At 52.3% G+C, this 54,677-nt stretch overlaps 2 protein-coding genes and 1 long non-coding RNA gene across 5 annotated transcripts; 1 reads left to right on the top strand and 2 right to left on the bottom strand.

The window, feature by feature from the left end:
• Positions 1–14,714: 14,714 nt before the first annotated feature.
• On the bottom strand, positions 14,715–26,845 carry LOC119505967 (collagen alpha-1(III) chain-like). Its single transcript, XM_037798918.1, has 6 exons — positions 26,744–26,845; positions 25,085–25,692; positions 24,661–24,826; positions 23,857–23,957; positions 19,376–19,504; positions 14,715–15,030 (listed from the first exon to the last, which is right to left on the bottom strand). The coding sequence occupies exons 1-6, from the start codon at positions 26,843–26,845 to the stop codon at positions 15,006–15,008; spliced, it is 1,131 nt and encodes a 376-aa protein (XP_037654846.1). The 3' UTR covers positions 14,715–15,005.
• Positions 26,846–35,229: 8,384 nt separating this feature from the next.
• Positions 35,230–41,555, bottom strand: LOC119506441. 3 transcript variants are annotated; one of them, XM_037799484.1, is made up of 8 exons: positions 41,331–41,555; positions 41,086–41,165; positions 40,613–40,749; positions 39,845–39,926; positions 37,641–37,769; positions 37,124–37,320; positions 35,633–36,357; positions 35,230–35,499 (listed from the first exon to the last, which is right to left on the bottom strand). In XM_037799484.1, the coding sequence occupies exons 1-7, from the start codon at positions 41,413–41,415 to the stop codon at positions 36,330–36,332; spliced, it is 738 nt and encodes a 245-aa protein (XP_037655412.1). In that variant the 5' UTR covers positions 41,416–41,555; the 3' UTR covers positions 35,230–35,499; positions 35,633–36,329. The 3 variants fall into 3 exon arrangements, 2 of the variants coding, with proteins under 2 accessions (XP_037655412.1, XP_037655413.1); XM_037799485.1 differs by lacking the exon at positions 37,641–37,769 and having other exon boundaries at positions 35,633–36,771; positions 41,331–41,536; XR_005210998.1 differs by lacking the exons at positions 37,641–37,769; positions 39,845–39,926; positions 41,086–41,165; positions 41,331–41,555 and having other exon boundaries at positions 35,633–37,320; positions 40,613–40,771.
• Positions 41,556–47,065: 5,510 nt separating this feature from the next.
• LOC119506598 lies at positions 47,066–50,627 on the top strand. Its single transcript, XR_005211012.1, has 3 exons — positions 47,066–47,148; positions 47,894–48,160; positions 50,549–50,627. It is a non-coding gene; the product is annotated as an uncharacterized LOC119506598 (long non-coding RNA).
• The last annotated feature ends 4,050 nt before the right edge of the window (positions 50,628–54,677 follow it).

The raw sequence follows: 54,677 nt of genomic DNA, 5'->3' as shown, positions 1-54,677 counted from the left end.
TAGCTGGAACTTCCAGCACAATGCTGAATAACAATGGTGGCAGTGGGCGTCCCTGTCTTGTTCCACATCTTAGAGGGAAAGCTTTCAGTCTCCCCCCACTGAGCGTGATGTTAGCTGTGGGTTTTTCATATATTGCCTTTATCGTATTGAGAAAATCCCTTCTGTTCCTATCTTTGAAGTGTTTTCATCAAGGAAGGATGCTGAATTTTGTCAAATGCCTTTTCTGCATTGATAGAGATGATCGTGTGGTCCTTTTGCTTTGATTTATTGATGTGGTGTACTACATTAATTCATTTTCTAATGTTGAACCAGCCTTGCATACCTGGAATAAAACCCACTCGGTCGTGGTGCATAATTCTTTTAATGTGCTGCTGGATTTGATTTGTGAGTATTTTGTTGAGGATTTTTGCAACTATATTCATCAAAGAGATTGTTCTATAATTTTCTTTTTCTGTAGTATCTTTGTCTGATTTTGGTATTAGGGTGATGTTGGCTTCATAGAATGAGTTGGATAATTTTCCCTCCTCTTCAATTTTTTTTGAAGGGTTTGAGCAGGATTGGTATTAGTTGCTTCCTGAATGCTTCGTAGAAGTCACATGTGAAGCCGTCTAGTCCTGGGCTTTTCTTTTTTGGGCGCTTTTTGATGACTGACTCAATCTCTTTGCTTGTGATTGGTTCGTTGAGGTCCTCTATTTCTTTATCTTGCTCCCCTCACCTTGGCCCACAGGTGAGTCCTGTGCACTCAGGGCCCCTGAAAGCCCCGGGCTGGGGACTAGCAGTCCCCCAATCCAAACCTACTTTCCCTCGGAGAGATCTCGGGGTGCAAGGCACACGCAGGAGCCGGGGGACAGAGGCATAGCTACCTGCACCTGCAGTTCAGGCCCTCTACGCAGTATGGCCAAGCACCTGGCTGGGAGCTCCTCTGGGGCCTGGTACCCAGGTCTGCGAGGCCCTCAGTCTGGACGCATCTTTCTGGAACCGACTCTTTCAGCCTCGCCCGAGCCTCCCTAGCCCAATTTGGCCCGTCCACGCACAGCTGCTCAACTCTCCGAGCACAGATGAAGCCTTGAAGTGGGAGGTGGAGTGGCCTGTGTATTAGTGAGGGTTCTCTAGGGAAACAGAATCAATGAGAGGTGTCTCTGACTATCAAATTGTAAAAGCAACTCATGCAACTGTGGGTATGCACGAGTCCAAATTCTGTAGAGCAGTCAGCAAACTGTCAACTCCAAGGAAGATGTCCAATGAACGCCTCAGGAAATGAACCGGCAACTTTGACAAACTCCTCGGGAAATGAACTGGGATCTTTGAAGAACGTGTTCGACGAACTCCTCAGGAAATGAACCTGCAACTTCGACGAACTCCTCAGGAAATGCTTCACTAGTATGACCCATTATCTTAGGCTGTCTAGGCAACTGACTGTCTTGATTAGTTTATTCTGGAGCTTGTTTTCACTCTTTTACCTAGGATTTTCTTGTTGGTTGGCTTTTTTCTCTAACCTTTGGTGTTTAGTTCATCTTATTCTAGACGTTTAGTTCAGATTCTGTTTAGTTGATCAGTTTTTCACCTCTTGTTCTTCTGTTTCTTGCCTTGCCTCTATGTAGCATTTTTGTGAGGTGATCTCCTCAGATATGGCCAGCCCCAGTCAGGGTTTCCTAATCCAGAGAGGGCCAGGTCTCGGGAGGAGGGTATGGGCTTTTCTTGAAAATGAGACCCTCCTGTGTGGCCTTTAGACTCCGTGCTTCTCCTATGCTGTCCAGCATGTGGCACTTGCCAGCCCGCAGTACGACCACCAGTGTAAGGATGTGGGAGCCTTGCAAGTCAGATCCCTTCCCCCATCCCATAGGCTTTCCAGATTGAAGCCTCTCCAAAATTGTCTTCTCACGTGCTATGTCTAGGCCTAGGGCTATGTCTGGGGCTAGGTCTAGGGCTGTGGCTAGGGCAATGTTAGGAGTAGATATAGATTAAGGATTGGGATAGGGCTAGGGTTAGGGTTAGGGAAAATGGACCTTTCCCCAGCCCAGCTTCATATGCCTCCTGGGAAAGGGAAAACCCACACCCCACTCCAGGGTGTCCAACCAGATCTCCGTCCCCAACCCACAGGCTGCCCAGACTGAAGCCTCTGGGAGTGCGTCTTCTCGTGTGTCGTCCCAGGTCTAGAGCTAGTGCTAGGACTAGGGCTGGGACTAGGGCTAGGGGTGGGGCTATGGCTGAGGCTAGGGCTAGGGTTGGGGTAGGTCTAGGGCCATGAGAGGGACATGGATACTCATCGGGTTAGGGATAGGAATAGATTCATGGATAAGGGTTAGGATTAGGGATAGGCCTACAACGAGAGATAGGGTTATGTATAGGGATGAGGTTTTCGCTAGGGTTAGGGTTAGGGTTAGAGTTAGGGTTAGGGATAGAGATAGGGTTACCAATAGTGTGCGGCTTAGGTTTAGGTTTAGGGTTATGGTTAGAGGTTAGGGTTACGGTTAGGGTTAGGGTTAGGGTTAGTGCTAGGGTGCATTTTAGGTATATGATAGGTTACGGATAAGGTTAGGTTTAGGGTTATGGATAGGAATAAAGTTAGGATTAGGGTTTGGTTTAGGGTTAAGGTTAGGGATAGAGATACACATAATGGTACTGTTAGGGAAACAGTTTAGGTTAGTGCTAGGGTTAACCCCAACCCTAATCCTCATCTTATCCCCATCCATAAACCTAACTCAATCCCTATCCCTAATCCTAACCCTAACCCCAACACTAATCTTAACCCTAACCCTATCCATATCCCTACAATATCCCTAACCCTGATCCTAACCCTCACCCTAACCCTAAACCTATCCCTAACCCTCACCCTATGCATATACCTATCATATCCCTAACCCTAACCCTATCCCTACCCATAAATGTTTCTCAATCCGTATCCCCATGCCTAAACCTAACTCGAACCCTAAACCTATCCATATCCGTATAATAGTCCTAACCTGAACCCTAACCCTAACCGTAATCCCTATCTCTATCCCCATTCTTAACCATAACCCTAAACCGAAGCTTCACCCTATCTGTTAACATATCCCTATCCCCAACCCTAACCCCAACCATATCCCTATCCATAACCCTATCCCTATCTCTAACTCTGACCCTTACCATAAACCTATACCTAACCTAACCACAACCCACTCCCTACCCTTAATCCAAAACCTCACCCTAAAGCTCTCCCTATCCATAACCCTATCCCTAATCTCTAACCCTAACCCTACCATATCCCTATCCTATCCCTAACCCTAACACTTACCCTAACCCTGTCCCTATCCCTAAACCTAACCCTATCCATATCCCTATCATACCCCTAACCCTAATCATAACCCTTAAACAATCCTAGCCCTATCCCTAACTCTAACCCTAACCCTAATGCTATTGCACTTCATAAAACTATCTCTGTCCCTTTCCCTATCCTTAATCCTAAATCTAACCCTTACTCTAACCCTAAATCTATCCATATACCTATCATAACCCTTAAACTAATGCTATTCCTATCCCAAACCCTTCCCAGATCCATAACCTATCTCTATCCATAAGCCTATACCTAATCCTAGCACTAACACTAACCCTAACACTAACCCTAACCCTATCCCTACCCCGATCCCTATCCCTAACTCTTTCTATAAACCTATCCCTATCCCTAAACCTAATCCTATCTCTAAACCTAACCCTAATCCTAACCCTATTCAATTCCCTGTCTCTATCGCTAACCCTAACCCTAACCCTAAACCTAACCTTAGCCCAATCCATAATCCTAACCAAACCCAAACCCTATCAATATCCCTGTCATTTCCCTAATCCTAACCCTAACCCTAACAATAAACCTAAAACAAATCCTGACCCTAAACCTATCTCTAACCCTACCCCAAACCTGAACCCTAACGCTATCCTTATCCACAAACCTATTCCTATCCCTAACCCTAAACCTATGAGTATCCATGTCCCTCTCATGGCCCTAGACCTAACCCCAACCCTAGCCCCAGCCCTAGCCGTAGCCCCACCCCTAGCCCGAGTCCCAGCCCTAGTCCTAGCACTAGCTCTAGACCGAGGACGACACACGAGAAGACGCACTCTCAGAGGGTTCAGTCTGGGCAGCCTGTGGGTTGGGGGCGGAGATCTGGTTGGACACCCTGGCGTGGGGTGTGGGTGTTCCCTTTCCCAGGAGGCCTGTTATGGGCATATGGAGCTGGGCTGGGGAGAGCTCCATTTTCCCTAACCCTAAGCCTAAGCCTAACCCTAACCATATACCTATCACATCCCTAAACCGTTTCTTATAATTTTCTTTGTATAGGTCTTTTGTGGCCTTCGTTAAATTTATTACTAAATACTGGATTCTTTTGGTTGCTATTGTAAGTGGAACTTTTAATTTCTTCCTCTTGTTGCACATTGCTTGTGAATAAGAACACTACAGGTTTTTGCATCTTCATCTTGTAGCCTGCCACTTTGCTGTATTCATTGATTAGCTCCAATAGCTTTGCTGTAGATTTTTCTGGAGTTTCTACATATAGAATCATGTCATCTGCAAACAGTGAAAGTTTTACTTCTTCCTCTCCAATTTGGATGCCTTTTATTTCTTTTTCTTTCCGGATTGCTCTAGCTGGAACTTCCAGCACAATGCTGAATAACAATGGTGACAGTGGGCATCCCTGTCTTGTTCCACATCTTAGAGGGAAAGCTTTCAGTCTCCCCCCATTGAGCGTGATGTTAGCTGTGGGTTTTTCATATATTGCCTTTATCGTATTGAGAAAATCCCTTCTGTTCCTATCTTTGAAGTGTTTTCATCAAGGAAGGATGCTGAATTTTGTCAAATGCCTTTTCTGCATTGATAGAGATGATCATGTGGTCCTTTTGCTTTGATTTATTGATGTGGTGTACTACATTAATTCATTTTCTAATGTTGAACCAGCCTTGCATACCTGGAATAAAACCCACTTGGTCGTGGTGCATAATTCTTTTAATGTGCTGCTGGATTTGATTTGTGAGTATTTTGTGGAGGATTTTTGCATCTATATTCATCAAAGAGATTGTTGTATAATTTTCTTTTTCTGTAGTATCTTTGTCTGATTTTTGTATTAGGGTGATGTTGGCTTCATAGAATGAGTTGGATAATTTTCCCTCCTCTTCAATTTTTTTTGAAGGGTTTGAGCAGGATTGGTATTAGTTGCTTCTTGAATGCTTGGTAGAAGTCACATGTGAAGCCGTCTAGTCCTGGGCTTTTCTTTTTTGGGCGCTTTTTGATGACTGACTCAATCTCTTTGCTTGTGATTGGTTCGTTGAGGTCCTCTATTTCTTTATCTTGCTCCCCTCACCTTGGCCCACAGGTGAGTCCTGTGCACTCAGGGCCCCTGAAAGCCCTGGGCTGGGGACTAGCAGTCCCCCAATCCAAACCTACTTTCCCTCGGAGAGATCTCGGGGTGCAAGGCACACGCAGGAGCCGGGGGACAGAGGCATAGCTACCTGCACCTGCAGTTCAGGCCCTCCACGCAGTATGGCCAAGCACCTGGCTGGGAGCTCCTCTGGGGCCTGGTCCCCAGGTCTGCGAGGCCCTCAGTCTGGACACATCTTTCTGGAACCGACTCTTTCAGCCTCGCCCGAGCCTCCCTAGCCGAATTTCGCCCGTCCACGCACAGCTGCTCAACTCTCCGAGCACAGATGAAGCCTTGAAGTGGGAGGTGGAGTGGCCTGTGTATTAGTGAGGGTTCTCTAGGGAAACAGAATCAATGAGAGGTGTCTCTGACTATCAAATTGTAAAAGCAACTCATGCAACTGTGGGTATGCACGAGTCCAAATTCTGTAGAGCAGTCAGCAAACTGTCAACTCCAAGGAAGATGTCCAATGAACGCCTCAGGAAATGAACCGGCAACTTTGACAAACTCCTCGGGAAATGAACTGGGATCTTTGAAGAACGTGTTCGACGAACTCCTCAGGAAATGAACCTGCAACTTCGACGAACTCCTCAGGAAATGCTTCACTAGTATGACCCATTATCTTAGGCTGTCTAGGCAACTGACTGTCTTGATTAGTTTATTCTGGAGCTTGTTTTCACTCTTTTACCTAGGATTTTCTTGTTGGTTGGCTTTTTTCTCTAACCTTTGGTGTTTAGTTCATCTTATTCTAGACGTTTAGTTTAGATTCTGTTTAGTTGATCAGTTTTTCACCTCTTGTTCTTCTGTTTCTTGCCCTGCCTCTATGCAGCATTTTTGTGAGGTGATCTCCTCAGATATGGCCAGCCCCAGTCAGGGTTTCCTAATCCAGAGAGGGCCAGGTCTCGGGAGGAGGGTATGGGCTTTTCTTGAAAATGAGACCCTCCTGTGCGGCCTTTAGACTCCGTGCTTCTCCTATGCTGTCCAGCATGTGGCACTTGCCAGCCCGCAGTACGACCACCAGTGTAAGGATGTGGGAGCCTTGCAAGTCAGATCCCTTCCCCCATCCCATAGGTTTTCCAGATTGAAGCCTCTCCAAAATTGTCTTCTCACGTGCTATGTCTAGGCCTAGGGCTATGTCTGGGGCTAGGTCTAGGGCTGTGGCTAGGGCAATGTTAGGAGTAGATATAGATTAAGGATTGGGATAGGGCTAGGGTTAGGGTTAGGGAAAATGGACCTTTCCCCAGCCCAGCTTCATATGCCTCCTGGGAAAGGGAAAACCCACACCCCACTCCAGGGTGTCCAACCAGATCTCCGTCCCCAACCCACAGGCTGCCCAGACTGAAGCCTCTGGGAGTGCGTCTTCTCGTGTGTTGTCCCAGGTCTAGAGCTAGTGCTAGGACTAGGGCTGGGACTAGGGCTAGGGGTGGGGCTATGGCTGAGGCTAGGGCTAGGGTTGGGGTAGGTCTAGGGCCATGAGAGGGACATGGATACTCATCGGGTTAGGGATAGGAATAGATTCATGGATAAGGGTTAGGATTAGGGATAGGCCTACAACGAGAGATAGGGTTATGTATAGGGATGAGGTTTTCGCTAGGGTTAGGGTTAGGGTTAGAGTTAGGGTTAGGGATAGAGATAGGGTTACCAATAGTGTGCGGCTTAGGTTTAGGTTTAGGGTTATGGTTAGAGGTTAGGGTTAGGGTTAGGGTTAGTGCTAGGGTGCATTTTAGGTATATGATAGGTTACGGATAAGGTTAGGTTTAGGGTTATGGATAGGAATAAAGTTAGGATTAGGGTTTGGTTTAGGGTTAAGGTTAGGGATAGAGATACACATAATGGTACTGTTAGGGAAACAGTTTAGGTTAGTGCTAGGGTTAACCCCAACCCTAATCCTCATCTTATCCCCATCCATAAACCTAACTCAATCCCTATCCCTAATCCTAACCCTAACCCCAACACTAATCTTAACCCTAACCCTATCCATATCCCTACAATATCCCTAACCCTGATCCTAACCCTCACCCTAACCCTAAACCTATCCCTAACCCTCTCCTTTCCCTATCCCTAACCCTCACCCTATGCATATACCTATCATATCCCTAACCCTAACCCTATCCCTATCCATAAATGTTTCTCAATCCCTATCCCCATGCCTAAACCTAACTCGAACCCTAAACCTATCCATATCCGTATAATAGTCCTAACCTAAACCCTAACCCTAACCGTAATCCCTATCTCTATCCCCATTCTTAACCATAACCCTAAACCGAAGCTTCACCCTATCTGTTAACATATCCCTATCCCTAACCCTAACCCCAACCATATCCCTATCCATAACCCTATCCCTGTCTCTAACTCTGACCCTTACCATAAACCTATACCTGACCTAACCACAACCCAATCCCTACCCTTAATCCGAAACCTCACCCTACAGCTCTCCCTGTCCATAACCCTATGTCTATCTATATCCCCATCCCTAATCTCTAACCCTAACCCTACCATATCCCTATCCTATCCCTAACCCTAACACTTACCCTAACCCTGTCCCTATCCATAAACCTATCTCAATCCCTATCCCTAACCCTAACCCTATCCATATCCCTATCATACCCCTAACCCTAATCATAACCCTTAAACAACCCTAGCCCTATCCCTAACCCTAACCCTAATGCTATTGCACTTCATAAAACTATCTCTGTCCCTTTCCCTATCCCTAATCCTAAATCTAACCCTTACTCTAACCCTAAATCTATCCATATACCTATCATAACCCTTAAACTAATGCTATCCCTATCCCAAACCCTTCCCAGATCCATAACCTATCTCTATCCATAAGCCTATACCTAATCCTAGCACTAACACTAACCCTAACCCTAAGCCTATCCCTACCCCGATCCCTATCCCTAACTCTTTCTATAAACCTATCCCTATCCCTAAACCTAATCCTATCTCTAAACCTAACCCTAATCCTAACCCTATTCAATTCCCTGTCTCTATCGCTAACCCTAACCCTAACCCTAAACCTAACCTTAACCCAATCCATAATCCTAAACCAAACCAGAAACCAAACCCAAACCCTATCAATATCCCTGTCATTTCCCTAATCCTAACCCTAACCCTAACAATAAACCTAAAACAAATCCTGACCCTAAACCTATCTCTAACCCTACCCCAAACCTGAACCCTAACGCTATCCTTATCCATGAATCTATTCCTATCCCTAACCCTAAACCTATGAGTATCCATGTCCCTCTCATGGCCCTAGACCTAACCCCAACCCTAGCCCTAGCCCTAGCCGTAGCCCCACCCCTAGCCCGAGTCCCAGCCCTAGTCCTAGCACTAGCTCTAGACCGAGGACGACACACGAGAAGACGCACTCTCAGAGGGTTCAGTCTGGGCAGCCTGTGGGTTGGGGGCGGAGATCTGGTTGGACACCCTGGCGTGGGGTGTGGGTGTTCCCTTTCCCAGGAGGCCTGTTATGGGCATATGGAGCTGGGCTGGGGAGAGCTCCATTTTCCCTAACCCTAAGCCTAAGCCTAACCCTAACCATATACCTATCACATCCCTAAACCGTTTCTTATAATTTTCTTTGTATAGGTCTTTTGTGGCCTTCGTTAAATTTACTACTAAATACGGGATTCTTTTGGTTGCTATTGTAAGTGGAATTTTTAATTTCTTCCTCTTGTTGCACATTGCTTGTGAATAAGAACACTACAGGTTTTTGCCTGTCGATCTTGTAGCCTGCCACTTTGCTGTATTCATTGATTAGCTCCAATAGCTTTGCTGTAGATTTTTCTGGAGTTTCTACATATAGAATCATGTCATCTGCAAACAGTGAAAGTTTTACTTCTTCCTCTCCAATTTGGATGCCTTTTATTTCTTTTTCTTTCCGGATTGCTCTAGCTGGAACTTCCAGCACAATGCTGAATAACAATGGTGACAGTGGGCATCCCCGTCTTGTTCCACATCTTAGAGGGAAAGCTTTCAGTCTCCCTCCATTGAGCGTGATGTTAGCTGTGGGTTTTTCATATATTGCCTTTATCGTATTGAGAAAATCCCTTCTGTTCCTATCTTTGAAGTGTTTTCATCAAGGAAGGATGCTGAATTTTGTCAAATGCCTTTTCTGCATTGATAGAGATGATCGTGTGGTCCTTTTGCTTTGATTTATTGATGTGGTGTACTACATTAATTCATTTTCTAATGTTGAACCAGCCTTGCATACCTGGAATAAAACCCACTTGGTCGTGGTGCATAATTCTTTTAATGTGCTGCTGGATTTGATTTGTGAGTATTTTGTGGAGGATTTTTGCATCTATATTCATCAAAGAGATTGTTGTATAATTTTCTTTTTCTGTAGTATCTTTGTCTGATTTTTGTATTAGGGTGATGTTGGCTTCATAGAATGAGTTGGATAATTTTCCCTCCTCTTCAATTTTTTTTGAAGGGTTTGAGCAGGATTGGTATTAGTTGTTTCTTGAATGCTTGGTAGAAGTCACATGTGAAGCCGTCTAGTCCTGGGCTTTTCTTTTTTGGGCGCTTTTTGATGACTGACTCAATCTCTTTGCTTGTGATTGGTTCGTTGAGGTCCTCTATTTCTTTACCTTGCTCCCCTCACCTTGGCCCACAGGTGAGTCCTGTGCACTCAGGGCCCCTGAAAGCCCTGGGCTGGGGACTAGCAGTCCCCCAATCCAAACCTACTTTCCCTCGGAGAGATCTCGGGGTGCAAGGCACACGCAGGAGCCGGGGGACAGAGGCATAGCTACCTGCACCTGCAGTTCAGGCCCTCCACGCAGTATGGCCAAGCACCTGGCTGGGAGCTCCTCTGGGGCCTGGTCCCCAGGTCTGCGAGGCCCTCAGTCTGGACACATCTTTCTGGAACCGACTCTTTCAGCCTCGCCCGAGCCTCCCTAGCCGAATTTCGCCCGTCCACGCACAGCTGCTCAACTCTCCGAGCACAGATGAAGCCTTGAAGTGGGAGGTGGAGTGGCCTGTGTATTAGTGAGGGTTCTCTAGGGAAACAGAATCAATGAGAGGTGTCTCTGACTATCAAATTGTAAAAGCAACTCATGCAACTGTGGGTATGCACGAGTCCAAATTCTGTAGAGCAGTCAGCAAACTGTCAACTCTAAGGAAGATGTCCAATGAACGCCTCAGGAAATGAACCGGCAACTTTGACAAACTCCTCGGGAAATGAACTGGGATCTTTGAAGAACGTGTTCGACGAACTCCTCAGGAAATGAACCTGCAACTTCGACGAACTCCTCAGGAAATGCTTCACTAGTATGACCCATTATCTTAGGCTGTCTAGGCAACTGACTGTCTTGATTAGTTTATTCTGGAGCTTGTTTTCACTCTTTTACCTAGGATTTTCTTGTTGGTTGGCTTTTTTCTCTAACCTTTGGTGTTTAGTTCATCTTATTCTAGACGTTTAGTTCAGATTCTGTTTAGTTGATCAGTTTTTCACCTCTTGTTCTTCTGTTTCTTGCCTTGCCTCTATGCAGCATTTTTGTGAGGTGATCTCCTCAGATATGGCCAGCCCCAGTCAGGGTTTCCTAATCCAGAGAGGGCCAGGTCTCGGGAGGAGGGTATGGGCTTTTCTTGAAAATGAGACCCTCCTGTGCGGCCTTTAGACTCCGTGCTTCTCCTATGCTGTCCAGCATGTGGCACTTGCCAGCCCGCAGTACGACCACCAGTGTAAGGATGCGGGAGCCTTGCAAGTCAGATCCCTTCCCCCATCCCATAGGCTTTCCAGATTGAAGCCTCTCCAAAATTGTCTTCTCACGTGCTATGTCTAGGCCTAGGGCTATGTCTGGGGCTAGGTCTAGGGCTGTGGCTAGGGCAATGTTAGGAGTAGATATAGATTAAGGATTGGGATAGGGCTAGGGTTAGGGTTAGGGAAAATGGACCTTTCCCCACCCCAGCTTCATACGCCTCCTGGGAGAGGGAAAACCCACACCCCACTCCAGGGTGTCCAACCAGATCTCCGTCCCCAACCCACAGGCTGCCCAGACTGAAGCCTCTGGGAGTGCGTCTTCTCGTGTGTTGTCCCAGGTCTAGAGCTAGTGCTAGGACTAGGGCTGGGACTAGGGCTAGGGGTGGGGCTATGGCTGAGGCTAGGGCTAGGGTTGGGGTAGGTCTAGGGCCATGAGAGGGACATGGATACTCATCGGGTTAGGGATAGGAATAGATTCATGGATAAGGGTTAGGATTAGGGATAGGCCTACAATGAGAGATAGGGTTATGTATAGGGATGAGGTTTTCGCTAGGGTTAGGGTTAGGGTTAGAGTTAGGGTTAGGGATAGAGATAGGGTTACCAATAGTGTGCGGCTTAGGTTTAGGTTTAGGGTTATGGTTAGAGGTTAGGGTTAGGGTTAGGGTTAGGGTTAGTGCTAGGGTGCATTTTAGGTATATGATAGGTTACGGATAAGGTTAGGTTTAGGGTTATGGATAGGAATAAAGTTAGGATTAGGGTTTGGTTTAGGGTTAAGGTTAGGGATAGAGATACACATAATGGTACTGTTAGGGAAACAGTTTAGGTTAGTGCTAGGGTTAACCCCAACCCTAATCCTCATCTTATCCCCATCCATAAACCTAACTCAATCCCTATCCCTAATCCTAACCCTAACCCCAACACTAATCTTAACCCTAACCCTATCCATATCCCTACAATATCCCTAACCCTGATCCTAACCCTCACCCTAACCCTAAACCTATCCCTAACCCTCTCCTTTCCCTATCCCTAACCCTCACCCTATGCATATACCTATCATATCCCTAACCCTAACCCTATCCATAAATGTTTCTCAATCCCTATCCCCATGCCTAAACCTAACTCGAACCCTAAACCTATCCATATCCGTATAATAGTCCTAACCTAAACCCTAACCCTAACCGTAATCCCTATCTCTATCCCCATTCTTAACCATAACCCTAAACCGAAGCTTCACCCTATCTGTTAACATATCCCTATCCCTAACCCTAACCCCAACCATATCCCTATCCATAACCCTATCCCTGTCTCTAACTCTGACCCTTACCATAAACCTATACCTGACCTAACCACAACCCAATCCCTACCCTTAATCCGAAACCTCACCCTACAGCTCTCCCTGTCCATAACCCTATGTCTATCTATATCCCCATCCCTAATCTCTAACCCTAACCCTACCATATCCCTATCCTATCCCTAACCCTAACACTTACCCTAACCCTGTCCCTATCCATAAACCTATCTCAATCCCTATCCCTATCCCTAAACCTAACCCTATCCATATCCCTATCATACCCCTAACCCTAATCATAACCCTTAAACAACCCTAGCCCTATCCCTAACCCTAACCCTAATGCTATTGCACTTCATAAAACTATCTCTGTCCCTTTCCCTATCCCTAATCCTAAATCTAACCCTTACTCTAACCCTAAATCTATCCATATACCTATCATAACCCTTAAACTAATGCTATCCCTATCCCAAACCCTTCCCAGATCCATAACCTATCTCTATCCATAAGCCTATACCTAATCCTAGCACTAACACTAACCCTAACCCTAACCCTAAGCCTATCCCTACCCCGATCCCTATCCCTAACTCTTTCTATAAACCTATCCCTATCCCTAAACCTAATCCTATCTCTAAACCTAACCCTAATCCTAACCCTATTCAATTCCCTGTCTCTATCGCTAACCCTAACCCTAACCCTAAACCTAACCTTAACCCAATCCATAATCCTAAACCAAACCAGAAACCAAACCCAAACCCTATCAATATCCCTGTCATTTCCCTAATCCTAACCCTAACCCTAACAATAAACCTAAAACAAATCCTGACCCTAAACCTATCTCTAACCCTACCCCAAACCTGAACCCTAACGCTATCCTTATCCATGAATCTATTCCTATCCCTAACCCTAAACCTATGAGTATCCATGTCCCTCTCATGGCCCTAGACCTAACCCCAACCCTAGCCCCAGCCCTAGCCGTAGCCCCACCCCTAGCCCGAGTCCCAGCCCTAGTCCTAGCACTAGCTCTAGACCGAGGACGACACACGAGAAGACGCACTCTCAGAGGGTTCAGTCTGGGCAGCCTGTGGGTTGGGGGCGGAGATCTGGTTGGACACCCTGGCGTGGGGTGTGGGTGTTCCCTTTCCCAGGAGGCCTGTTATGGGCATATGGAGCTGGGCTGGGGAGAGCTCCATTTTCCCTAACCCTAAGCCTAAGCCTAACCCTAACCATATACCTATCACATCCCTAAACCGTTTCTTATAATTTTCTTTGTATAGGTCTTTTGTGGCCTTCGTTAAATTTACTACTAAATACGGGATTCTTTTGGTTGCTATTGTAAGTGGAATTTTTAATTTCTTCCTCTTGTTGCACATTGCTTGTGAATAAGAACACTACAGGTTTTTGCCTGTCGATCTTGTAGCCTGCCACTTTGCTGTATTCATTGATTAGCTCCAATAGCTTTGCTGTAGATTTTTCTGGAGTTTCTACATATAGAATCATGTCATCTGCAAACAGTGAAAGTTTTACTTCTTCCTCTCCAATTTGGATGCCTTTTATTTCTTTTTCTTTCCGGATTGCTCTAGCTGGAACTTCCAGCACAATGCTGAATAACAATGGTGGCAGTGGGCGTCCCCGTCTTGTTCCACATCTTAGAGGGAAAGCTTTCAGTCTCCCCCCATTGAGCGTGATGTTAGCTGTGGGTTTTTCATATATTGCCTTTATCGTATTGAGAAAATCCCTTCTGTTCCTATCTTTGAAGTGTTTTCATCAAGGAAGGATGCTGAATTTTGTCAAATGCCTTTTCTGCATTGATAGAGATGATCGTGTGGTCCTTTTGCTTTGATTTATTGATGTGGTGTACTACATTAATTCATTTTCTAATGTTGAACCAGCCTTGCATACCTGGAATAAAACCCACTTGGTCGTGGTGCATAATTCTTTTAATGTGCTGCTGGATTTGATTTGTGAGTATTTTGTTGAGGATTTTTGCAACTATATTCATCAAAGAGATTGTTCTATAATTTTCTTTTTCTGTAGTATCTTTGTCTGATTTTGGTATTAGGGTGATGTTGGCTTCATAGAATGAGTTGGATAATTTTCCCTCCTCTTCAATTTTTTTTGAAGGGTTTGAGCAGGATTGGTATTAGTTGCTTCTTGAATGCTTGGTAGAAGTCACATGTGAAGCCGTCTAGTCCTGGGCTTTTCTTTTTTGGGCGCTTTTTGATGACTGACTCAATCTCTTTGCTTGTGATTGGTTCGTTGAGGTCCTCTATTTCTTTATCTTGCTCCCCTCACCTTGGCCCACAGGTGAGTCCTGTGCACACAGGGCCCCTGAAAGCCCTGGGCTGGGGACTAGCAGTCCCCCAATCCAAACCTACTTTCCCTCGGAGAGATCTCGGGGTGCAAGGCACACGCAGGAGCCGGGGGACAGAGGCATAGCTACCTGCACCTGCAGTTCAGGCCCTCCACGCAGTATGGCCAAGCACCTGGCTGGGAGCTCCTCTGGGGCCTGGTCCCCAGGTCTGCGAGGCCCTCAGTCTGGACGCATCTTTCTGGAACCGACTCTTTCAGCCTCGCCCGAGCCTCCCTAGCCCAATTTCGCCCGTCCACGCACAGCTGCTCAACTCTCCGAGCACAGATGAAGCCTTGAAGTGGGAGGTGGAGTGGCCTGTGTATTAGTGAGGGTTCTCTAGGGAAACAGAATCAATGAGAGGTGTCTCTGACTATCAAATTGTAAAAGCAACTCATGCAACTGTGGGTATGCACGAGTCCAAATTCTGTAGAGCAGTCAGCAAACTGTCAACTCCAAGGAAGATGTCCAATGAACGCCTCAGGAAACGAACCGGCGACTTTGACAAACTCCTCGGGAAATGAACTGGGATCTTTGAAGAACGTGTTCGACGAACTCCTCAGGAAATGAACCTGCAACTTCGACGAACTCCTCAGGAAATGCTTCACTAGTATGACCCATTATCTTAGGCTGTCTAGGCAACTGACTGTCTTGATTAGTTTATTCTGGAGCTTGTTTTCACTCTTTTACCTAGGATTTTCTTGTTGGTTGGCTTTTTTCTCTAACCTTTGGTGTTTAGTTCATCTTATTCTAGACGTTTAGTTTAGATTCTGTTTAGTTGATCAGTTTTTCACCTCTTGTTCTTCTGTTTCTTGCCCTGCCTCTATGCAGCATTTTTGTGAGGTGATCTCCTCAGATATGGCCAGCCCCAGTCAGGGTTTCCTAATCCAGAGAGGGCCAGGTCTCGGGAGGAGGGTATGGGCTTTTCTTGAAAATGAGACCCTCCTGTGCGGCCTTTAGACTCCGTGCTTCTCCTATGCTGTCCAGCATGTGGCACTTGCCAGCCCGCAGTACGACCACCAGTGTAAGGATGCGGGAGCCTTGCAAGTCAGATCCCTTCCCCCATCCCATAGGTTTTCCAGATTGAAGCCTCTCCAAAATTGTCTTCTCACGTGCTATGTCTAGGCCTAGGGCTATGTCTGGGGCTAGGTCTAGGGCTGTGGCTAGGGCAATGTTAGGAGTAGATATAGATTAAGGATTGGGATAGGGCTAGGGTTAGGGTTAGGGAAAATGGACCTTTCCCCAGCCCAGCCTCATATGCCTCCTGGGAAAGGGAAAACCCACACCCCACTCCAGGGTGTCCAACCAGATCTCCGTCCCCAACCCACAGGCTGCCCAGACTGAAGCCTCTGGGAGTGCGTCTTCTCGTGTGTTGTCCCAGGTCTAGAGCTAGTGCTAGGACTAGGGCTGGGACTAGGGCTAGGGGTGGGGCTATGGCTGAGGCTAGGGCTAGGGTTGGGGTAGGTCTAGGGCCATGAGAGGGACATGGATACTCATCGGGTTAGGGATAGGAATAGATTCATGGATAAGGGTTAGGATTAGGGATAGGCCTACAATGAGAGATAGGGTTATGTATAGGGATGAGGTTTTCGCTAGGGTTAGGGTTAGGGTTAGAGTTAGGGTTAGGGATAGAGATAGGGTTACCAATAGTGTGCGGCTTAGGTTTAGGTTTAGGGTTATGGTTAGAGGTTAGGGTTAGGGTTAGGGTTAGGGTTAGTGCTAGGGTGCATTTTAGGTATATGATAGGTTACGGATAAGGTTAGGTTTAGGGTTATGGATAGGAATAAAGTTAGGATTAGGGTTTGGTTTAGGGTTAAGGTTAGGGATAGAGATACACATAATGGTACTGTTAGGGAAACAGTTTAGGTTAGTGCTAGGGTTAACCCCAACCCTAATCCTCATCTTATCCCCATCCATAAACCTAACTCAATCCCTATCCCTAATCCTAACCCTAACCCCAACACTAATCTTAACCCTAACCCTATCCATATCCCTACAATATCCCTAACCCTGATCCTAACCCTCACCCTAACCCTAAACCTATCCCTAACCCTCTCCTTTCCCTATCCCTAACCCTCACCCTATGCATATACCTATCATATCCCTAACCCTAACCCTATCCCTATCCATAAATGTTTCTCAATCCCTATCCCCATGCCTAAACCTAACTCGAACCCTAAACCTATCCATATCCGTATAATATTCCTAACCTAAACCCTAACCCTAACCGTAATCCCTATCTCTATCCCCATTCTTAACCATAACCCTAAACCGAAGCTTCACCCTATCTGTTAACATATCCCTATCCCTAACCCTAACCCCAACCATATCCCTATCCATAACCCTATCCCTGTCTCTAACTCTGACCCTTACCATAAACCTATACCTGACCTAACCACAACCCAATCCCTACCCTTAATCCGAAACCTCACCCTACAGCTCTCCCTGTCCATAACCCTATGTCTATCTATATCCCCATCCCTAATCTCTAACCCTAACCCTACCATATCCCTATCCTATCCCTAACCCTAACACTTACCCTAACCCTGTCCCTATCCATAAACCTATCTCAATCCCTATCCCTATCCCTAAACCTAACCCTATCCATATCCCTATCATACCCCTAACCCTAATCATAACCCTTAAACAACCCTAGCCCTATCCCTAACCCTAACCCTAATGCTATTGCACTTCATAAAACTATCTCTGTCCCTTTCCCTATCCCTAATCCTAAATCTAACCCTTACTCTAACCCTAAATCTATCCATATACCTATCATAACCCTTAAACTAATGCTATCCCTATCCCAAACCCTTCCCAGATCCATAACCTATCTCTATCCATAAGCCTATACCTAATCCTAGCACTAACACTAACCCTAACCCTAAGCCTATCCCTACCCCGATCCCTATCCCTAACTCTTTCTATAAACCTATCCCTATCCCTAAACCTAATCCTATCTCTAAACCTAACCCTAATCCTAACCCTATTCAATTCCCTGTCTCTATCGCTAACCCTAACCCTAACCCTAAACCTAACCCTAAACCAAACCAGAAACCAAACCCAAACCCTATCAATATCCCTGTCATTTCCCTAATCCTAACCCTAACCCTAACAATAAACCTAAAACAAATCCTGACCCTAAACCTATCTCTAACCCTACCCCAAACCTGAACCCTAACGCTATCCTTATCCATGAATCTATTCCTATCCCTAACCCTAAACCTATGAGTATCCATGTCCCTCTCATGGCCCTAGACCTAACCCTAACCCTAGCCCTAGCCCTAGCCGTAGCCCCACCCCTAGCCCGAGTCCCAGCCCTAGTCCTAGCACTAGCTCTAGACCGAGGACGACACACGAGAAGACGCACTCTCAGAGGGTTCAGTCTGGGCAGCCTGTGGGTTGGGGGCGGAGATCTGGTTGGACACCCTGGCGTGGGGTGTGGGTGTTCCCTTTCCCAGGAGGCCTGTTATGGGCATATGGAGCTGGGCTGGGGAAAGCTCCATTTTCCCTAACCCTAAGCCTAAGCCTAACCCTATCCATATACCTATCACATCCCTAAACCTAACCTTTAGCCTAAATCTATCAGTATCCATAACCATAACCATAATCCATAAAAGGGAAACCTGGGTAAGATCTGGCGAAATCACCCGGTCTTGCTAGCCTGTGGGGGTTCACCTACATCTCTTTTTCATGGGCATAGCAACTATTAATGTTTTACAATTTTCTGCTCTTGCACCTTCACCCACACCTGAATAATAATGTATTTCCCACTTAATAACTTATTGGGAGCACAAAGCAACCCTGCTACAGACAGGGAGGATTGGAGGAGGCAGCTCATGTTTACAGAGCTGGTAAGTGCAGAGCTTATATTTTGACACCTCTCATTTGATGGACTTTCCCCCCTTCACCAATGCCCTCTTCTCTTAGTTATTTCCATCTTAACTTAGACATCAATTCCTAAAGCAGAATTCTCGAGTCTGCCCTCACTAGGCCAAAATCCCCCATCATAGAGTTTCTTAACAGTGTCTATCCTTGAAGCAGCTATTCCACTCTATACACAATATTGAAGACATGTGGAGAACATGTCCCCTAAACTTTACATCACTGGCAGGTGCCACATAGTCAACACAGAATGTGTTTAAGGAAATGAAGATGGCCTGGCTTTGGTCTGCAGAAAAGCCTTGCCACTCCTCCTGACCACCTGGTCCAAGAGACCTTCCAGAAAGGAAACAGAGTCCAAATGTAGCACCCGGAGATGCTGCAGACAGAAGAACTTGGAGGTGAACTGGCCAACATACTGCTCGTCCTTCGCTGGAGAAACATCAGAAGAAACGTGGATGTGGGAGAGCAGGAGCCTGTGCAGGCTGACCATGACCCAGGTGAGGAGCAAACCATCCCAGGGTGATTGACTCCAGCTGCACCATCTTCAAGATTTTCCTAATATTTTGGATTGGTATGGCAAAAATCTTGAGTGTCTTACAGCACAGTTGTAGTAAATCTTTCCTCTGCTTGACCACCTTAATGAGGTAGATGAGGAATTAATCAGGGATGCCCTCCCTGAGGCAAAGGTCAAGAAGCACCTCCAGTGGAGCTGAGGGCTGCTTCTCCTTCCCCTCCTGGAACCCTCCAGTGTTTACCTCTTAATCATGGGATTGGCTGCCCCTGGCTCCATCAATAAGAATGCACAGGTTGCAGATCCAGACCGAACATTCCAGAAGTCCTGATGAGCACGCTTCCATAAATCCAGCACGTATAGTTTCCATCTCCTGTGAGACAAATGGGATTGGCTAAGACACTTCGAGATCAACACAGAAGAAGACTAATAGGGTCAGGATATAGGCTAAGACAGCCAGACAGCAGCTCTTCCACTTCCTGCTTCTCTCTGGGATTCTTCCACATCCCCACTTTGAAAACCTTTAAGTACCCCTGGGAGAAGGAGAGTGCATGTTCCTTCTGTGACTCCTTCATTTTAATTTGCTTCCATTTCCAGAAGCCCTTTCCCTAAGTGAGGCTTGCGATGGATCCAGGCCTCCCCAAACTTCCACATGGCACCCTCAGAGTCTCTGGCCCAGCCTTTGGCCCTCCCTGATTCTCCCTGACCCCACCTGTTTTTTGCTCTGACTCCCCTGGCCCTACTAGGTGACCTAGATCACCCTCATCTTGGGTGAACCTTCTGGGCATCGATCCCATCAAGCACAGTATGTAAGGTCTCCTGGTGAAGCCACCGTTGCTTCACTGTCCCCTCACTAGGGCCCCCAGTGGGAGGCAGATGAAGGGCCAGGCCTGCACCACGGCCTTCAGTGCCTCACAGTGTCTCCCGGTGGAGGCTGCCATGAACAGTCGCAGGAAGAGCTCCGTAGGCAGCTCCTCCAGTGCTGTGACGGCCAAGGCCTTATCCCTCAGCAGGCTCTGACTGGCCAGTTCCAGAAGCCTGGGTGGGGCCTGGCTGCTCATCCTGATGAATCTGCTTTGAAAGGAATTCTAGGGAAACATCCATGGAACAAGGTGTCCTTCACAGGCCAAACACAAACAACCCGTCTTCCCCTCCATTCACAGAGGAACCAACTCAGGGCTGAAGTTACTGCTCTGGCAATGGGGGCAGGGAGTGGTGTCCTCAGTTTACCCCACTGACATTCTGCACTCCAAAAAGTAAAGTGTCTCACTAAGCACCGAGGAGACAGGAAGACTACCACTGGCCCCATCCCACTATCCCAGTCATAAGTGAGTCCAGATTAGTCTCCATCTGGACCCACCCTTTAGAGGAAAAGTTTCTGACAATCACTCAAGGGGCTAAAACAATGGGAATGGGATGGAAGGATCATTTGGATCAGCATAGCCTACACTCTGTATGTTCCAACAAATAACCAGGCTGGGAAGGATTAAGGGAGAGCCAGAAAATGGATGCCATTATTTTTCATTTAAAAAATTGGAAAGAGGAATCAGAAGTGGTGTAACAATTACATAGCCCCTGATCATCAGAGATGCCGACACTGGGTTTCAGATGCACATTTCAATGCCTATTTAGTTAACATATATTAGGATCACCGTTTTGGAACGGAGTTAAGGAGAATAAATATTTCACATCCAAAATAAAGGCGTCACTCTTGAAAATATCCTGTGGAAAATTTCTTAAGCTTTTTAAAGGAGGCCAAACTAACAAAATCACAAAGTCATAAATGACAAGAACTATAATTTCTGGGCACAAAACTGAATACTGAAAATGTCAGTAAATAAAATCCCAAACAGTAAGCTGTTATACATTTCATAATCTCTTCTTGGTTAATAAATAAGTATTTTAAACATTCATAAGGTGACATAAGTCCAAACACAAATCAAAATATTTGGGATGAAGTAAAAACAAAACTGCATTTATAAGCCAAAGCAAAGCCTGAACTCTGTTCACCTGCAAAGAAGAAAAAGGAAAACCGGGCAATCGCGGCCTGCACCCCTGCGGAGACTCTGGCTGAGGGTGGCAAGATGGTGGTGTCCTCAGACTGAGGTCCTGACTCACCAGCTCGAGGCACCGCTGGCAGAGCTGTCTGCTCTGACCTCACAGAGGACCACAGCGATGATGACAGCACACAGGACCCAGGTCCCTCCTCTGCTCCTGGAAGCTTTCACAGTCCTCTCTGTTCACACCTCCCTCTTTAGGCTCCTAGCTTCCAACTGAAAAGCAATATTGTACATTCCTGAATCTCCAACCTGATTGCTGGGGTCTTTGGCTTATCCAGATTAACTAATATGATTCAGTGACAGACTGAATCACTCATTAAGCTAGGGTGAAAGTCAGGGTCTCATTGATTTACTCAGCAAAAAGGATACCCCCAAATCTGGAAGACTAATTGTTGGGGACTATTTGGGTCTGTCAAAATGGCCAAAATGCTCCAGAGTGAAAACAGCTTCAAGGAAACAGTGTGTCACCCTCAAAGAAACCAGAATTAAAACCAACCAACAAACAAAAACCTCCATTTTATATCAAAGCAAAATGTGAAAAATAGGGAAAACTGTGTGTGTGTGTGTGTGTGCGCGCGTGTGGAGGGGTGTATGGAAACTCTACTTACTGAATAATTTTTCTGTAAACTTACAACTGCTCCAAAAAGTAAAGTCCATCAAGAACCGTAATGAAAATATCTCTGTGTATCAAATTATCACTTCTACTTTATGTTGCCATCATGTGCTCATTCAGGGAGGAACAGAGTTCATACATAGAAAAATGAAAAAAATCATAAAACTAGAATTTGTTTAGTATACTGTCATTTAAAACACTGAAAATTAATGTGTTTTATTTCTTTGTCAAAAACGTTATGGAGAGTAATGCTTGCTGCTGTGTATTTGACGTTTAACTTTTGTTATGGAGCACACATCCTTTCCTTGCTTGGATGAACTGTCACGCTCCTTTCCAAATTTGCATCAGCTTCCAACATTTTATCCGTTGCCCTTTTATGTTGTGCAGTATTTCTGAGAGTACTTTTAATGTGATGTTTTGGCAGCATCACTTCATCTGGGACATCTTCGTCCTTTTCTTCACAACCACTTTCCTCATTTGTGCTTCTACGTGAGATGGGGAATGTGAGCCTGAGACGGAAGGGGCAGGACCCTGTACTATGAAGATGGGGTAAAAAAAAGTTCCTCTACGTGGCAGAGCCTAAAAACAACCACAGCATTTCAGCTTCCTCCCCCAAGCTGTGGGCAGCGGACAGTGGGCTTAGACAGACCTTTCCCTTCCAGCTACAGTAACTGAGGCTCTGCATGAGGAGTCAGTGCACACTGAGACGCTGGGGGAGGGCGCGATGGGAACAGGGCTCCCGGGACTGGTCCAGGGCCCAGGGCTCCCTCCCAGCCTTGCACTCATGCCAGCCTGCTGCAGCTGTGCCTTGAGAAGTGCCAGAAGGGGGACATCCCACTCTCTATCTATGTATGGCACTGTGGACAGGGCCAACAATGAGAAGGGAGCCGGCAAGTGGGTGGTGTTGCCCCACAGTTGGGGGCTCACAGAGGTCTGGCTCAGCAGAGGGGACTGCAGGAGGATGGGGGTAGTACATACTTAAAGGGGAATCAGGACAGGCTGGTGCTCCCTGATACAAGGCACCTCAGCTCAGGAGCTGTCCTCCCAGTAAGTGAGGCTCAGAGGAAACAACTCCCCACCTCCACCTCCTTGCTAGAAGTAAGCAAGGATCCTACCCTGAGCAGACCTCATCAGCAGGACCTGGAACTATTCAGAACAGATGGGGCTGGAGGCTACTCCCACATGTGAGACAGCAAGAGGAGAGGAGAGCCCAGGGCTGGGGCTGCAGGAGGCAGAGCTCTGGGGTGTCTCAACCATGCCTGGGCTCTGCTCTGCTCACCTCCTCACATTCTGCAAAGGTGAAAGATGCTAAGGAGGGGAACTTCTGGGCACCCAGAGCTGATCCTCTCTTCCCTCCTGCCCAGGCTCCCTGGGGTCATGGCCCTGACCCTATCCCTCTCTGCATGTTCCCCTCCTCTCAGGGTCCTGGCCTCAGTCTGCCCTGACTCAGCCTCCCTCAGCATCTGGGGCTCTGAGACAGACAGTCACCATCTTCTGTGTAGATGAAAGCAGGAGATATAACTGCATTGTCACTGGAAGCAGCAGTGCCAATGGCAGTTATAGCTAGGTATCCTGGTGCCAGCAGCGCCCACAAACAGGCCCTAAAGACTTAACACAAGGGGTCGTTCCCAGACCTAGGGTTCCCAACTTGATTCTCTCCCTCCAAGTCGGGCCACCTGGCCTCCCGGGCCACCCCCATGATGCAGCTGCAGGACAAACCTGTGCATTCTCACTGCTCCTTTGCAAACAGCTCCTTTCCCACTGAGCTCCGAGCCCAGAAGGAAGTGAGCCCAAACCCCACCTGAGCTCACACATGATCCCCTGCCTGGCCCCCCAAACACAAGGTTGAGTCCTTGGTGTCTGATGCCCTCTGCTCTTTCATCCTGGACATGACAGTGGCTTTGGAATGGACACCCTAACACACTGCGGTTAAGAGGGAGCAGGAGAAATGCACCTGCTGCTTCTTTCCCCCGCCAGGGGCTCAGCAGGCAGACACAGCCTGTCTCCTCAGGGACATGGACGGAGGGAGTGGCAGCTTAGGGGCCATCTTACCTGAAGACGTCTTCTGCCCACTCTGGTTCAACTTGGACTGGCCTCGAGTCTTGCAAGACTTCATTTCTCAGGTCTCTTATGGTTTCAGTGTCCCGTTTCCACTGAAGTCAGAGTACAGTTACCAAGACACTCTGCAAACAAAAAGATTGTGTTTTTTCCACATCCATTTATAAAGCAACGGTCTCTTGTGAAAACCTCTGCTCTCAGGGCTGAGGTAACTGAAAACTAAGACCCAGTTCTGCCCTTTCAGTGTGTCCCTCCTCTTTGTCCTTCACTCTGAGCTCTGGGTCCTCACGGGCTGAAACAGGGACACTGTGGGTGACCCGCCCGATGCCCATCACAGGTGACTGACCGCTGCCCTCCCACCCCTTCGTGCCCTTTGTTCTCTCGTCAGGACGCACCTCCGTCCCTCCAGGAACAAGGCCTCGGGTGAATCTGCACCCTGGTCCTCCTGCCCCATGCTGCCCCCCACTTTCCAGCACGGCAAGACAGCCGGACGGCGAGGGCCAGGCCACTCGGTCTCAAGGCGGTTACCCCGTTAGCTAATGAGCTCAGTCAATCAGCACACACGTGTCACTTCAGCCACCCACAACTGCGGCTGCTCTCACCAAGCGGAAGCCGGGACCGACCCGAGGGGAGGCGTGATCCGATTCTGCCCTCACAGGAGCCTGCACTGCGATGTCCCCATTTCATAAACGGTGAGCAGAGGCCCAGGAGGGTTCCCGGTGCAGCCGGAAGTCACTCCGCGCGGGAAAGGAGGAACCGGGGTTTGAACCCACGTGGTTCTCGGCCCATCACCCTCACCGGGGCGGTCCCGTCGCTCAGGAGCTGCAGGGAGAGAACGAGGCGCCGACTCCGCGCGTCCCCGGAGCTCAGCGAGCGGGAAACACCGTCAGCGCCGTCGGCGTCGCGGGTCCGACCACACCTGGTCTCTCCTTCCCGAGGCCGCATCTCAGGGGAGCGCGGGGATCTGGGCCGGGGTCGCCCCGGGGGCGCGGAGGGGGTTTGTGACGTGGCTGGGGCGGGGGGGGGGGGGAGGGGAGGGGGGAGGGAGGAGGGAGGAGGGGGAGGAGGCGGGGCAGGAGGAGCCGGGGAGGGCGGTGCGCGCGGGGCTGAGCCGTCCTGGGGTCCCAGAAGCTCTGGGCTTGGGGGGGAGGGGCCGGGGCTGGCGCGGGGGGGGCGGGGCTGGGCGCTGAGAGGCGGGGTCGGGGTCTCCCCCATGACCCACCCGCCAACTGCGCGGCTCCGGGCTGCGGAGGGCGAGGGCGAGACGGGCCCCGCCGAGGCCGCTCCTCCCTCGGATGTGGGGGTGCCGAGCGCGCCCCTCTCCCTCCTCGGGGGTCGCCGCCCCGGGCCCGCGAGGCCTCCGCTCCGCGCCGCCCTTCGCCCCGTGTGCGCCCCGGAAGCGGCAGCCGCGCTCGGCCCCCGGCGACGCCCTCGGAGCCGCCTCTCCGGGGAACGTTTCTCCTCAGCCGCCCCCTGGACTCCCGTTCTCCGGCCGTTTCCACAGAAGCCGAAGCTCCCCCCGTGCCCCACGCGGCCTCCCGCAGCCCTGATGACTTCACCCTTCTCTGCCCTCTTTCCCGCGCCGGCAGATCCCTTCCCAGTCACCCCGCGGGGGAGACGCGGCCTCGGGAGGGGCTGCGGGGGCGGCCGAGGGGGGCACCCGGGGCGGGGCGGCTGGGGGGGCGCTGAGCCGGGAGGGGGCGGCGGGGCGGGAGCGGGTCCCCGAGCTGCGCCCCTTCGCCGTCGGGCCTCGGGTCTGCGGCCACCAGGGGCGCACAGGCTGCCCCGGGGCTGTCTGAACCGGTCTGAGTCGGGTTTGGGCACCTGCTTCTGCGGGGTCCGTCCCGGGGGTGGAGGGGGGGGTCAGGCTCTAGGACAGACGGGGAGAGCAGGATGGGTGAGGGTCCTTCCCTGGTGGAGAGAAGAGGCAGGAGTGGGGGGAAAGTGAGGGCGCCAGCCCCGTCATCCAAGCCGGGACAGGAGACTTCTTTTGGGTCTTATTGGGATCTTACTTTGGATCACTCTGGCTTGGGAAATACTCAGCGTGGTTGGACTGTGCACTGTGTTTTTGGAAAGAGATGGGAGGGAGTGTGGTCTGGTACATGTCCTGTCATTTCAAGAGACCCCAGATCTTTTACCGCAGGCCATAGGGCGGTCCTGGTGCCCCCAGAGTCACAGCAGGTTGTCAGGCTGGCTTTTCTTTGTGGACCTGCCCTGCTTTTCCCCCAGACATGTTCCTGCTTCTGAGCTGCAGAGCTTCAGTCTCCCAGCTACACAATGAATGAATGGATGGATGGATGGATGGATGGATGGAGTGAATGATTGAATACATGCATATAAATGAGGTCATTGCATTTATCCTCATTAGACCGGGGGTACGCATATAAAAACCTCCATTTTCTCACCTGGGATGGAGATACTCAGCTGCCTCCTCCCTCGTTGACTCATTCAGCATTTTTCCTTGAGTGGGTGCAGATGCAGTGCTCAAAAGAAACACACCTGCTGTGACTGGTGAGGCTTAGCTGAGAACACAGGAAAAAAAAACACATGCAAACAAACCAGGACCTTTGTTTTGAAGTAGCCAGTTGTATCTAATTCTTGAAGAAATAGGCAGCATGATATAGGAAGTGACAAAGGCAAGGGAGCTTGAGTGGGTGGCATTCTGGACATCATGACACACTGCTCAAGTTCTGACGTAAAGCCTTTGGCCAGTTTGAGAACAGGAAGAAGCCATGGAAAGGAGGGTGGAGGTGAGGGAGATGAGAGGGGCAGGGAAGGCTACAGATCATGGGGGAGAAGAGATAAGAGGGCTGGGTGTTTTGCTAAATGAAAGGAGGATCCAGTGTTATTCTCAAGTCCAGATCCATGTTTTATAGCTCACCATGGTGATGCTGGTGGGAGCCTCTGTGGAGGAGGGGAGAACCCTGAGCAGGCATGACTGTCTAGGAGAGCCACAGAGGTGGACAGACGGGGGAGGTATCATGGTGGTGTCAGGTTGCAGGAGGTTCAGGTGTGGGGCATGAGGGAAAGAGTGGCTGGAGGAAACTGAAACAAGTAGTTACCTATTGCTACATTAAAAATTACCCCAAGTAATGGATTATTGGTTGTTTTTTAATTTTATTTTTATTTTGTAGTAATGAAAATGTTCTAATATTGATTGTAGTGATGTATGCACAACTGCATGATGATACTGTGAGCCACTGATTGTATACTTTGGATGGTTTATATGGTGTGTGAATATATCTCCATAAAATTGCATTAAAAATTACCCCCAAACTTAATGGCTCTAAACAATATTTATCATTTCATATTTACTGTGGTGTAGCTGAGTGTTTCTGGTTCTAGAGCCTCTCATAAGGTTACCCTCAAAAATATTGTCTTGGGTGGCTTCAATGGGGCTGGAGGATCCTGTCACAAGATGGCTCTCTCACTTGGAAGGAGGCCTCATTTCCCCCCTGACTGCACCCAAGGATCCCAGAGACAATTTGAAGACCTAGGGGTAGCTTCCTTGACTGCTGCTCAGAGGGGCTCTGCTTGGCCATGGGATACCCATGGGAGAAAAGGTGAGGGGAACAGGTAATTTCCTGAGCTGTCCTCCTGTGGGAGCACATCTCCATGCTGGCTGGGGGGAGGCAGCCCCTATGGCTACAGGCTTTGATGAGATCAAAACTAGACATTCCTCCTATGCAAACAGCACATATTATGCAGGCTCCTGCAGGTGGAGAGATCTGAGGAGACTATACTCCCCCTTCCTAGTACTCCTCTGGCTCGTATTCCCTTACTGACTGTAGGCCCATATACTTTATGGTACTAAGTTTGTTTTCTCTCAACCTGTCTGCAAATGTACCTTGTCCTTCTCCATGGAAATTACTTTGGGTAAATAACCACTTGCCATAGAACACCTTCCCAGCATCTACAGAGCGGTCTGGGCCCTATACATCTTTGTTGTGTTCAGAGTCTCCTGGGAGCTGAGCTGTCACCTGCACAGCCCCTACCTGTCCTGGACGGAACCACCACCATTGGCTACTCATAGAGTTTAGCAAAGTATCACTCTGGTTTTGGGGTGACGGTGAAGGCTTCATTGGCAGGAGGGCTTCATATGGAGAATGATAAGCAGAGACAGAACCTACCTACAGCACGTAGGTTTCCATCCCAGTTGCTCGTCTGAAATATCTGGAATCTGGCCCAGCAACATCTGGGAGCTTTAATAACACACACTCCACCTCTGGAAATACTGATTCAGTTGGTGTGGGAGATGGCCAGGACATGGGTATCTTTACAAGGTCCTAGCCATTGCAACTCAAAATTTGTTTCACAGTTGAACCAAATGGGATCACCTGAGAGCTTGTTAGAAATTCAGGCTGTCAGGCCCAGCCCAGAATACTGTGCACTTTAACAAAATTCACAGGCAGTTCGCTTAATTTATTGAATCTGAAGAAGCAGGGCCTCAGTGACTCAAAAGCACAGTCACAAGTAGGAAGCACAGACCCAGATCCCTGGCTTTGCTTGCACCTCCCAACCTCCCTCCACATTGCAGGACATCCAGAAGCCCCTGAAAATAAGGGTGGGGTTCCTGGAAATTCTGAGGAAGAATAATTGAATTTATCTGACTAATTGAATTTTCTAGGTGTGAATTTCCTAGAGTCTGTATGTTTAACAAATGTCCCAAGTCGTTCTAATATTTGAGGAATTTTCAAAAACCAGATCTAAACATGTCGTCATCACATTTTTCTTTCTTTTCCCCTAAAGTATTTTTGCAAAGTTACATTCATCATCAAACATTTTTTGGTTGATATCCAAAATTTTTCATCGTAAGTTTAAACCCTGGAAAGGATGTCATTTCTGGCATGCTATAAATATCGACACTAAATGAATCTATTAACATAACTCTTTTAAAGGTTTCCAAAGACTATAAATAACATAGGTGCGGGATACTGATTACGTGCTTCAACCTGGCGGGCCTGGGCCGGGGGACCAGATCCACCCCTGGGGAGGGTAGTGGGTACGGGTGACAGCGCCCTCCACAGCCCCCCGGGCCTGAGAAGGTGAGGCCGGAGGCAGGCCCCAATTCCTCACCCAAAACCAACCGTTGGAGGAAGCTTGCCGGGTAAGACCGCCTCCCTCGTCTAACCACTCAACCCCTCCGTTACAATGCAACGTCCCCTACTGCCAGTGCGCATGCACCAATCATTGTGCAACACCCAACAACCAACCTCCGCGCCCTCTCAGAACCAATCCAAGCCTTTAACCTCTACAGCTACCCCGCCCTCTAAACGCCCGATATAAGCTTGTACTCTCCCCTAATAAACTCTCTTGGTTTCTTCACCCTAAAAAGAAACGTGTCCCGCCTGTTCCTTCTCGCCGCCCTCCACACCTTGCACGCCTCCGCCGGGGACCGGACCCAGTTCCCCGCCTCGCCCTCGCCTCCGGGAAAGAGCCCCCGCCGCCGGTACCTTTTGATACTTAACATCATTTTTTTAACAAAGAAAAAATACACCAATGAGCTGTTATTAAAGGTTAAAACTTTTATTCAGTTGCTTTAACTCCCTCAACTCTTGTTTCTAGTCTACTTCCCCCACAGGGTTTTATGATAATGTGACAGACTTTATGCATGAAAATCTCTTTTTAATTACCTTCTCATATCTGCCTACATAAAAACAATTTATAAATTGAAATTTAAGTTTTAAAACTAATTTCCTGGGAGCATAGGCTTAAGTGTTTTTTTTTTAATTGTTATCACTAAAATTATTAATATAGAATTGATAAAGCAATAAAAATATATTACAAGTATTGATACATAATTTTTTAATGTAAAAAAAGATAAAACTTCATTGGAAATGGAGCTTTCCTTACACTGTAAAGGAAAAAAAAAACCTTGAGAAGATTCAGGTGTGAGCCCTTATGTTAGTTTTATTACAAACTTGCTGCCAGGAAAAAGGCAAAGCCAACCAAAATCAAGGCAAGCCAAATGGAAGATTTACTCTTGGTAAGGACGTGTTTTAGAAGAATAGAAACTGTTAGTAATCATTTCACTAAATCAAAAAGGAAAATAAAGGGAAAGGTCAGTAACTCCACTGAGAGTCATCTGCAGGAAGAATTTACTAATTATGAAAAATAAATTTTGACCTTTTGTGTTTCCTTCACAATCAATCAAAACAGGACAGAAAAATCCCCGGCCCCCCCGCCCCCGGCCGTGCCCACCGCGGCTCCCCGCGCCCTCCCCCGCCGCCCGCACTCGCTGCTCCCCCGCTCCAGGCGCCCTGAGCACACCGGGGCCGCCCAGAGAGACCCGGCAACGCGGGGAAACGGCTGCCTCGGGCACGGGCGGCGGCGCCCACGGCGAGAATCTGCAGCAGCAGCAGCAGCACGGACACTGCTCGGGGGCAGCGCCCACCCAGGACACTGAGCCGTCACCGCTCGCTCCGCTGCTGACACCTGCAGCAAGATCGGCCGCCATCGCCAGGTGAGGACGGGAGAAGGCCGGGGCTGCAGCCAGCGGGGCATCCAAGGTGGATGGTGGTGACGGGAGCACAGCATTGTGCATATAATTAACACCTCTGCAGATTTCAAAGTGGGCAAATGGGAAATTTTATATTACATATATGGCATCACAATAAAATAATAAACAAAGCAAAACAAAAAGCATCGACCTGTGCAACAAAGTGAACTCTAATGTAAACCATGGATTTAGCTAATAATTATAATAATATGGTTTATCAATTGTAACAAATACAGTACAATGCAAAATATTAATAACCGGGGAAAACTGCATGTGTGAGGAGGGTATAAGGAAACTGTGCTCTGCATGATTTTTCTGTAAACCTACAAATGCTCTGAAAAAAAAAAATGTATTAAAACTGAGCTACAACCGGTGATGAGATGAAGGAGCCACTCTGAGACGTTTCTGGCTGTTTCTGGGTGCTAAATGTCACCTTGACCACTTTCAACAAGCATCGTTTCCACCACCTTCCAAAGCTGACACTTCCTGGAATCTTCTCACCAGGATGCTGCTTTTGGAAGTAAGGAGGAGTGAATAGCAGCTTTGGAGAACAGGCACACCTGTTTGCTGCCTGAATCACAAGCAAGTAAGGAGTTTCGGGTTGCAGGTCAAGACTGTACAGTTCCTCTCCCAAGAGTTGGACCCCACGATTGCAGAGAGTGACAACATCAGATGGGAGCCATCCCTCTTCTTGTCTCCAAGTTCACCGGCATCGCACAGCACACACCTCAGTGAGTCACAAATAACTGAGGGACCTGGCTGATTTCCCAGTCTGAATGCTCCGATCCACTGTCAGGCTTTCCATCCTTTCGCTGAATCTATTTCTAAATCTATCCAGATATGTTTTGTTTGTTTAACAAATGTTCTTGAATGCCAGCTATATTCTAGGTACTTGGGATATGTTAGTGAATGAAACAGACAAAAAATTGCTCTCTTCATAGGGCTTAAGTTCTATGAAGAGAGGCAAACAATAAATATAAATCACTAGTAATTAATTAAAAAAATAGATTGGAGTGATGTATGCACAACTATATGATGGTACTGTGAACAGTTGATTGTACAGCATGGATGATTGTGAATATATATCTCAATAAAACTGAATTTAAAAAAAAGGATGAATGTGGACCCATATATTGCATCATATACAAAAATTAATTCCAAATACATCAAAGACCCAAATATCTAATACCATAAAATTCTTACAAGAAAATGTAGAGAACTATCTTCAGGACTTTAAAGTAAGCAATGATCTTTATATTTTACACCAAAGAAACAAATAACTAAAGAAAAATACAGATATAATGGACTTCATCAAAATTAAAAACTTTTGATAATCAAAGGGCATTACCAATGAAGTGAAAAGAAAATCTACCAAATGAAAGAAAATATTTTAAAAAAAGTATCTCTGATATTACTACAATATGCAGAATATATATAGAATCTCTAAAACTAAATAACAAAAAGACAAACATCCAAATTTTAAAATGGGCACAAGACTTGAATAGACGTTTCTTGAAAAAAAAAAAGACATACAAAGGACCAATTAGCATGTGAAAAGATGCTCAGCATCATTAGCCATTAGAGAAATTCAAATCAAAACTGCAATGAGACACTCACTAGACGGCTGTTATCAACAAATCAGAAAATAACAAGTGTAGGTGAGAATGTTGAGAAGTAGGAACCCTCATACATTGTTGGTGAGAATGTAAAATGACTCAGTTGGAAAGTTAAATGTAGAATTGCCATATGAGCTGCCAATTCCTCTCCTACCCATATACACCAAGGAATTGAAAGCAGGGACTGAAACAGATATTTGTACACCAGTATTCATGACATCATTGGACACAATAGCCAAAAGGTGGAATTAACCCACAGTCCATCAACACATGAACGGATAAGCAAAAATACAGTGTATCTATACAATAGAATGTTATTCAGAAAAGTGCCAGCACATGCCAAAAGAAGGATGAAACTTGAAGACATGAAGTTGAGTAAAATAAGCCAGACACAAAAGGCCAAATATTGTGTGACTGCTATTACATGAAATACATAGAATAAACAAATTTATGGAGACAAGAAGCAGGAAAACAGTTACCAGGGTGCTTGAGGAGAAGGAATTATTGCCAAATGGGCATGAGTTCTGGTTTGGGGTGATGAAAATAGTCCAGAAATAGACAGTGGTCAATGTCACACAAAATTGTCAATTTACTTAATGTCACAGTATTGCCCACTCAACATGGTTAAAATCATTTTTATTTTATGTATATTTTTCCATAATTGAAAAAAAAATTAAAAATCAACCAAGAAAATAACAACATTAATAGAATGAAGGACAAAAACCACATGATCATCTCAATTGACTCAGAAAATTTTTTAATTCCCATGCTCATTTCTGATAAAATCATTCAGAAAGCTAAGAATAGAACACTTCCTCAATGATGAAAGACTGAAATATTTCCCCCTAAGTTAAGGAACAAGACTTCACAAAAAAAAACCAAAAAAAAAAAAAAAAAAAAAATCTTTTGTGCATAAAAGGACCTTCTCAAGAAAGTAAAAAAAAATAAAATAAAAACCCTAATATATTGGGAAAAATACTTGTAAATCATATGTATGATAAAAGTTTAATATCCAGAATAGAGAACTACTAAAACAACAGAGACAAATATGCCAATTCAAAAACAGGAATGCAATTGAATAGACATTTCTCCAAAAAAGATAAACCAATGACAAATAATCACATGAAAATTTGCTAGACATAATTAGACAGTTATTGCATTGGCTAATTACACATTAGAGAAACACAAATAAAAAGGAAGATACCACTCTTCAAAAAATGGAAAATAAGTCCAAATAAGTTTCTGTTACCCAAGAGGATGTCAAGTAACAGAAACCCCCATACATTCCTGGTGGGAATATAAAACAGTGAAGAAACTGGAACCCACTTAGGCAATAACTCAATTAGTGTAACATAGAGTGACCATATGATTTAGCAATTCCACTCCTACTTGCATACTGAAAAGAAGTGAAAACAGATATACAAACAAAAACTTTACACAAATTGTCTTAGCAACATTTAGCATTATTTTAAATAGCCAAAATGGAGGTTTTATATAGCCATTTAGCATTATTTTAAATAGCCAAAGGTGGAAGCAATTAAAATGTCCATCAAATGATAAATGAAACAAAATGGTATATACCTACAAAGGAATAGTATTCAGCTATAAAAAAGGAATGGCGTTCTGGTACAAGATGAAACATAGATGAATCTTGAAAACATTATGCTTAGTGAAAAAAGTAAGAGAAAAAAGTATGGCATAGTTGCACTTATACGAATTATGTAGAATAAGAAACTACACGGAGACAGAAAGTAGATTACCGGCTATCAGCGGCTTGGGGTTGGTGGTAGAGTGTGAACGAAGGGGAGCACAACTCCGTCCTCAGTGTCCATGCAAAAAGAAAGTATTATTCTACTCATTTCTACAGGTCTTTATAGTATACAAGGTAGTCTCCTAGGTGACTGTCCGCAGGTATTTCAGGGAGGGGTACATTCTCTCCAAAGCCATGAGGTGTATTTATATATCTTTAGTCTTAAGGGACAATTTCTTTGGGAGCTAGACAGGAAACAGCAGGGGCAGGGGGCAGGAGGCAGGAGACAGGAGCACAGAAGGAGCCCAGCAAGAGCTCAGAGATTATTCCCTCATCTAAATTGCTGTCTGCTTTCAGACGTGCAAGGCTTTTGGCCTTTCCCTAGCTTCAGTGTCCGCCTTCAGACATCTGTAGCTTTGGGGAGGCCCTGCTCTGTAGTTTGTTAAGCCAGGGGGCCTTCTGTGTCTCCACAGTGGAGAGTCACTGGTAACTGAGGAGAGTTTCTGTTTTGTGTGATGAAAAAGCTTTGGTGATGGAAGGAGGTGATAATTGCACAACATTCTAAATGAAAACAAGATCAATGAACTGTACACCTGCAAACAGTTAAAATGGAGAAAAAGAAGACAAGGGAAATGATGAGAAGGGGTTTTCCTTGGCTCTTAATGAGCCCCCAGGTGCTCAATTGTGACTGTTTATTCAAGGAGTTACCTGAAGTGGAATCTGCTGACACGTGTTACAAGTGATGGTGCTAAAAACATGTGTAAGGCAGGAAAAAGCTTTAGACAAATTGTGCAGCTAGTGAAAATGTAAGGCATTTAAAGCCTATGGTATTTTATTATATTATTCATCAGGAAGTATTTATGGGAAATGTTTGAATCTCTCATGTTTAAAGAACCGGTAGGGTCAATGTACACTTTAATTTGCTCTGGTGCACACAACCAGCATTGACAGAGGCACATTTGCAATCAATTTTGAAGACAGGGAGCTCTTACTTAGATGCTCAATTAAGTGAAATGGTGGTATCCATTCTTCTCATTATAAGACATGTGTTTCAAAATATAATTAACAGTACTGAATTATATATGAAAATGTGGTTAAAAACTACAGGACTGTAAAACACAGTGAACTCTATTGTAAATGCTGGACTATAGTTAATAATACAATTATAAAAATGTTCTTTCATGAATAAAATATACCACAATAATGCAAGGTGTTAGTAATAGGGTGGTATATGGTAACTCCATTTTTTATACATTTTATGGATTCTATTTATGTAAACCTACAACTTCTCTAAAAAATTTTTAAAAATTAAATATATTTAAAAATGTAAAGGTGTTCAAAATACATTATAAAGGAGAAATTCTGACTTATAAAACTATGCATCACCCATTTACTAAATACCAACTTTATTCTAGATGATCAGATTATAACAGAGGTGATAAAGCAAAGAAAACTCTCTGATTTCCTGGAGCTTATGTTCTAGTATTAATAAACAAATTACCTAAGTAAATAATATAGTTTATTGGAAGGTAATGAGTCCTACGGGAAAAAGTGAACAGGGAAGCAGGATGGGGGGGGGGGGCTGGAACTGTAAATACTGTAACGTTTAAATAAAGAAGGACAACGGGTCCTTGGCGTCCAGTGCAAGCGTGAACCCGACGGTCTACCGTGTGCAAAGGCCCAGGAGCTCACTTAGGTCTGAACAGGATCGCTCTGCTCTGGCCATGAAGGCGGAGCTCGCGCAGGAGGTCCCGGCCACAGCTGAGCTTCCCCTGGTGATGGGCAGAGAGGGTCTGCGTTCTGGGTATTTGAAGGTGGGGAGTGGGGTGTCTGGGAAGGAGCACCCGAGGCAGGGGTGTTGGGGATGGAGCTGCGGTTGCTGACGCGGGAGGCGGCGGGACCCACCTAGAGGCTGGCGCCGTGCATCAGGACAGGTGTGGCAGGTGACAGGTGTGGCAGGTGAAGTGGTGGCAGGTGACGTGGCGGCAGCTCCGTCCTCCTCCTCCATCCCTCCCGCAGTCAGGGCAGAGAGCAGCACGGGGGCGGCTTCCCCTCGCCCCCGGCCCCACCTACCTGGCGGCCCTGCAGCCTCACCCCACCTGGAGCTCACTGTTCTTGGCAGCCGCCCCTCCCTCAAAGCACCAACAGACACTAATCACTGGCTTCCAGCAGCCCCCCCCCCGAGGCAGGACACCTGGGCTCCTCATTGGCCCACGCGGCCGGCTCCTGGCGCAAGGGGCTCCCTGCGCTTATGCACAGGTGCAGGCCTGGCCCTGGGAGTGGGGTGCGGATGCTCAACCCTGCAGGAGTCCAGGCCTGGGCAGGTGAAGACGGGGCGCTGCCTCTGAGGCGGTATATGGATTCCAGGCAGGTCTCGCCCAGGTGCTGCAGGACCCCCTGCTCTGCATGTACCCACTCAGGTGGGTGGAAGGTTCTTCCCCCGCCGGAGAGCCTCGCGAGCGCCGACCTCCCGGTCCAGGTGCTGATGGGGCCGCTGGGCCCGAGGCCTGAGGAAGGTGCCTCCAAGCACTATCTCCGCCCTGACAACCCACCTACCTGCTCAGTTCAGGTCCACCCGGCCCCTTCCATGTTCAAAGCAGGTTCATGGAGACCCCAGGAGCTGAAGGAGCCTGTGAAAATACTTTCAGAAGGGCCCTGAGACCACGGGATCCCGGCAGGGCCGTCTGCTGATCAGGAGGCACCGCACCAAGGCCTCCCTGCAGGTGCTGGGGTGCGGGATCTGAGGGTCCTCCGCAGGTTTCAGAGGCGGGGCCAGGAAAGGCCTCCCCAGCCTCTCCCGTTAGCAGTGTCTAGTCCAGGCCACGGAGTGGGATTTTGAAAACTATCCAGAGGCTCATCCTCTGAGCGGTCCCCGGGATTCCCCCCGAGCAACACGGGGCATCTTCCCTGAGCCTCCCGGGCGGGCTGGTACCTGAGGGGACTTGAGAAATCCTCAGGATGTTCCCACACCAAGAAGCACTACAGGATCCAGACCAGACCTGCGGGCCTGGGGGACCCCAGATCTCCTGCTCCAAGTCGGACTCCTGCGGTTTCCATCGATGTGGACACAAGAAGGTTTTGTGATGCATCATCATCATCCTCGCAGTAGCCTCGACTGTCACCCTGTCTCCCTCGCAAATGAACCCTCCACCTCTACCTCCCCTAACCCTCGCCCTAACTCAAGGCGGGGCCACTGGATTGGGAACAAGCAGACCCTGTCCCACACACGCCAGGGGACGGGGCCTCCCTCAGGTGGGACGTGGGGCGGGTCCCCGGGCAGATGCACCAGGTGTCACCAGGCGGCGCCGGAACCAGCGGGCAGAGAGGCCCCGGGGGCTGCGCTCCCCTCCCAGGGCGGGCAGGGCCCAGTGGACGCCCGTGCTGTCCGGCTCTTACCCGCTCAACGCGCAGCTCACAGGCGGCCACCAGATGCCAGACGCTGGGCCCGGGCTGGGCAGACATCGCGGATGAACCAGACAGCAGGGCCTGGCCTCGCAGAGCTTCAGTTCTCGAGGGGACGGGGGTGCTGGGCTTCTCTGCTCAGAGTTTGCATTATTTTTGCAGCTGTCTTGTAGGTTTGAAATTATTTCAAACTAAAAAGTTTATAAAAAAAATTCCAGAGAGCTGAGGCAGCCAGGGAGAGAGAAGAAGGGGCAGAGCGGGGCCTGGGGCAGAGCGGGCCTCCCGGAGATGGGGTCCCACCCAGCAAAGACCCAGCCAAGGAAGTGAGGGGGGCCGGCGGAGGCCCAGGGCAAGAGCGCCCCGAGCCGGGAGAAAGGCGCCCCGAGGCCGGGCTGCGGTGAGAGGGCGGGGGCGGGAGGGGGCGGGAGGGGGGGCTGGGGGTGGGAGGGGGAGGGCTGGGGGTGGAGGGGGCGGGAGGGGGGCCAGAGGGGCGGGGCCTCGGCCTCAGCACCTGGAGCCGCACTGAAGCGTTGTGGCCTCCGAGCAAAATAGCTCCCAACAGCGAGCCCCATCCCGGGGCCGGGCACAGAAGCAGCACACGAGGAACCCGGAGGCGTGGACCCCTGAACGCCAGCCTCGGCTGTGGCATAAACGTGGCCCTCTGACCTCTAACCCCTCTGTGCCTCGGTTTCCTCCCAGGTAAAATGTGCACGGCACTCGGACCGGTGGGGCATGCAGAAAGGGGTGGTGCCCGCTTCCCGGCGGCTCTCTGCAGCTGCTGAGCCCTCGTGCCACCCACCAGCCTATTTCTGTTTCTAGATGCGGGTCACACGGCCCTGCCCAGGCGCTCTCTGCTCTCCCAGACCCTCCCCTCACACTCGCTGCCACCACACCGAGCTAGAAAGAGATTTTACCACGGAAATGTGCCCTGAGTGGTGCCACCGGCTCTGGATTATTCCTTCTGTAATTGAGTGTAGCCTGTGAATTATTTCCCTGGGGCAGCCTGGGGGCCTCCCAGATGCCCAGGAGGGATCGTGTCACAGGTCTCCAAAGGAAGCAGGAACGGGACAGGCCCTGACATCCGCAGCCTGAGCCAGACCCCGGTGACAGCCCCCCTCATGGCCCGCCATCCTGTGAAGCCGCCGAGCCCACTTTTGGATCCAGCGCTCGTCTGAACCCTATGACCATCCTGAGATGTAGTCCCAGTGTTCACCCATCTCATCACTGGGGAGGCTGGGCTCAGAGGGGGCAGAAACCAGCCCAGGGCTGCACAGCTCATCAGGAGTCAGACCCGGGCCCCGCTGCAGGGCTTTCCTGCCTGCACCCAGCCCAGTGACCACCCCAGAGGCCCTGGCCAGGGGCTTTGCTGCCAGCAAGCACCCCGACCCCAGCACGATGATGTCATCACAGGTCAGGCGGCCTCTGAAAACGCCACTATCCTCTCAGGGGATGAGAGCATGAGGGCAAGCAGCATTTGCAGGCTCCTCACAACGTTAAATATGAAATTCCCGAGTGACCCAGCAGTCCCGACCCTATGTCTGCACCCAACAGAACTGACAGCAGGGACTTGGGCACCTGAAACCCAGCATTCACTTAGGCTATTCATGGGAGCAAGAGGTGGGGACGGCCCAGGTGTCCATCGACAGGTGAATGGATCAACCAAATGTGGTCTATGCGCACAATGGAATAGTACTCAGCCATGAAAAAGAATAAATAAACCGAAAAAAAAAAAAGAATGAAGTTCTGATACATCCTACAACATGGATGATCCTTGAAGATATTATACTAACTGAAATAAGTCAGACGCTAAAAGACAAATGTTACATGACTCCACTTGTATAGAAATATATAGAATATGCAAGTCCATAAAGACAGGAAGTAGATGAGAAGTTACCAGGGGCTGGGGGTGTGTGGGATGGAGGGGAAGCTGGTGCTTAATGGGACAGAGTTTCTGTTTCGGGGATGAAAAGTTTTGGCCGTGGATGGTGGTGATGGCTGCACAACATTGTGAATGTGATTAATGCCACTGAAATGTGCACTTAAAAAATGGTTAAAATGGCAAACGTTATGTTACATATATTACCACAATAAAATGTTTTTCCAGGGTTGGGGGACAGGGAGCAATAGCATCTTAGAATGATTGTGAAAATAGTTCGACCTCATGGGTCCGCTGCAAGATTTTCAGGGTGCCCCTCCAGGGGTCCCTGGACCACACTACACTGTTTCCTCGGAAGCCTCACCCCCTGTGACGACTGCTATCGCACCCCCAAGAGCAGTGACAGGCGCCCCTGTGCTCAGAGCCGGCACGTATGAAACATCTCGGCTGGCCCGATGCCCAGAGAGCTTGGAAGGCGCGGCCACCTTGGTGGTGGACGGGCACAGGAGCTGGCAGGCGGCCAGGGACATGCGAGGCCAGGTCTGGAAGCAGCCGTTCTTGGCGTGTCACCTGGCTCCGCTCTGCTCCCGGCCGTCTGATCCAACACCCCCCAGGTGCTGCCGGGAAGGTGTCAGCCTCTACCTCCAGCTGACGTGAAGTGACAGATGCCCTCCAGCACGGAGGGGGCCTCATCCCAGCAGCCGGAGGCTTCAGAGCAAAAAACCTGAATTCTGGAGATGAACACATCCTGCCCCAAGACGGCCACGTCCCCAACGATTGCCTGAGCTAATTCCTTAAAACAAAATAAATCTCTCTACACACACCCACACACACCGTACCTGCTCTCTCCCTGGAGAACACTGAGTGATGCCCCGTGTGTCAGAGGGGAAACCGAGGCCCAGAGATGTTGAATTCTCACAGCTAGGAAGGAGAGGGCTGGGTGTCAAAGCCGTGCCTCGCCCCGGAACCGAACTCCTAACAGGCCAGCGGGCCTCCGGGCCGAGGACGTCTCCCTGGAACCCGCCGCGGAGGCCCCTCCGGAAGCAGCGATGCTTCGGCCCCACTGTCAGTGCTCGGGATTCCGGCCAAACTTCCGAGCCAGCTTCTGCTTTCTCGGGGCGCTCTCTCTCGGCCCACAAACTGGGGGTGGGCCGGCCCTTACTCAGGCCACTTCCTCCGCCGGGGGTCGCGGGCCGGCGCCACGGTGGCCTGATGGGCCCGCTGGTCCGGGTCGGGCTGCCCCAGACGGCCTCCCCGGGCGCTTGGCCTCCCCGCGGGCGGCTGCCCCAGGCTGCGGACCCAGGGCGAGCTCTGAAAACACCCGCAGGCCGCGGCAGGCTGCTCGTGAGCCGGGCGCCCGGAGCCTCCAAAGCTTCCCGGCAGCCCCGCGTGTCGTGTGCACGGTCCGGGGGGTCCCCACCTGTCGGGAGGTTTCCATTTGCTCGGAGGGAAACAAGGGGTCAGGCCCCGGCTTCCTGCCCGCTCCCCGGCACCGGAGGCCGAAAAGCCCCGCCGCTCTGTGACCCCATCCCGGCCCCTCTGATCTTGAGCCGTCCCCACTTCCTGGGTGTGCAGCCCCCCACCCGGCCTCCCTCTCCGTCCGTTACCTGGGCGCACACTGGGGACGGGTCCCCCGCGGCTCCAGAAGGCTCCTTGCGCGCCCAAAGTCCCCGAGGAGGCGAGTCCACGTCCACCCGTGAGCGCCCGTGTCAGGAAACGCGGAGACAAACCAGCGCGCACGGCGCTGCACCAAAGCCCCGGGCTGCGGCCCCGCGCCCCCAGCCCCGCGCCTCCCCGGACTCTCAGCTCCGCGCCTCCCCGCGCCCCGCGCCCCGCGCCCCCTGCCCCGCGCCTCCGCGGTCCCCGCCCGGGCGTCCCCGTGACTCGCTCGGCCGCGGGTTTCTGCGCAACTGACTCGCGGGCGCCGGCGCTGGGTCCCCACTCCGGGCGCGGTGGTCACGCGGCCCTGGCGCCCCCCTCCCCCCGCGCCCCGCGAGTGCCAAACTTCGGCCGGGCCTGCGCCCCCCACCCCCGGGCGCCCCGCTCGCCCTCCCCGCCCCGGGACCCCGCCAGGCCCTACCTGGCCGCAGGGGCGCAGCGGGGGGACCCGGAGAGCCGCGCGCCGGGGGAGGGCTCGGCGTGACGTCACCCCGCGGGGCGCTGCGGGCGGGCAGGGCCGTGGGGAGTGGGGGGCCCCGGGGGCCCCAATGTCGCCCGCCCGGGGCCCCCGTGTCGCCCGCGGACGCCAGTGGGCAGGAGGGCGCGGGAGCCCCTTGTCCCCCGACATGGTTTCTTCCTGAGCACCCCCCGGACTCCCAGAAATACCTGGGGGCGAGCAGGGAGGGGCGGGGCCGTCCAGGTGAGGCGCGCGCATGGGGGGCTCGGGCAGGTGAGGCGCGGCGGCCCCCATCACCCGAGAAACGTCCCCTCGGCCGCTGTCGGCCCCGCTCTTTCAGCACCTCCTCCCGCGCCACGGGCTACTGGGTGCTTGGGGTGACCCTCACGCGGCGCCTGCCGGCCCTGGAGAGCTGCTGGGTTTGTCCCCATTTTAAAGATGAAAACCCGAGGCCTTCCCCAGCTTTCTGTGAGCAGCCGGATGCGGAAGGGCTCGGGGATGTGGAGAGAGAGCCGCCCCCCCCCACCCCCGCCTCCCGCTGGCACCAGGGGATCCAAAGAAGTGAGGGGCTCGGCACCCCCACCGCCCGGGGGGCCTGGGGTGAAGGTGAGGGACAGGCGGCCTTGGGACCAGGCACTGAGGAGGTTTCCAGGGTCTCCCTTTTAGCAAAGCTCTCCTGGTTGGCTAGTGGGGGGCAGGGTGAGGGGTGATGTGTGTGGGAAAACCGGGCCCCCCCCATCCTTGCGGGGTGTGTGGAGCGAGAGGGAGGAAAGAGGGCGTAGCTCAGGACAGCAGGCAGGGGGAGGGTTCCAGAGGGGAGGGCACCTGTGGGGGAGGGGAGGAGGGGGGTGCAGGGGGCGAGGGGCTGGGCTGGGCAGAGACAGGGGTCCTCAAACCCAGGCAGTGCCTCCTTCACCCCTCACTGCTCCCCCCACTACCTGCCCTGCCCACCCGGCGCTGGAGAAATGCCCCCATGCGCTTAGCAGTGCCCCCACAGGTGGCTACAGGATTTGTCACCATCTTCCCCGTCCCAGCAAAGGACTTTTTTTTTTTTTTTTGCAAAGCCTTAAAAAATGATTACCCACTTGGTGGTTTGAAGCTCTTATGTGCCCCAGTAAAGACCACGTTCTTTTAACCCCTCCCTGTGGGTGCAGACCTACTGTGGGTGGGACCTTCTGATTAGGTTGTTTCTGTTGAGAGGTGACCCACCCCATTCCGATGGGTCTTGGTCCCCTCACTGGAGTCCTTTATGAGAGGATAAAAGACACTCAGAAAAAGCCCGAGAGCTCAGAGAAGCCCCAGAGAAGGTAAGAGATGAAATGAAGAGAAGCTCAAAGAAAAAGGTCCCAGAGAAACTGAGAGAGGAGCCCCTGAAGCCAGAAGCTGGAACAACGAAACCCGGGAGCGAAGGCCCAGCAGGCGCGGCCAGGTGCCTTCCCGTGTGGCAGAGGAGCCCCAGCTGCCGGTGGCCTGTCTTCAGAGAAGGTGTCGTCCTGTTGATGCCTTAACTGGGACGTTTTCACCATCTTAGAACTGTAAATTTGTGAACTAATAAATCCCCTTTGTTAAAAGCCAGTCCATTTCTGGTATAGAACATTCTGGCAGCTTTAGCAAACCAGAACACGTGGTAATCTGTGTCCCTTGTAGAAAATTGGGAAAATTATGAAATGTAAAGGAAAAAAGGAAGACACACTAATCCAACCACAAAGAGGTGATGTTATGGGTTGAATTGTGTCCCCCCAAAAAGATCTAAGTCCTGACCCCCAGTCCTGGGAATGTGACTTTATTTGGAAAGAGGGTCTTGACGATGTGCTTTAGTGGACATGAGGCCAGACTGGTGTCCTGATAAGAGGAGATCGACATTGACCACCGAGGTGGAGATAGACGCTCACGGATGCCGGGGCCCACCAGGAGCGGGAAGGGGGCAGGAACATTCTGCCCTAAGATTTCTGGCTCCAAGAAACACGAGGGAATAAATTTCTGTTGTTTAAGCCACACGGTTTGTGGCACGGCAGCCCTAGGAAACTAAGGTGAACTCGTTTAACTTTTTGTTTGCCGAACACCCTCCCCGATATTTTTCTCCACGTTTAACCCTTTCTTTGCAGGGATTCGCACCACATGGTCTGTTCTGCCAGCCGCTTCGTCAGGAGCCCCCTCCCCTGCTGGTAGCCGGAGAACAGTGTCCCCACCTGAACACCTGCACTGCTTTTTGTCTCACGAATGGATCACCTGAACAGTGGGGACACGGTGGTGTTAGGGCAAATGTATCCTGTGGGCAGGAGGTGGGTGGGCAGGGGCCGAGTGGTCGTTACATGTCCCCATTTCGGCTGCCCATTTGGCACATAAAACTGGAAATCTAGGTGCTGCAGTCCTGGGCCCTCCTGGGTGTTCCCGGCTTGTCAGGAACATTCCTCACCCCTAATGGGTGGTGCCGAGTGCCAGGGGCCCCCTGAATACAGAGGGAAGACTGCTGACAACTCAGCACAGAGCCAGCTGGGGCTTCAGGCAGCCAATAGCAGTCAAATCAGACCCCGCCCGCCTTGGCCTCTGCCCACCGACCCCCTGCCCACAGGATATATTTGCCCTACCACCATGTCTCCAGAACCCTCTGTTGAAGCCACCTTATCATGGCCAGTTCTAGAAATGGGCCATGATATGCGGCACCCATCCTTCCAGCCAGCTGGACAAAAAGGCTGCCACCTCACCTTCATTCTCATCACCATCCTCTGACCAGAAATTGCCCTGGCTTGGGCAGACCTGGGTTTGGAAGACAGCTAGCTGTGCGACCTTGAGAAATTGTATCACATCACTGTGCCTTGGTTTCTTCAGGTTGGAAAGGAGGAGAATACATCCTTGGATTGTCAAAAGGATTAGAAAAACATGGAACCTACTTGGCAGGCACTAGGTTCTCAGGACATGGCTGCCGTTCCCTGGAGGAGCCTTTCGGATCCCCTGCCGTGAGCCAGGTGCCGGGCGAGGGCAGCGGCTCAGCCTCCCTGTTCACATGGCCCAGCTCTACTGCCAGGCAGACGGGGTGAGGGGCCAGAAGAGAGCAGGGATGGAGAAGAGGGGGGCCCACAGCACAGTGGGGTGCGGAGAGCCGGGTGGGTGTCAGAGGGCTTGGAGCAGAGCTGGGGGCCACGGCAAGCCAAGCAGGGACTCCTACGGTTTCTCAGTGAGGGCGCTGGGGAGCAGCTGGAGGGGGCGATGAGGGCAGGGGTGCAGGTGAGAAGGACCCGGCACTGCCCTGGGACTCGGGACCTGCTCAGCAAGGGCAGGGGTGCAGGGTCCAACCCCCTGCCGGCCCGTGACCCCTCGCCCGTGCCTCAGTGTCCCCAGGCCTCCCTGTGCTTCCTGGTGGAGCAGCTGGCCTCACGCCGCTGTGGGGCTGTGGGAAGGCGGCATGAAGCGGTGCCCGTGGCGGCCACTCGGAAAAGCTACCATTTCCCGAGCGCCCCCCTGTGCCAGCCCAGGAGGGGTGCCAGGGATCCCAGACCTCTGGGGCCACCCTCCCATGGTCCCACCAGGGGTGGGGGCCTGGCCTGGGCCCGGCCTGTGAGCTGGTAGATTGGGAGTCACTCAGGGTCCCTGGGCGCCGAGAGCCTGTGTTCCCTCCAGAGAGCAGCTGGGCAGCTCGGCAGCTCGGCACAGGCCCCCAAAAGACGTGCACTGGGGGCCCTCAGGCTGCTCAGCCCTGGCCTTGATCCCGGGGCCGAGACCTTCCCGGTGTCTGCCTGTCCGTCTGTCTCTCCCTCCCTTCTTTTGCTCTCGGCCTCTACAGGGTTTGCCCTCTTCTGCCACTTCTCAAGGAGGAAGAGAAGGCCGGGGTGGGGCACAGGGAGAATTTGCTACAACCAGCCTGATCCCCCAGCCCCCCATCCTGTGACATCATCCTGTCGGGGTCTGTCCTGCCCCTGGGCTGCCGCGACATTCAGTGCTTGTCCAGCCCTGCCTCTGGCCCCGCCTGTACACCCCACCACCCCTGCTAGGCCGGAAACAACAGCAATGGCAACAAATGATAATAATAGCTTCACTGAGTTGGAATTGACCAGGCTGCGTCCTGCTTGGCACCACCCGGTGACCCCCGATGGCCGCACACCCTCCTGGACCTCAGCCCCCTGCAGAGACAGCCGCCCCCAGCTCTCAGGGGCCCAGGAGGTGGGGGGCACCGGCAGCCCCTGCTCGGAGCTCGTGGGAGCCCCCGACCCACTGCAGCCCCCCTGGCCCTGTCAGTCCCGGGTGGGTGGGCCAACCCACAGGGAGGACCCACCAGCCTCTCCTCCATCGGGGGTCCCAGGCCCCCCAGGCCAGCAGGGAAGTGGAGTGGGGAGCCCGGGAGCAGACCCCTGGCTGCCCTGGGCCTGCCTAGGGGTCCCCAGCTGAAGGCAACCATGAGCCCCCAACCCCCAGGGTCCCAGAGCTTGATCAAGTGGGAGCTGCACAGGCCAGTGGCCGGGGGGCCCAGGAGGACACAGGGGCCCGCATGAGGGGCCCTTCCTGAGCATCCTCTGTGGGTGCCAGAGCTGGGGTCGGGGGCCAAGTGGGGGACGGGCAGAGGCCTCTCCTCACAGGCCCCCCTCACCGGCCTGAAAGGCCACGGCCCAGCGTTTCCAGGGCACAGGGTGCATCCTTGAGGTGCCTCCCAAGCCAGGGCTCAGGCAGGCACCCCGAGAAATCCCACAGGGGGCTGGGGTCTTCTGGAAGGGTCTGCTGGGGAGGGAACGGGGGCAGGACACCCTGAGCAGCCTGCAGGCCTGGGGGAGCCTCCGGGGACTGGCGATGGGGAGAGCTGGGAGGTCCCGGGCAGGACATCTGCTACAGGAGCTCCGGAACCTTCTGCGGGGGAGGCAGCCCTTAGGGTGCCCCCTCCTCTCAGCCCTCCCACCCACTCCCTCCAAGCAGCATCCACCCACCTCCGAAATCTTTGGAGCCCCCAGGCTACCCCATCTCACGGGCCTCTTCCAGTCCACACCCCAGCAGAATGGGGAACACGCTGGATGTGGATCAGACCCCATGTCCCCAGCCCGAAACCTTCCAAAGACTCCCCTTGCCCTGGGGACACAGCTCAAATCCTCACCGGAGCCCCCAGCCCACCCCCCTGCCCCCCATGCCTCACCCTGGTCAGCTGTCAGCTGCAGCCTCCCAGCTCTGTCTGTCCATCCACATGCCCTCCCTCCCCCTATCTGGGGTGCCCCGACCCCCACACTCTGCACGCCCCAGCTGTGTTCCCTAAATCAGGGTGAAGCCCGGGCCTTGCTGGGCCGAGTGAGCTCTGGCCTCCAGCCCCCCGCTGCGCCCCCTCTCCTTCCGTCTCCTGCCCCTGGGCCTTTGCACGGCCGTGCCCCCGCCTGGCTCTCCCCCGGGTCTGTGCGTCTCCCACCCACTTCAGGGTTCCGGCCCGCCAGCCGCTTCTTCCCAGGCCTTCTTCACACGCTTTCATCAACACATATCGTCAGTTACCTGCTCAGGGTTTGTCCTCAGCCCTGGACTGCACATTGCAGGGGGCAGGGGGCAGGGGGCAGGGACCCCATCTTGTTGCCTTCGGCTCCTGGTGCAGAGCCCAGTCCCCCGTAAGTGCTCGATCGAGGGCCGTCAGCTGCAACACACATCACAAGCCACCTCCACTCTCTGCACACACCCCCTCACACGTGTGCACTCACATGCACGCAGACATGCTCACACACATACACTCAGACTCATTCCACGTTACCACCACACTCCAGGTCCCACGTGCCCACCTGCACACCCACCCCGAGCTCCCATGCCCCCCACACCTGTCACTCCACACGGCCAGGCGTGCCCGCTCACGCCATCCCCACGCCAGCACAGCAGGCACCCCAAGCTGGCAGATGGAGCTGCTGTTTGCGCCTCTGTCTGCCAGGGTGTTTGCCAAGCCATTGCCATGGAGACACATCTTTGATCTGACAGGAACAAATGAGTGTGGGGAAGACGGACTCCAGTAAGGAAGCCAGACACGCAGGACTGGGGACTCCTGGAAGACAGAGACGCCCTCCCACCGTGAACGAGGTGTGCACAAGAAGGCGGCTCTGGGACCGTTCCTCCGAGCTCCCCAGTACAGAAGCTGATTCAGGTCACTCAGTCACTCAACAAACCCTTGGGAGAGCCACGCTGTGCTGGCAACTATGGCTGCAAAGCTGCCCGAGACATGGGCCTGGTTCACAAAGGGCCCGCAGGCAGGTCCTGAATCTGGGCTGTTGTCCCCACCACCCTCTGAGTGGCCTCCCCCAGGCAGGTGAGTATCCCCGGGCACCATCTTCTCGTAGTCAGGCCACTGGGTGAGGATGGTGGGCTCCCCTCCTGGGGAAAATCAGTGCAAAGATGGCCCAGTTCTCCACCCCATGCTCTTGCTGACTGGTGGAGTCTGTCTCCCCACCATTGAATCTGAGCTGGTCTTGTGACTTGTTTTGGCCAATAAAGGGGGACAGAAGTGCCACTGTGCCAACTCAGCCTTGGCCTCAGGGGACACCCATGCTCTGCCTTCTGTCCCCTGGACTCCTCCTGCAGCCATGAGAACAGGTGTAGGGTGGGCTGCTAGAAGCCAAGAGAACACATGCAGGCTGTGTCGGCCCAGCTGCGGCCGCCCTAGAACAGTGAGCCCCCAGCCAGCCCACCCGCTGACCACAGACACACAGCCGAGCTGGGCTAAGTCCATCCCAGAGCAGCTGTGCTCTTTAGGAATAATACAATGTTTTATTGTTTGGGGTCACTTGTTACACAGCAATAGCTAACTGACACACCCTCTTTCATGCAGTCGGCTCATGCTGAAGGCCCCAAAGCACCCCAGGGCTGCTGAGAACAGGTCAGAGTGAGGGTGCTGTTTTCCTGGGTTCCACAGGCCACCAGTGCCGTGGCCCCAACCGGAAGGAGCTTGGACATTAACATGTGTCAGCTGCCCACAGAGCCTCCACGTGCCCGCCCCGCGCCAGAGCCCGGCACAGAGGGGCGGGTCTCGGGCCCACCTCGGCATCCTCGGAGCCTCACACCAGCGAGAGGGCAGCCTTCTCGCCCCAGCTCACAGGTGGAAACCTGGGGGGGAGGGGAACGTGGCCCCCAATAACTGGCTGGCCTGGGGCTGTTCATTCTTTTAAGGTCCCCCCGCCATGGACCCGTTTGGAAATATGTTACTTCCTGAGCTAACGGCACAGGGAGTAAGGAATGTGACTTTTCGGTTTTGATTCCCCATGACTTGCATCTGAGCAGCAAAGCCCCCTCCCACCCTGAGCAGCCACCCAGCGCTGAGGGCCGGGGCTTGAGCGGCCCTTCTGGGAGGTTCCCCAGGGGAGCCTGAGGACCCTGTGCCCACAGTGCCTGTTAGGGGGACTGAGTGTTGTGAACTGTGCACCCCAAGGCCGTGGTGGCCAGGGGGGGACGCGGCAGGAGCCCAGGGTGGCTGCCAGTGAGGAAGCCCGGCCTCCGACACTGCAATTTCACACATCCGGCTCCTAGCACCGGGCGGGAATGGACCCCTGTGTCCGTGGTCCTCTGTCACCGCGGCCTGGGGAGCCCAGGTGTGGCCTGAGCCGCCCTCGCTCCGTAATGACGGCTTATTTCTCAAGGTCTGTCCCGTGTCAGCCTGGCTGTCCCAGGCCTCTTTAGCTGCCCTTTGCTGTCTGTCTGTCTCCGTCCTTTTACCTTTGCCCTTCCCCGCTGCGGGAGGCTCCCCCGAAGCTGGAGCTTTGAGAACCTGCAGCGCTGACCTGTGTCTCTAAACCCTGAGCCTAGGCCGCTCACGGTTCCTGTAATAATTGATACGCAGCCAAAGGTTTCTGACATCTTACTTTAGGACATCATCTTTGCTCCTTTTTGATGCTTTCTGAACCTTTTTTTAAATTGCTCTCTCTTCCTTCCTCTAACAAGAAACGGCCTGTTGTACCCACATCCTTTACTATCTCCAGCTGTGGAGGGTTGAACTCTGCACCCGACAAAACATGTTCTTAATCGGCGCCCCTGTGGGTGTGAGCCCACCGCAAGCAGGAGCTTCGGAGATGTTATTTTTAGGCAAGGGGTGGCTCACCTGAACCAGGTGGGCCTAATGCTGTTGCTGGGGCCTTATAAAGAGGAGCCGGAGCGAGCCCCAAGAAGTCCGCGGAAGTGGGGAGAGCAGGCCCGAGGGGCGAGAGTCGCCAGGGGCCGGGGCCGGGGTGGGGGTGCAGAGGGACAGGCCGGGCCACAGAGCCACGGCTCCAGGGAGAGGGCAGGGCCTCGCCGACGCCTGATTTCAGCTTCCGGCCTCTGAAACCGTGAGGCCACGTATTCCTGTGGTTGGGACACGGATGTTGAGACATTTGTCACGGCAGCTGGCAAACCAAGACACCTGTCTTCTTCCCCCAAATGGGGATCTATCTGGAATGTTGATTCTGAGCTATGGGAGCTCTGTTTTCTCTTTTCTTCTCTTTTTTCATCTCAATTCTTTTTCTTCAAGACAAGAAATGTTGCCACGATTTTCCACCACCTCTCTCTCCCCTTCCTTGCAGCATCTCACTTTGCTTCGCTTTTCAGGTAGCACTTCCCCCACAGGTGTTTTTGATAGAGAACTTTGTGTCGCAAACCATCTAAGGTCCTGTTTCCCTGTGATTATTTTTTGAAGGCTGTTTGCCTGGATGTGAAATTCTGGATCCTAGGATTCTCTCCTTGGGGGACTCCTGGGGACGCGTGGGGACAGCTGTTGTTGACTTGTGCTGCTGCTTCTCCATTGCTTTATCTTCTCTTTGCATTTTCTTTCTTTTTTCCTTCATGTTCTCTTCTGGAGAAGTTCTGCAATATAATCAGATTTCACTAATTTGTGCCTTAGCTATTCTGTCTCTTATGTCCTTTATTTCAAATTATGTTGTTTATACTCTGTTTCCTTACTCATTTTTTTTTACCACTTGTTCTGCTGTGGCTGGGGGAGGGGCTTATAGTCTCTTGCCAGTAATAGAAGTTTTCTTTTTCTCCTTGGAGTTCCTGTGGCATTTGCTTTATGAACTTTGATCCCGGGTTGGTTACTCGCTGATAACGATGCACATTCAGGTCTAGCAGATCTTCATTATGGTTATACCCTTCTTATAACTCCCCGCCGACTGCTGTCAGTTAGCGTTTGATAAATCTGGGCTCATCTCTGTATTTCAAGTCTTTCTGGGTCGTTTTGATTTTGATGTGCTTTTATTTGCCACATAAAACGTGGTTTTGCCTCAGGAGTTATGTCCTGTCCCCGTCTGCTGTCCCACCACGTCCCTGTCCCCACGGGAGGCGTCCTGACGGAGGGAGAGGGCACTGCTTTGCGGACGCTGCGGCCTCGGCTCTCGTGGCCTCACCTGCGCGGGAGAAGCCAGTGGGTCTGGGAACGGCCTCCCTCGTCCGTCCCGCACCTGCCACCTGAGCAGCCTCAGCGTGGCCCCTGGTAGCACCTCCTTCGTGTCTCACGCAGGAATGTCTTCTCCGCACGCTGAGAAGCCAAGTTCGCTGAGGGCAGAGGCCCCACCGCCGGCTTCTTGGGTGTTCTCCACGTCTCTCTTTGCACCCGGCAGGTGGAGGGGATGGGCTGGGCCGTGTCTCCCTTCCGGGGTGAAGCAGAGTCAAGACCTTACAGCACCTGCCCCACGAGCACCACCTCACCTGGGCCTCCCCCTCGCCCGCCACATGCCCCTTTTGGCATTTGCCACACCTGGCCCACTTCACCTGGAAGGTTCCTCTCGTGGCCAGTGGCATCTCCTCCTTCCGGTTGCAGGTGAAAAGGCCCCCGGCCTCCCAGGACCACTGTCCCCTCCCGCCAAGGGGCGTCTCTCCCTGCGATGCCCGCTCTCAGGCTCTCGGTCTCGTGGACCTTCTCGTGTGTAACGGCGTGTGGTGGCGTGTGTGTTCCCTGCCCCCCCATCTCCCACCCGCCCTGAGCCCCAGGGGGACAAGTGCTGGCCGCGGGCTCAGTCATCACCCGAGAAACCAGCCAGGGCCCTCGGGGCCTCTCGGCAGTGTTTGCTGACTGACTGAGGGGTGCACCGGTCAGGGGTGGCAGCTCCTGAGGAAGGGGTGCTGCCCACACGCACCTGCACTGGGGCCCTCCCTCCCACGGGGGGCCCTGCCCTGCCAGGCTGTGCCCCAGGCGGCCTCTGAACCTGCGCATCTCCCGGGGCTCCCGGGTGCAGGCGTTCCCACCTGTGGGCTCAGCCCCTCTGCCCCGGACGAGGTCTGCACCGGGGATGGGTGGGTGGGTAGGTGGATGACACCCTCCCCACGCTGGCCGCTCCTCCCCCACAGGCCTGGGGTCAGCTGGTCCTGACAAGGCCTCGTGTCCGCCAGCTGGGGCTGCGCTCGTCTTGGAGAGCACTGGGCTCCCCTTAGGTCCGGGAGGCTCAGCCACCCGCGGTTTTTGCCCTCAGTGGCCTGAGTGGGGCCCTGGTGCCCACGCGGTCCCTCAGCAGACCCGAGGGGCAGGTGTGATGCTGCCAAGCACCGGGCCAGTGCTTTGGAGGAGACGGACGCCTGCTTCTGGAGGTGAAGGGCGTCCCCCACTTCACAGGTGAGGGAACAGTTCCCTGAGGAGTAACTTGCAGGCTCAGTCATCACCCTGGAAACCATCAAGGGCCACTCAGCGGCTCCCAACAGTGTTTGTTGAACGACTGACTGAGAGTCGTGCACTGGTGAGGGGAATCCCCCAGAGTCCCCAAGCCCTCCCGCCAAACCGCCATCCAGGTCCCCTGGCCCAGCCCTTTGAGAGGCAGGCTTGGAACCACAGGGAGCCAGGCCCACCCAAGAACCACAGCAGGACTCGGGTCAGAGCTGGTGACGGGTGAGTCATCACCAAGCGAGGGCAGGAGTGCGGCCAGGCTGCCCCACAGAGGCAGGAGAGGGCACGGGGTGGGGGGGTCCCTTGGGTGGTGAGGTAGTGAGGTGTCCCCAGAACTTCTCTAAACCAAAGGCATTGCGGAGAGCACCGCAGAGGGGGTCCCCTGGACCCTGTGCTGGCCAAGCCTGCCGGCCTTGGAACCCAGTGCTGACACGGGGACTCTGTCGGAAGCCGTTTATTCTGTGTAGAAAATAAGCCACTTCTTTAATAATAAATCACAATGTGGGTTCCCTCGTGTTGCTCTCCCCGGTCCCAGCTGCCCAGAGGCCCCTGTGGAGCTGGGCTGGGATGGGGGCGCCTCGCAGCCCTGGGACGGCAGGAGCCAAGAGGGGACCCAGGGCAGCCCCGTGGGCCCCTGCTGTCCTGGTGGGAGGTCCGTCCCCTGGTGTGCTGGTGGGGGCCGGGGCCCCTCAGTAGCAGTCAGCCTGGTCCTCCAGGGCGCCCCCGGTGGCCAGCATGTCCTGCAGGAGGGACTGGGGGCGTCTCTCCACGTGGTCACTGCTCTCGGCCAGTGTGGCCCGGAGGCCCTCCAGGTCGAGGGCCCGCAGCACGGCCACCACGGCCTCGGGCTCCAGCTGCCCCAGGGGCTGGCCCTGCCCGCCTGCCTGCCAGCTCTGCAGGGCCGCCTCCACGCTGGCAGAGCTGGGGCCGCCCCCGACCTCCTGCTGGCACCACAGGGGTCCACCGTGGCCCCCAGCAGGAGGAGGAGGTCACCGGACTTCCGGGCCACAGCCCGGTCGCAGTCAAACAAGGCACGAAAGGCGAACTCGAAGAGCCGGGCCCGGCACAGCGTCTGCAGCACCGCGGGGACCAGGGGGCCGGGTGGGGCGGCCTTGGGCAGGGCTATGGCATAGGGGCAGCTGGCACCAAGAGGCCCCAGCGTCTGGGCCAGGAACACCAGGGCCAGCTCCACGCCCTGCACCCTGACCTTCCAGTCCAGGTTGCGGCCCGCCGCCCAGAGCACACTGGCCACAAACTGCTCCCTGTCCTTGGCCACGTCGGCATGGCCGTCCTGCAGCCACTGCATGAAGACGTGCATCACGGCCCGGCGGGGAAACCGTCTGAGTCCGTGGAGAGAATGTGCAGGAGCTCGAGGAGCAGCCTCTTCCGGGGACAGAGAGCGGGGACAGAGGTCAGCAGCTAGCGGGCGACAGAGCGGCGAGAGCTGGGCCCAGCTACGTGGTTTTGGGGCTGGGGATTGGCCCCGGCCCGTGAACCAACCACCCCACCCACGATTTTCCCTCTACTTGTTCGCTGGACGGGCCGATGGAGAAGGCATGTGGGATGCCCACCGGGTCCCTGGCTCGCTGAGTGGCTGCCCCATGGGAGCAGCCAGGCACCCGCCCACCCAGGGCCAGCAGGCGGATCAGGCACCCGAACACCCATCAGCCCGTGCCCTGAAGCTCCCTGCACTCCCACCTGCTGGGCCTCCGGGGCCTCGGGGATGGCTTGCAGCCCCCGCATGGACAGCTGCCCCACAGTGGCCACCGCGCTGGCTCAGACGTAGCTCTCAGGGTCGTGGAGTAGCTGCTCGGCAAGTTCAGGCACCTCTGAGGCCAGGAGGGCCTGTCGGAAGCCGGCCCGCTCTGCAGACCCAAGCGGCACGAGGTGGAGTGAGGAGGGGCTGGGCCTGGCTGCCCACCCCTGCCCTCGCAGCCCCTCACCCCCACAGCCTCGCTCAACCCCCAGGTGCCCCCCAGACCCCCACCCGGCACACACCTCCCCAGTGCCTGGTGAGCTGGGCCAGGAACTCCAGGGCCGAGTCGTGCACCTCCCGGCAGGGGCTGCACACATGCTTCTGCTGCATGGGCAGCAGCTCTGCGGGGCCGAGGGGTGGCTCAGGGCAGCCTCAGGTCACATGTCCCTGACAGCACAGGAGGACAGGCCTCGGCCTGAGCTGCCCCCACCAGCCGTGTGCTCCGCTCACCCCGGGGAGGGGCTGGGCTTACCTGTGAGGAAGAGCTGGGTCTGGGGGCACAGGTCACAGGGGCTGGGGGGGCCCAGTGAGTGCAGCAGCCACCGGAGCGAGGCCTGGAAGGCCTTCTTCAGGACCTGGGCAGTGGGCAGGGCTGTGGGGCTGGGGCCAGGCCTCTGCCTCCTCCCACCCCTCCTTGGCCCCAGGCACCCCTGACTTCATCTTGGAAGGCAGCACCAGCACCCAAAGGTGAGCCGGGGGCCCCTGCTGGAAAGGCCCCGTCCCCTCTGACCGCAGGAGGCTGCCCCTGTCCCTCCTCCTCCCTCCTGCCCCCTCATCCCCACCTCTCGCCGCCGTCCCCCTACCATAGGGCTGGAGTCAGGGCTCTCGAGGTACTCCAGGAGGAGGGCAAACACCCGAGTCACCAGCTCTTGGGGGCCTGGGGCAGAGGTTCTTGAGGGGACACCCCAACCCCCAAGGCCCCGGGTTCTGCGTCAGGGACCCCGCCTCAGAGCAGAGGCTCGAGGACGTCATCGTCCACTAAATGCTCCCTGGTCAGCTGACCCCTGCCCGCCCCCTGAAGTTCCAGAACCACGAAGGAAAATGTCCTCACTCACCCGTCCCCCGCGAGAGTGCGCCCAGGAAATCGAGGGCCGCTCGCTGCACCCGGACGCAGCCCACCAGGGTCCTGCGGCGGCGGCCCCCCACGCTGGAGGCAGGGGCCGCGGAGCCAGTGCAGAACCGCAGCGTCGTCATCGCGGCCCCCAGCAGGGGCGCCTGGGGCCAGGGCAGGGGCTC

This window comes from Choloepus didactylus, chromosome 11 (genome assembly GCF_015220235.1).
Source record: "Choloepus didactylus isolate mChoDid1 chromosome 11, mChoDid1.pri, whole genome shotgun sequence".
Lineage (NCBI taxonomy): Eukaryota > Metazoa > Chordata > Mammalia > Pilosa > Megalonychidae > Choloepus > Choloepus didactylus.
The sequence above is the reverse complement of the archived record's forward strand: the minus strand, read 5'-3'. Positions and strand labels throughout refer to the sequence as shown.

Excerpts from the sequence above, each read along its gene's own strand:
- LOC119505967 (XM_037798918.1), bottom strand. The coding sequence starts at position 26,845 with ATGATACCTCCCCCGTCTGTCCACCTCTGTGGCTCTCCTAGACAGTCA. Across the intron at positions 23,958-24,660 it reads TGAGCGACGGGACCGCCCCG|TGGAAACGGGACACTGAAAC; the intron begins GTGAGGGTGATG and ends CTCTGACTTCAG. Across the intron at positions 19,505-23,856 it reads TGGGCAGAAGACGTCTTCAG|GAGATGGAAACTATACGTGC; the intron begins GTAAGATGGCCC and ends TTTGTCTCACAG.
- LOC119506441 (XM_037799484.1), bottom strand. The coding sequence starts at position 41,415 with ATGGGGGCCGCCGCGCCTCACCTGCCCGAGCCCCCCATGCGCGCGCCT. Across the intron at positions 39,927-40,612 it reads CGTCCCCAGTGTGCGCCCAG|CTGTGAGAATTCAACATCTC; the intron begins GTAACGGACGGA and ends TCTCCTTCCTAG. Across the intron at positions 37,321-37,640 it reads ACGCTTCAGTGCGGCTCCAG|TTTGAAATAATTTCAAACCT; the intron begins GTGCTGAGGCCG and ends TAAACTTTTTAG.